The 71,796-nt window shown below is 48.1% G+C and overlaps 1 protein-coding gene across 3 annotated transcripts; it reads right to left on the bottom strand.

Annotated features, from left to right (window-relative positions):
* Positions 1-26,579: 26,579 nt before the first annotated feature.
* On the bottom strand, positions 26,580-71,423 carry gripap1 (GRIP1 associated protein 1). 3 transcript variants are annotated; one of them, XM_088934231.1, is made up of 28 exons: positions 71,370-71,420; positions 68,005-68,071; positions 67,196-67,257; positions 66,620-66,646; positions 65,900-66,007; positions 63,981-64,137; positions 63,657-63,823; positions 63,233-63,281; positions 61,993-62,063; positions 61,367-61,414; positions 60,808-60,839; positions 59,944-59,991; positions 59,502-59,601; positions 58,941-59,018; positions 57,194-57,286; positions 56,002-56,136; positions 55,381-55,476; positions 54,341-54,553; positions 52,451-52,564; positions 51,257-51,334; positions 50,031-50,126; positions 48,870-48,926; positions 47,887-47,986; positions 43,568-43,698; positions 42,381-42,497; positions 39,619-39,712; positions 32,080-32,249; positions 26,580-29,377 (listed from the first exon to the last, which is right to left on the bottom strand). In XM_088934231.1, the coding sequence occupies exons 1-28, from the start codon at positions 71,409-71,411 to the stop codon at positions 29,291-29,293; spliced, it is 2,637 nt and encodes an 878-aa protein (XP_088790357.1). In that variant the 5' UTR covers positions 71,412-71,420; the 3' UTR covers positions 26,580-29,290. The 3 variants fall into 3 exon arrangements, with proteins under 3 accessions (XP_088790357.1, XP_088790340.1, XP_088790348.1); XM_088934214.1 differs by lacking the exon at positions 57,194-57,286 and having other exon boundaries at positions 71,370-71,423; XM_088934222.1 differs by lacking the exons at positions 26,580-29,377; positions 32,080-32,249 and having other exon boundaries at positions 39,652-39,712; positions 42,316-42,497; positions 71,370-71,423.
* Between the last annotated feature and the right edge of the window lie 373 nt (positions 71,424-71,796).

The raw sequence follows: 71,796 nt of genomic DNA, 5'->3' as shown, positions 1-71,796 counted from the left end.
CTCTCGCCGTGCTGGCATCCATACAGAAACTCTTAAAATTCAATTATTAAGCCTTTCATCTGGGGATTTTCTTTTATTTAAAAAAAAAGAAATGCTTGCCTGCACCAGAGAGATAATGTTTAACTTTTACCCACGGTGTCCACTGCCGAAGAATTACCCGAAAAAAACAGGAACCCTTTGAGACTCGCACTCCAAAGAGAATCGACGATCGCTTTTAGGGCTTTATTTTCCAGCAAACAGAGCTCCTGCCTTGACTCCGAGACAATCAACAAGCACAACAAACCCTAATGAGGTATCTCGCAGCACAGCGCCCAGAGGAGCACAGCACAGCACCGAGCTCGTTTCCAGTCTAATGTGGAGAAGCAAGGCACCGTCGTTCCTATTCCATTAGTACACAAGATGGCAAAAAAAAAGGAGAACAAGCCAAATCATTCCCTGCCTGTAAAGGCGGGGTGCCCCAGCGGTCAGGTAGCTGGAGAGAGTCTCCGCAGGCACAGGTTCGACAAGACTGAGGCCCAGCCGGACTGAGCGGCAGTGCCCTGGGGCTCTGAAGGCGGGCAGTTATTACTGGAACACAACAGCCTGACTTCCCTTTGCAGTTTCCTACCGGGCAGTAACAGGGCCCAGTGTGGCAGAGTTCCTGGGCTCTCCAGGGATCGGGTTTCAGGGCGATATTCTGTACTGTGGGTACAGCCGAAGAAAACCATGGCACAGCGGACAGAGCAAAGAGACGGACACGTCTAATCTGCTTCTCAACTGTGGGTCTCACAGTCCTTCTGGACCTGCACTTCCACACTTAATCTGGTGATGTTCTGCCTTAATCAGCCGCTGTGTGAGAAATGGAGTTTATAACGAAAGTTCGGGAGGGATGACAACGACCAAGTTAATTCAGCCACAGCCGTCAGTAATTTGCAATCGCTCCTGACAATCCATTCCTCTCCCAGACGCTATAGATACCTACGAGAGCCCCATCTCTCTCTCTGTCTTGCATGTCTCTTGCATCCCACCTCCACCCCCTCTCCCCCTCTGCAGCTGCCCCTCGGTCGCCCTGCAGGGGGGTCCTGGCCTCCTTGTCCTCTGGCCGGGAGGTCGGCTCTCAGCCAAGCAGGTTAAACCACAATTTCGCTCCATAATCCCCTCATGACGCTTTAATCTTGGGTGTTTGTCATTCCTCGTGAATTTGCTCACATTCACATTGCTCACATTCCTGCTGGCAGCCTCCCCATGTTTTTCTGAATTTTTAATTTAGTTCAACTTTTTCAACAGCAGAAAAAAAAACGACAACATGACAACACCCCCTTCCATCCCAGCCCCCAACTCCCCACACTCCCCCACCCCCTCCACCCCAGCCCCCAACTCCCCCCCCACACATCTTGCTGACAAGCTGCCCACTGATGTGCACTCATGTGAATATACATGAATATATATATATTAATAATAAAAACTCCCCTGCAAGAGGAGCATCTAGCTGCCATGATCAGTGAGGATGCTAGATGAAAGAATTTGTCTTGCTCCCTCCTACAGCATGCAGCACTGTAATCAGGAGATGATATGCGGCTGTTTGCATGATATATGATCATTTGGTGCTACAGTCCATGGCGTAAAGGTGCCATCTAATTTAATTTACTGTGCCAAACACAATGATGGGTGCGTTCGAGTGCTGGCTGTATAAATCTCCGTTCGCTCCATATTGAGGCAGGTTCTTCAGACCCGATTCTGAAAGAAAGGAGGGCAGTATTACATCTACATACTCAAGGAGCGATAAAACAGCTCAAAAGCTCCTCAGAGCTGAACAGCTGCTTGAGCTTTTCCAGGCTCTATCCTAATAGATTGAGCACATCCGAGCATTTTCTTCTGGTTTGTTTCACATATGCGGGGTGCAATCTGGTCCACAATTATCAAAAAGAATCCCTTTCGTCACCTTGAACACTTATCACTAGATGTCACGTTGAATGCAGACAGGCAATGCGCTGAGAAATTAACATTTCTGGGAAGGGAGATATTTTCGATATTCACATTTAGAACAAAGAAAACATAAAGAGAAGAAAAAATTTCAGGACACTACATCCTGTATTCCATTCATCTTAGCCCACTACCAAAGAGCCACTGAAAAAGAAAGATGAAAAAAATCTATCAATTGCGTGTGATTACATAACAGTCAGCTGTTCCAGAAATTGCAAAAGAGGATCTAGTCTGAAACATGAGCGCCTTTGATTGTCTTCGCTGATCATTGTCCGTTTCGTACTGCAGATAGACAGAAAGCAAGTGTATGAAAATAACACCTTACACCTATTATCCCAATAAACTCAACGTTCTTTTCAAAATCCAAGAGTTGGCTAAAGGCACAACAGCTAAGAGTGTGTCGGATGGGATTAAAGGGAGTCGATTCTCTGAAGTGTCTTAGGGAACATCTTCAACAGCAAAAGCATTTCATTCTCTGAAAGGTGAGACGCCCACCTTAAAAAAGGAGGATTTTATATATGCAAGCACCCGAGGATTAACAGGGTGTGAATAAAATTTGAAAAATGTAGTACTTAACTATCCAAGAAAATATAATTTAGTGTGAACCAGGAACAGAAAGGCAAAACGTAATCACCCAGAAGTAAAAACTCCTGTCCTCACACCGCAATCTCAGAGACGAACCCCACTCGTCACCAAGTACAGAAAAACACCAGAAGAGCCCTAGAAATGAAATAAATAGCTAAGAATTTTGCAGGGGGAAGAGCACTGGTAGTTTAGACAGACACTTTATTAATCCCGTGAGGGAAACTGCAGTGCAACAGCAGCTAGGCACAATCAACACAACAGAGAACAACGTAATAATACAATTATACAACAATCCAATAATACAATAGGAACAGTCAGTAAGAATTGCAATAAAAATGGAGTATAGAGAATTGCACACAATACAAAATATACAAAAATAAACTAGAAGATGCACAAAGAAGATGTATTGCACAATATAGATATACTGCACAATCCACAAGCATATTGCACATGTGTAGATATATAATACACAATTCTAGATAAACTGCAAATTGCAATTTATATCAGTTTAGTGCGGTGTAGTTAATAGTTTACATGGTGCTAAAGGCAACACTGAATGTCTGAGCTGCTACAGTTTCTACAGCCCCTGACTGACTGTCTCTCTGTTCTCTTATTACATTCTGGTTATTTTCAGAAACTCTCCACACTGAAGAACACAAAACCATTATGTTAATGCAATGAAGAACATAAGGGATTTCACAAAATCCATCCAGCCCATCTCGGCTGTTTGGTTTTTGGTATCTAACTGATCCAGGGATCCATTCCAGATTCCAGAAAGGTATTGACTTTGACAGCATGGCTAGGTTGTATGTTCCACACTCCCGCAGCCCTTTGCGTAAAGAAGACACTTTCCATCCATCTCCCCCACTGAGGTTCTTCTGCTCAACATGAGTGACACTAACTGCCCCCCCCACACACACACACCCCACCAACGCCATGACTGCTCCCAGCCTCACCCCCCCTCCCCGCAGTCTGCCATCCCACAGGCAATGGGGGCGCGATTGTTAACGGATCACACTTGCCTTGCTGGCTTGCGCGGATCTGCTTTAAGCTACTTTGTGATCCAGCTTATTGGGCCAGTGGTAGAGAAATGTGGCGTCGTGCTGCGTGCTGTGCAGAGAGGGGGAGAGAGGGGGAGTGGAGGAGAGGGGGAGGAATCGCTCAGCGCTGCAGCGCGGGGAGCACTGGAACGCACACCGAGAAAGCCCTTTGAATCTGAAGCCGAGTCTGGATGCGAATGTGAATTTGGGAGGAGAAAGGGAGAGAGCCAGGGTGCACACAGAGCGCTTTAGAGGGGGCAGAGAGAACCAAGAGGGGGAGCGAGAGGAGAGAGAGGAAGAAATGGGGCGACAGAGGGAGTGAGAAAGAGGGGGAGAGAGAGGGGCAGGAGAGAACAGAAGAGGCTACATTATTTATTCATGAAGCCCGGGTAATGATTTCTATTACCAGACAGATTGCCTCCCATTAATGGCCTCTCACTTTATTTCCATCTATATTTCTTCCCTCCTCCCGCGCGAGCGCGAAGCCAGCGCAGGGAAGACTGGGGAGGAAACGCAGTGGAGGACCGCGGCGGGGAGGCCAGGCCGTGACCCTCGCCTCCTGCCGGCGGACACAAGCGGACTCGGCTCCACAGCGCCTGCTGCTGGTTAACTGATCTCCCAGGAAAAGAGTGGGGGGGGCGACAGGTAAGAATTGGTCCTCCCTCAGCCCCGGCGCGTGGCCGGTTCCTGACCTCCACTGCCTCCTTTCTCTTCAATCCTCCATGAACAGCAAAAAACACACAACGGCCTCTGCAGTAGTTTTCTTGCTGCTGCTAACAATTTATGGCCCGATGCTTTTGCCCAAAGCTAATTGTATTTATTCCCAATGGCGCAGCGGGCACTTTTTAACATATAATCAACTGGAAATACATAAGCACAATGTTTACTTTGTGTTTTTTTCGAAGTGCAAACCGATGTCCCGTGATCATGTTAAAGATTAGACGATAACTAGCCACGTCTCCGGCAGGAGATAAATGTGCGATCAGGGACTTGCTGTCTTCCCTGAAGTTGTTACCGGGGTTTTTAGCGGATGTCTTCCGTGATTAATTCTCATAAGGAATAAATCACAACAGCTCCCTCAACTGTTATGAAAGTGGGAGCTTCTGAACAAACCATACTCCTGTGCCAGAGTGCTCGAACCCGGAGCCCTTCCTGTGACAGACCAGCAATCTCAGCTGCGTGGAACACACTCCAGCTAGGCTGTGAAGAGTCTGTAATCTGAGCATTTATGTTCCTCTTTGGCCTGTGTTTACTAGATCAGGAGGTATAAATATTTTGGGATGAAACTTTTTGCATCAAAAGCTTTAATGCTACCATATTTGTGCACATTCTTTTATAACAAGCAGACCACATTCATCTGTTTAAAATACAGTATTACAGATAGTGCTGTACAGCACACTTTTCTTCAGTGTGTTCAATGCGTTACATGTAGTGTGGTCACCATTTAATAAGAAATAAAAGCTTACTTGTAAGTTCTGTATGATACACTGTAACCAGATTGGCCCATGACTGCACAAGGGTGCTTGTACAATGGTCACAATTTCCCAACATTTCTCTCATTTCTGCCTTTCTGGCTGGGTCACTTAACAGGATCAGATACAGGCAGGCACTTTCCTTCAGTCAGTGCTCTAAAAGCCTGGGAAACAAATCCATCATTCATTTCATCATTCATCCAAGAGCATTTAAATGATGATGTTGTCTACATGCAGATCTGACTGTACAGTGTACTAAAGTTTCTTTATGACTTATATATTGGCTGGCAATGGCAGCATGGTGGTGCAGTAGTTTTAGCAGTGCTACCTCACAGCACTGGGGCCCTGGGTTCAATGCCCAGACCTGAGTGGAGTTTGTATGATCTATTTGTGTTTGCTCACAAACTGTGTGTATTTGTGTTTCCTCCCACACTCTAAAGACATACTGGTAGGTTAATTGGCTTCTGGGAAAACTGGCCTGGTGTGAGTGTGTGTGTGTGTGTGTGTCTTGGGATGAACTGGTGTCCTGTCCAGGGTGTAACCTGCCCTGCGCCTGTCGCTTGCTGGGATAGTGACCCTGAACTGGACAATGGGTGGATGGAAGTTAGCTGGCAATAGCACACTACTGTCACTAACCCTCCTCCGCAATTTTGGAGGTCCAGATTCTTTAGAACTATCTCACAGAGCCTCTGACCTGCCTTAACCTGTGACCTGGAGTTTCTCTGGATCTGACCAGCAGGAAGGCCTGCTGCTACCTGAGCACCAGGCAGAAAGAAACCTCAAGGGTCCTGTTGTCAACAGTGCAGTCCCCATGCTTCTCACAGTCCCAGCCTTTCTCTTTCGGTACGGGAGGCATAGTCTGGTTCCAATGCGCTCCCCTGTCGTATCAGGTGATCGACTGGAATCTGCAAATACTCTCTTCCATTTGCACACGGTATTTTTTGGAACACTGAATAGGACACGAGCCATTGGTCGGGACAAACATGCACTTTTACAAAGCATGCCGAAACCTCGCATCTGAGCGCGAAGCTGTGCACAAGTAACGCACGAAATCCCAGCCAGCTGGGGCGCCCAATGTGCGATTCGAGATTGTCTTTCTAGATAGCCAGAGGACCTGGAAGAGCTAGCAGGGTGGTCTCCCACAGATACATCAGTGACTCGAGAAACAGGATAAGAAAATCGCCCACAAGGTTCCTCTGAACAGCAGATGTTTCAATTAGCGTCAGTTGTCCTCACTGTGGTTTTCAATGACTCACGCTCTCGGCTGGACTCCATTCTCATTTGAGCATGCCCTGCCACCTGAGCTGGCTGCTACATTCAATCAGACCCCTGCGGACACCTAGATGAATATCCTCATATTGCCTGGTGGTGTTCTGGAGAACGAGGGACTTATCCTGGTTATCTACTCTACCCCCCCACCTCCCTGCTCAGCAACCGTATGGATTTTTTTTTTGCTCTGAGTGGCCAGACCTCAGGCCTCCGTGGGGAATCCCCACCCCCTCATAATCCTAATTTAAATCTCATTCATTAGAAGGCAGTTAGTGAGAAATGGGGGTTTGCGGAGGGAAGCGATCTGCCGGACTGCAGAGGGGGGGGTCTGAGCTCCTACCAGAGGTCAGCTCAAGGGAGCAGAGGGGCAGTTATACCGCTCGCTCAAGACGTGGGGAAGCCTCAGGGTTCTCACTCACAGGCAGGCTGCCTGCAGGTAGTACTCCAACCCAACTGGCACATGTACTGTAACCTTCCTCACACCACTGTCACTGATGCAGGCCTGCAGTCTTTACAGGCACTGTATCCGTTTTACTGTGTCCAGACGTCATTCTTTCATCAGCCCTGGGTGGCTGTTGGTTAATGCATGGGCTGGGGACAGAAAGCATTGAGGCATCGAAACTTTACACCCCGGAACTGCAGGGTCACCACAGACACTCAGCTGCACTATGATCTCCCTTAAACAGACCAAGAATTAATAAAGATCAAAGCAATGGAGTGCACTGAGTCCTGGCAGTTTGAGTGCACTCAACAAGGGATTCAGGCAGCTGTGACAGCAGCAGTCATGGATGTTTCCTCTAGCACTCCCATCTACATCGGCTTCTGCACTATAATTGCTGACCGCATTCGCAGCACTGAGCTCCTGAACATACTGCAGGCCAGCACTGTAACACTCAGCTCCTGAACACACTGCAGCTTAGCACTGTAACACTCAGCTACTGTACTGAACATACTGCAGGCCAGCACTAACACTCAGCTCCTGAACATACTGCAGTCCAATACTGTAACACTCAGCTACTGAACACACTGTAGCCCAGCACTGCAACACCGAGCTACTGAACACACTGCAACCCAGCACTGCAACACCAAGCTACTGAACACACTGCAACCCAGCTCTCTGACACTGAGCTCCTGAACACACTGCAGCCCAACTCTGTGATCTTGTCAATCCCTGACAAGGGAGTGGGGGTACAGGCCTGCAGGACAGAGAGTTAATTCCTGTGAGCACTGACCCCTCGTGCCTGCTGTCCCCTCCCCACTACCCTCTACTCTCTCAGCAGAGCGCAGAGCTCGCTCGGTTGCATAATTGCTAAATGTCTGCGCTGTCTAAAGGTTGTGCCGATAAGGCTTTTATAGAAGTGTTGCTTTTATCGCCTGTTTCAGAGCCCCGGCTCACCGTGTGTGGGGGATTAGTAATCTCTTGTGTTTTTTTTATTCCTTGCCTAGCTCTGCTTTTCTGCCTCTCCTCCTGTCTTCAGTCTCTCTCTCTGTCTCTGTAAGACTGAGGATTAGCCCGATCCCGATAATAAAGGCCTGTGCTGAGGAACCGCCTGCGGAGGTCTGAGGAGTCCAGGCTCCGAGAGGGCCTCCTGGTGCCCATTCCACCCAGGGACTTCGCTTGCTTCATTGGTTTCATGAATGGATGAGCTGGAAACAGTGCTGTACCTCCTCCCAGGCCTTTTATAGCTTGTGCACATCGAGCGAGTCCTGAAAGTCATCAGCTTTCACAACGCCCTGAAGGCGCTGTCGAGATAATGATCGCATCAGTTAAGTGAATCTAGCGGGACCGATCAGCGGAGGGAGGCCTCCGGGAGAGTGACATTCCTGACGGCTCCCGGATCCAGGTTTCGTCCCAGAGAGACGGGACAGCCAGGGACCTCCGACACTACGACACAGGGGATCCCCAAGAGTGACCCACCTGTGGCCGCCTTTAATTAGTCCTAAAGATAGCATCAGTTTTGAACCGCTGCTTAATTAAAGTTGCTTCATTTTTAAAGACACCAATTAACATTTTCCAATGAAGGCAAGTACATATGTAGTAGCCTTTAATTCCTAGCTGTGCATATTCCCGTGTTAACAGCACAGCTTCATAGCCTATCGTACACTTCACTGCAAGGAGTGCCCTGATAATACCCACCAGTCCTAAAACCCGCTGGACTGGGATCGAGCCCCCAGTGACACGCTGGCCAGCCTGGGGCCGCGAGAGAGGGCTCTGCGGATGAAGAGGGAAGAAGAGCAGGTGCAGCAACGTTCAGGGACAGGCTGGTTAAACCCGAGACTGGGTATGGGCCCCTGGGGGTGGTGCCGGTGCCACCCCATCACCGCCAGGGGATCTCAGGACGTCAGGCTGCTGGCCTCTTGGTCTGCCATATCCAGTCATCATTCCGGTCCAGTTCGGACAGTTCCCACGGTGATTTTTCTCCAGGAGAGGGCTGTCACTCCTCCTGTTCTGTCTTCTTCAGTTTGCAGCGTGACTACGAGAGGTCTTAGCCCTACGAGGGGGTACATGTGCGCTGTATGATTCTCCAGAAGTGTCCGGGCACAAAGAGGAAGTGTGCCTTTTCCTGTCACAGTGATGAAGCATGGCGCTGGGGAAACACAGAGCAAACTTGCAGTCTGCACCTTGGCTCTGGGAATTAAATAGACTCTGGTGGGTCAATTTAATGGACTGTCAAGACCAATTTAATTCTGCACTCCAGTCCATTATGAGCTCCCACTTTTACAAGCCCTGCTCAGCTAATGAAAGAGGCTGGGTGAGAGGCAGCAGCACTGCACGACAGGAGGGAGGAGAGGCCTCTGGGAGCAGGGGGACGGGCAGGAGAGAAGAACTGCTGCACCAGGTGAACGAAGGGGGAACTTAGAGTGACCACAGCGCCCAGGACAGCAGCTATAACACCCCTGCTATCGCAAACAGTGTACTGGACTTTTATGGCAGGCAGGGGCTGGGTGTCATGTCTCCTCCGAAAGACATCACTCCTACAGCCTGTGGAGGATTAAGGCGATCACAGGCCCCTCCTACCCATCCCGTTACAAGAAAAAAGCGAGTGAAAATACTGTAATAATTCAGCGACGCGTTCAGAGTAAGAGGTTGCTACCGCCGATGCAAACGGAATATGACGCAGCACACGCAGGGAACACACACGTACACACACACACGACTATAGCCTGTAATGTAAGTACAGCAATGCAACCAGTTAATCAGATTCACAGCCAATCTGCGAGCTGACAGCAGAAATCAGGTGCACACTTTCTTTGAGGCCGACCCTATGCAACAACAACAAGATGAAAAACAGCGGAGACCAGTGGGCGGAACAGCACCAACAATCACAGGACACCCCCAACACACGCCAGTCCATCGCAGCCCAGAGACTCAAATCAGTCAATCCACGGCATCTGCGATCAGATACGAACGATACAGGCCACAAACCAAACAGCAATGCACAAAGAAGCATGTTCTTACCTTTAGAAGGTTTTCTAACCTTTCTATGGGCACCAGGGCCAGGTGATTCAGTCTTGAGACATACTGCTTAGGCAGCCGTAACCTCGGGGTCGGGGTCTGGCTCAGACTTGAAATAACTAGTCTGGGGCTCTTTTTAAGTGGATCCAGCTCACGCTGCTCTTTTGACCGCTGTGTTTTTCGTTTCTGCGCCACACTATCACATCTTCTATCACACATTTTGATGCTAGCCACTTTTTGTGACCCGCACCCGATCTAAAATCTCTTAACCCGAGCCCGCCCGACCATCCTCACTAGCCTCCGTAAACGTGCACCGGAGACGACCCACTGCGTGACACCACAGTGATATAAAGTCCGCCAAAATACATTTGAACTGCAAACCCATTGCATCTAACCGATCATCGATTCATACATTATTTAACGTTTTTCTGGCCCACTGGTCCGTTACAAAACTAATAATAACGTAACAAATTTGGGAGTCTGACATCCCTGTTTCGCGCAGGGGAGGGCGGTGACGTCACCGCGCTGCAACCGGCACGTACAACCTGCATGCCAGCCAAAAAAAAAAATTCAGAAACCTGTATGTCGGTCGTATTCATTACAATAACAGTAATTCTGGCCAGTCAGGGGCCCCTGATCAATCCGGGCCCCTAGGCTACAGCCCATGCCAGCCTGCTCGTTAATCCGCCCCTGCACACAGCAGTGTCCTCTGCTGCCACACTGCGGCGATGGTTTAGAAACTCTGGTTCAGAAAGAACAGCGCCCCCTACTGATCAACCAGCACCGATTGCAGCAGTAATATGCTTTGTCCTTTAGCAGTGGTTAATACGTATGTACCATGGTTTTATATTTTAATACAATACAGTTTTTCCCATCCCAGGCCTGACCGGGCAGAGCCCTGCTTGGCTGAGGAGGTCTGACGAGATCGGGCTGCGAGGGCGGCGGCTGTCGTGCTCTCAGTGGGTCTGGGCCGCGGCTGCGTCTCGTCTCCGCGCCGATGCAGAGTGTCGGTTCACATCCGTCCATTTCCACCCGCCGTCCCCTGACGATGAGGGTCAGGGCAAACTACAGGCACCTCTCCCTTCGTCAGAGCCCTGCGTGGTGGAAACAGGGCAGCGAAGCCGCACGCTCGGAGGGCAGGCTGGGTCCCCGAGTCCAGACACTCGCTGCTCGTGACTGACACCTCCCAGGCAGCTGGGCACAGCTGGCGCAGCACCAGCACCAGCAGGCCCGGGTGAGTGGGCACTTCCTGCACGAGGCGGCACCAGTGGGGAGTGTGCAGTCGTCGCCGGTGTCGTCCACAGAGATGTGAGTGGGCTTCTGCGCTGGTGTGAGGGGACCACAGCACGTCAAGCTCTAAGAGTCACGCCGCCTGGCTCCAGATCAGCAGGCGTGTGTTCAACGCTCAGATCAAGAACTAATAATTAATCATGACTCATCGTGCGATAGAGAAAAAACGCAGCAGTAACGAGAGGCCTCTGATTAGACCTGGGCTGACAGGCTGCCAGCTGCGCTGATCCAAGGCGCTGTTTCCCCAGCCCCTGCCCTGCACACGGGCTGATGGGAGCACTGTACCCCGCTCTCTAACTGCAGCCGGGGTCGCCCCCCAGTCTGCGACTCCTGCTCGTCACCCCCCTCGACGCAGGGGCCTTCCTAACGCGCTCCTGCGCTCACTCCTGCTGCTCGTCCTTTCAGTACGGCAAATGATTTCTTTTAGTTCGGGGAAAATCTGAAAGAAATCGCTCCCAAGAAAGCAAACACGCTGATGTGCACATACAGTAATATCCACATCTAGCGGATTGAATCAAGTATTGTTAAAATAGACACACAGCATGAACAAAGCCACAGATTGAACAATCTGCTTGGAGACAACTAGACTTGCTCTGTGCTTAGCTAATATCTGACTCCTCAAATGATGTCAAACCCTGCATTTGAGGAAATCTGTTTAACCTGTCAAGTACAGTTAAAAGACCACTACAAATTCTAGATGGATGGTAATGCTCTCTCACAGCTTTAGGGGTCCTGGGGTTGATTTGAGACTCTGGTTTCTGTCTGGGTGGAGCTTGCATGTTCTCCGAATGCCATTTTCCCTGCTAGGATGGGCTTTGACTTGCCACAACTCTCACCAAGACAGGAGGTTTTCTAATACTGGTAAGCAGCAGCTTGCCTACCTGTTTAAATAATCTGGTTTGCAGAATAGCCCTGCAGATGGTCGGGTCCATCCTGAGGTTCGTCTGGTCCGCTGTGAGTGCCTAGATGTTTGTACTCACAGCTGGTGTTGATACAACTCAGCCTTTCAGACAGGCCCAGAACCACAGGCCTCTGTGGGAGCGTTCTGTCACGTTCGGTTGGTCAGAGACGGGAGCATCAAGGTGACAGCAGGCCATCGGCTCTCCTGGCCTTCAGTATTTGTGGATATTACAGAACCCAGCTGTCTGACTGCACTTTGCAATGACCTCATCCTTTAGCCTGAATCCTCACAGCCCCAGGGCCACTACAGCACCTAAATATTTCACTAAACACAGCTCATTGCAGAGCAGCACCATGAATTTTGAATGCATTGTTTGAAAACGCTTTAGTTTGCCCTACATTGTTTAAAAACACTTTAGTTTGCTGACTATAGCACAGCAGCAGAGAACTTTAGCCTGTCTGGGCCAACAGGACAGGCGTTTCTCCTCTTGAGCTCAGATCACTCTGTCTCAGCTCTGAGCTCCTTGACTCGTTGTGTTAAATAATTGTTCCACGGCTCACAGCTGTCACAGAGCACAGCAGCAGCTCTGGGCCTCAGTCCTCCAGGTGATTGTTGTAAAGTTTAAAAGGACAGTTTCAAGCATGCAATCGTGGCATGCACACGTTATAACAATATTTGTCTCATTCCCAATGATGTGTTTTTTTTATCAATTTAATAAGCAATTACATTAAAACAGTGCAAACATTCCATGACTGAGTTTAGTGTTCAGTTTATTTAAATGATTTAACACATGCACACCAAGGTAGCAGATCCCTAAATTAATCTCAGGTCTGTGTGCTCATACCAGCATCCCAGTCAAAATCGGACTGGAAGGGAATTTGCAGTTACATGAATTATATAATGGAATGCCTAATATAATGGTTAATGTTTCTCATAAAATGTGTGGAATGCGATACAGTCTTTTTCTCAGTGCAGCCTGAACAGTTTCCATTTCTCTTGAGCCTCTCCCTGTGCAGGACAGCCATCTAAACTGGCCCAAATTTGTCAAACAGTACAGGACTAGGCAGGGATATCCAAACATCCGCATTTAAAATAAGACAACAGAACTACTACAGAACTCAGAGCTCCGATCACCAGATCCTTAGGAAGAGCAATGAAGCAAAGTACGAATATCCTAGCTATTTATACTTTACATCAATAAATATGCAAAAAACTATAAACCACACAGATGTGCCCTCCTTAAAGGCAGAGGCTGTGAAGTGAGCTCCCGCTATAACAGACTACAGCCTCATGGTGTAATTACAAGGTCTGGAAATGCACACCTGAGAGAATAGCATTCTGTTTCACTGCTGTTCTCTCAGTTTGCAAAACAAACCCCCGACGTCAATGAGGATCATCAGAAAGTCCCTCACAAACTGGCCCTGGACTGGAGGTTAGGAAACTGCGCCTGGAGACCTCTGGGTCTTGGCATGTTATTTTGCAGTGTTTGTTATGGGAAAGGTGTTAAACAGGGCATGTTCCTCTGACACTAATACATTGAAAAATTGAGAACTGGAGGCGCTTCTTTTCACAAAGGATCGTGGGAGTCTGGAACAAGTTACCCAGCCATGTGGTTGAAGATGATACTCCAGTTTCTTTCAAGAAACAGCTCAATTCAATTCACTACTAACTCTCAAATGAGCCACATTCTTTCACAATGTGTGTTTAGAGAGTGATATAATGCTTGTTCTTCCTCAGGTTCAGGTAGAATTCTGTGTTTTCTATGTCTGCGGAAGGCAGGGCTCTGATACTCACAGACCTGTAAATATCTATGCAAAGCCATGGATGATGTATGTCATAGTGTAAATAAATATTTATAAAGTAAAATAATGTTTGCTGTGCCGATGATTCCGTGACTATAAGAGGTGCAAATATTATTAATGGTGATTATTTGCTTGCAAAGCAAACTAGTGCCGGGGCCCGATATTGAATATTGATTTAATGTCTCTTATTTGATTATCCACATTCCCCTATGTTCAACAACAGGGCTCAGCACAGTGTTTTCAGTGTTGTATCAGTATTCTTTAAAGTGTCAGAGGTGTGACTATTGTGCATTGCATACTTGTCAATCCTGTTGTGAAGAATATTTTCTGACGTGCCGTTCAACATCTGGAGAAAGTTATTGTGCAGCGATAGGCGCATGTATCGGTTAGGAAAGTGAAGTGCTCTGGGATCTGGGATCAGCCTGAGGGGCTATGAGGCAGAACTCTGTGGCTGAGATGCTCTGTGAAACGCAGCTCTGGCTCCATACTGGAAATAGCAGAATTTTAGCAGAACCATTAACAGAACCATTAACCATAAGCAGAACCATTAACAAGCTATTTTAGGGTAGTGATGGTGCCTATGGGCTCTACATAAGACAACAAATGCAGAATTCTGAAAGAGCTCCATGGTTCTTTGGTAACGGCACAGGATCAGGCGAAACAAAAGCATTTTTCCTTGTTGACCAATGTCTTACAGAGGAGCATTGCTCAGCTCTCTGGCGAGGGGTGAGATCTTCATACACCTGACCCTCTGAGTCAGTGAGGGAGGAGTGTTTAAAAAGACAACTTCAGAGCAACTCACTCTTGCTGACCTGGAACACCACTAGTTAAGAAACCACCGTCCTTTGTATTTCTGAAAGAGAGAAATCGGATTTTGATTCTTGAAATTCCAGAAGACAAAGTTACTTAAATATTAAAACCTTTCCTGCTCCATGCAATATTCCTCTTTCAGAAGGTTTCTAAGTAGCTTTTATCAGAAGGGGTGATTTAATTGCTATCTCCACTTTCAAAGGGCGCTCAGGCCTATTATGAAAATTCAGGATGGCTTTTTTATTAAAGTAATCTCTGGGGAGAGCAGAGAAATATGGAACTTTTAAAAAGACCTTTTATTTATCTTGATGCTTTTAATAACCTTTCACAAATGTATATGGGAGCAGGAAACAGTAAATGCAGACAAATGGTCTCTGAGGAGTCAGTGCGATTAAACCTGAAGTCCTTAATTCTCAATTAGCAGAAGCCCACACACACCCCCAGACAGCCTCCCGCACAGATAGAGTTAGTTTCGTAGAGATGACGCAAAACTCCTTCTCTTTCAGACCTCCAGAATCTGGCCCATTTTCAATACATTGCTGTTCGGCAAATGAATCAATGTGACACTGCAAAGGTTCATCAGAGAGCTTTGAATTTGTTGTCTGGCGCTGGATTGGTCTGTCCTGAAATCTCTGCTGGGCATTGCACAAAGCATACAGAATCAACTCACAGAATCCCTGAACTACTCAGAGAGAAGGAAACTTGCCCCTCTTCTCACAACACACACCTCATCTCTGTGATTTACTGCAGGAACACAGCAAGTCACAGAGTGCCTATAGAGCTCAGTTATTATCGGCTACGTACAGTAGTTTACCTGCTCTGGGAGTTAAAGAAGCTGTTTTACATCTTCTGTGGACCCTGACGCAGGAGTACATGAAAAGGTCATAGGTTACGAGTGAGAGCAGGCCTCTAGTAGCACATTGATAGGAGAATTGATCATCTCTCTGCCTAAAGGCCGTATCCCATCCTCATTTACTTGTCTCCAGCTTTCCGAGGGGAGTCAGGTTTGTCCAGAGGTTTAAACACTGAGCACAATCCAACCAGCAGCTGCTGTGCTCATTATTATTTAACTAATAATTACTATTAGTTATTTAAATAACTAATTATTAATGAAAAAACAATATTATTAGCTGATTATTATTATTAACTAATAATTAACAAATTTTTGTTGATTAATTATTAAGAACTAATATTGGTTATATAACTAATTAATTAGCTACTGTACTAATGTCTCTCCAGATTAAGCTGTAGCTTTGACCTCAGATAAGGACTCCTCAGTCATCTGCCTGGCAGGTGGGGATCATACTGGACCAGCGCTGGGACCTCCTACAGTATACAAGCTCCTTCGCAGTGGCTCCTGTTCCCAAAACACTCTTGCAGAAGGTTCTGCTGTAACAAAACCATTGGGCTCTGACCACATAATTAACAAATGAGCTATCGAGCCTGTCCAGTAGTTAGTAGCTCATTGATCCCAGGGTCTCATTCAGCTGTTTCTAAAAGGAAGCCCAGTGTATCTGCTTCAAGCACATGGCTGGGCAGCTTGTTCCACACTCCCACTACCCTTTGTGTAAAGAAGCGCCTCCTGATCTGGGTTTTGAATGCTGCTCCTTGCAGTTTCCACTCCCGTCCTCTGGTTCGTGTCACTGTTAACGCTGAAGACATCTGTTGGGTTGACTGTTCAGACCTGAGAGATGGTTGAATACTGGAATCATGTCCCCGCGTAGTCTTCTCTGTTCTGGCCTCCGTTCAGGCCGAGGAGGCTCCGTCTCCTCGGCCTGTGGTGTGGGACACTCCCTCAGGCCCCGGCCCCGAATCGGGTTGCACTTCCCTGGACATTTTCCAGAGCAGCAATATCTTTTCTATGAAATCAGGACTAAAATGTTCTTATTTGATTTTATCTCAGTGAGGTTTTTGAAACTCGTAATGGAACCGGAACTCATAATGGATTTCTGTCAGAATCAACCGAGAAACACAAACCAGAGGACGCAAATAGAAAGCAATGTGAAATGTGTTATGGAAGGCAAACAGAAACACAGTGTTCGGTTGAATTTTGCAGCTCTTCGAGACAGATATCGGATATTATATGATTATGATAACAAAGGGGGGAAGAGCATGGACACAGCTCCAGGGTCCTGGGTTAAATGCCGGCATTGTCTATATGGAGTCTGCACGGTCTCTTTGGGTTCTCACCAGCTACTCCAGTTCCTTCCCACCTCCTGAAGAAATAGTGGGTAGGTTTGATTGGCTGAATTGCCCACTGCTCTACTCTGGACAGGGACACAGAAGCTGCGTGCTTCTCACTCGACTTGTATCCTCTGAGCTCCAGCCTGCTGCTGTCTGCAGCACGCCCCAGCATCCTCTGACCAAGGACAGGCCTCATACACTGTAGCCGCTACCAAACAGCCACCATGAACTGCATGTCTTCAGAGGAACAGAAGAAATCCTTCCATTTTCTGCTTCAGAACCTTGAACTACAGTACAGCACACGCTTTTCTGCACATGAGGAGCTTGACTGCCTGGAAGTTTTCCTGGGATTCGACCAAGTCCACCTCCTCTTCAGCTGTTTTCCTGGAGGAAAGAGTTTTAATTGCTTTGACCTCACACCTCTCTCCTGCCAGACCTGGAGCGAAGTCCTAATTTATCTGCTAGAAAAAAAGGGTTGAAATCCCAGAGGTCCGTTTCTTAACTGTGTAAGTTATTCCAGAGATGCGAGGAGAATTCCAGCCTGTTTGGTACTTAGCAGCTAACTGATACCAGGAGCTCATCCAGCTGTTCTTCTTCAAAGAATCCAGGGTATCGGCTTCAACAACATGGCTGGGCAGCTTGTTCCAGACCTCCACCACCCTTTGTGTAGAAACGTGCCTCCTGTTCTCAGTTATCAATCAGCTTTCACATAGTTTCCAGTTGTGCCTCCTGATTCATGTTTCACTGTGAATTCTGAATACTGAAATCAAGTCCCCTCATAGATTGAAAAGACCTGAAAGAACCAAACATTGTTACTGAAAGACCCACTTCTGTAGCCCGTCTCTGGGGTGTCCTCTCTTCTTCCTGGGGGGCCGGTGTGTCTGCAGGTCTTCATTCCCACTCATCTCTGAACAAACCAAACCAGCCGCTACTGCCTTAACCCGACCAGTTCATCGGCTTCTCTCACACCTTCAGGACCTGCTAGAAAAATCGGCAGACTCACTGACCGGCCTACAGGATCAGGACTGGACAATTCTGGTGTGAACATACTGACCAATCCAACAGGAGGTGCAAGACATTCCTTGAAAGGATTTATCTGGTTACTCTCCTCTGACCTGATTGCAGATCAGCACCTTTTTCTAATCTGGTAACCAAACCTCTACACACTATTCTGAATGAGGTATTATTGCATTGCACAATTTTAACAAAATGCTCCTTGACGGAGAATCCTAGGCTTTCATCTCTATAGCCTTATGTTATGTTTTATATTGCTTCCCCACTTGGTCTAGAAGGCATAAATGACATCTCAATTTAAACCTCTCAGTCTTTTTCATAAACTCTCCAAGCTCAGAAATTCCCATATTGGACTGATAGTTTATGTTTTTGCAACCTGCCTGTAACAGCCTGCACATGTCTGCACTACACCTCTGTGTGCCCAGCCCTGATTTTTATGTGAATCTTCTCGAATTTCACTCGAGGCTTCTGCGGTGTTTGCTAATCACTGGTGCAACTATTGAACTAATGAAGATATTGGAATTGCTTCCCTGGCCTCTGGTCAGTCCCCTAAACACTAACTGACCTACCAGCTGGAGCCAAGTAAGAATTTCACCTCCTGGCTTCATACCAGTCAGAGGGTAACAGATCAGATTCAATCTGCGTTCCCATCTGGTGAAACAAGGGCTGACCCACCTCTCTCTCTCCCGAGAAAGAGAGAGAGCACAGCAATGGAGAACTGTCCATTCTTTCTCCTTCATACCCACCAGTTTGGTAATGGACACTCCCCACTGCCACCCTCAGACCTCAGGCCTCCATGGATGTGCTCCCCCCAGACTGACACTGCAAGAGCCAGCTGCTCCTGCCCCACAGTGCCCTCAGGGGAGAGAGTGTCAGCTGGAGGAGAGATGCCCGCTGTCGTGTGGTGAGCCAACAGTACCAGTGCCAACTCCTCGCCACCCAACCACGACGGCGCCCACCCAGCCGCAGCCCAGGGGCCCTGTCCAGTGACAGCGTGACGTTTCACTTGAACAGCCCGCGGACAAGACTCGTTGCAGGTGCTGGCTTGGAGTGACAGATCTCCAGGAGCCTGTGAGCAGCGAGCCCTTGTCCTGCTTTTCGGGAAGCTCCAGTGGTTCTCCACCCAGGCCACGGGCGGCAGCGCTCAGAGAGGAGCAGGCTGGTTTGAATTGCTTATCCCCCACTGCCTGGAGACTGATAGAGATGGATCTCCTACAAGAGCTGGAGCATTTTCACGTCGCACCTCCTCCTGTTCAGGCCCATTAATTCTGTGTTTACGCCTCACATGCTCTTCCAGTCTGCTCATAACACCTGACGGGATACAACATGACACCCATTATAAAGACCGTAATGTATGAGCAGCCCGTTATGTTGCCGTTGCTCCTTATTTTTTAATTTGCAGATGGAAGATGACATATTACAACCTGACTGGGAGGCGTGAATGCAGACTCTAATTAAACAATTTGCATAAACGAGGATATGAACGTAGGAGGTGTCAGCCTCACTCATTCCTGACGTTCTTTTCAGCTTAACGAAGCGACTTGCAGAAGCTGCTTATAGCGGTACCTCATGTTTAAGTAGCACATATAAGAAATGTGTCATCTTGTGTTTAGAAATTGATTTTTTTGGGAGGCTCTAATGTATACTGAGCATCAGAAGAAATGTATCACTCTATTTATGCATGAGTGGTTTTAGAAAAATATAGCAGACCGATGCCGGATATTGATTTAATGCTTTTGACATCATTTGATTAACTGATCGTCCATGACTTGACTGTGATGCACTCGATTGACCTGGACAGTTGCACCAGCACTAAATCACTTCGTTAATTAGATAGTTGATTAGGTTAAGTGATGAGGGGATAACTTGCCAAACGCCACAGTTGATTAAAATTAGGAAAGGAAAACACTGGGTGTGGACAAATATGTCCCGCTATCAAGAGAACAAGTCTTTGTAACACTGTAACTCGTCTGCTCTTTCTAAATGTGTTTAATATCAGTATGATAATCTTGATTTTAAAGACTGTGGGGAGTCTGTAGGTGTGGCGCAGGCATGAACAATGAGATGCTCATCTTCGTGCCCAACAGGCCCTGTGGAGGAACAGCTGTGATGATGCTGTGGGCAGCTGGTCTAGGCCTCTGCAGAGCTCCAGGTGCAGTGACTGGTGGCCACTAGCAGCAGGGAGCTTCATTGATCATTGATCAGCTCCTGGGGAATCACCTGCTGCCCTTCCCGCCGTCTCGTCCTGCCGCTGACAGCATTCCAGCAGAATGCGCCACGGGCAGCCTCAGGCTTGAGCCCCATCGAGTCTCTGCGGGATGAGCTGGGCTGCCACGGGGCTTCTGGGGCTCAGAGACCAGTGAGCGGGCAGCCGATGGGTGTTATTAGACAGCAGTTCAGGAGGAGTAGTTCAGGTGGGCAGCTGCGTCAGTATGAGTCGGCTACAAAGGAACAAGTAACAGGTTTATTCCCTGCTGAAAAGAGAAGAAAGAGAACACAATGTTCCGGCCGCAGAGCCTTCTTCAGGTGTGAAGAAGGCTCCTGAAGAAGGCTCCACGGCCGAAACGTTGTGCTTTACTTGTTCCAGTTCAGGAGGAGGTCACATTTGAATCTTGCACGCCGGCTCTCCTGTGCACAAACACTCGCTGGGCTGCCCACAGCCCTGTGGCATCTCTTCTCCACCCCAACTTCGCCTGCGCAGCTGCCTCCCTGGCTCATGCCTCGGCGGTGAGCGGGGCCGTGACCGCGCTGATCTTCGGCCAGCAGACGCCGACGTGTGAAGGATGCCCTTTCCTCTCCTCGTCAGCTCGCTTCACCTTTATTAGAATTTGGCCGAAGTCCTGAAGCGAGGAATAGGGCGTCATCACACAAAACAGCATCTTCAACCTTAGTGAAGCTACAGCCCTGCCTCTGGGCTCAGACTGCAGTGTCCCTCCTTTCCTCTGGCCTGAGGCGACGGGCTTACAGCACTTCAGTGTCCTTAAAGCTGAACTGAACTGAAAACTCGAGCTGAAAATGAGATATTAGATGAAATTCTAGACGCACCTGAAGAGTCAGCGGTCCGCCTCAGGTTCCGACGTGCGTAAACTCAGACAGAACTACCAGTGTGCGCTCAGTGACTCTCATAGTTACAGCCTCATAATTCCCTGTGAAAGGTGCTGCATGAAGGAAGATTATTTTTGACGCCAGAAAAGTTTGTTGTTGTTTTTTTACCGCCTTCCGGGCATGCAAGTCTTATTTCTGCACAAAGCCGCAGTAGCAGGGGAGGGTTCTGTTCAAATTCTCCACACTCAGCACTCGCCGCTTCGGGCCTCTTGCGACCTGTTTCCATTCCACTGTATCATTTACAAAAAAAAAACCCAACAACAGCAACAAATTCGCACTGGACCGACCGGGAGAGGATGGGTTGTAAAAACGTCGCGAGGGATGGGGACGGCGGCGCGTGCGGGACCGCGAGACGGCTCAGGTAGCCTATTGATCCGCGGGGTCTCTCGAGAGCGTCTTACTGTGCTCATGAATAACTGATTAACCGAAGAAAAATGAGATAACATCTGCCCTCAGTGTTTAAATTGTGTTTTTTTTTCTCCTAAGCGATCGGTTTCTGTATATACAGTATATAAATAATACTTATATTTTATTCAAGCAGTATTTGAATTACAAAGTGCCACAACACCGTTATTCTGCGTCTTCGGATTAGACTAGTCGTTCCGAGCGCTGGATTTGAATTTTAGTCCTTAGTGTTAAATAAACTCAGTAATTTAAAAAAAATCTACGCCAGCGGTAATATGAGGCCCGTGCGTGGTTAGCGCCATGCCTTGTCGTTACAAGATGAAAGATTCAGAACAGAACATCTCTCGCTTAATCTCAGTTCATCTCTCAAATAATCACTTAAATTTAAAAAAAAAGCATTTTCAAATTTGCACGTTTAGAAACGCGTAGTCTACCGAGACTGGTGTTCTAAACCCCAAAAAAACATCCCACTTTTAATTGCTGGGGACATCCGAGTCACCGAACCGTAATTAACCTCCCGGCCCGTGACGTTACGGACCCATTATCTCTTCCGCGCAGACATGCAATTAAAAAATAAAGAAAATTAAATGTGCCTTGACATATTCCCTTAATTTCCCTCGTGGAAACAGCAAAACAAAGTAGTTTTTCTTTTTTAAAAAAAAGACACTTTTGAACTTCAACAACTCACTAAAACTTACTGAATTTCCTGCCCGCATTTTTTCTCGCTTTCGGGAGAAGACATATCTTGTCTCGAGGTCTGTATTTTGTTTTGGGGAGCCCGGTAGATGTGTGGCCCCAAGCCACTGGATCAAACCCCAACGAGGCCTTAGCGGAGCGCCTGCTGGCCCGCAGCTGAACTCCAGCGCTCCCCAGCCCGGAACCCCCAGTCGGGCCCCCCCAGAGCTGTGATCCGCCGAGTTTAGGGAGTGGGGAGTCCGCCCCAGTCAAAATTAAATACAGCAAAATACAACACCGGCGGCAGCGCGCTTATCGCCAATCGCATCAGTGCAAGATCGTGTTGGCGAGCAGTTACAATGGTGGACATGGCTCACTGATGTCAACCTGCAGCTGGACTGGTATTGATTTTGTTTCCGTTGAACAACTCTAAAATGTGGAGAGGCGCAAGCCGGCGCTTCAAAAACGGTGTTCAAGTACTCGAAGCGATTTCGTCTGCCCCCCTGCTGTGTAAATGATCTGTTAATCCGTGTCCGACGCACAGCTCCCGCTCCTCAGAGGCGCTGGGCAGCCGCCTGTGGGGGTCGTTCATTTACTTTGCAATTCTGCGTACTGTTAAATTTAATTAACTTGTCTTAAAATAAAGGTGTCAGCCGAAAACAGCACTGCTGCTACTACTGATAACAATGCTGAAAGGAGATGATGGAAGCGTGTTACTCCAAAGCACTGCTGTTAAACATCACCGGAACCAGGCCGAGGAACAGAGAATGTAGTGAACGCAATTTAGGGCCACGTGGCTTCACGTCGTGCAGTCTGGAACAGCGTTCGGAGTAGAGAGGGTAGCGAATCCTGTGAGACCGGCGGGTCTGTCCCAGTCCCCGGGAGCAGCTCGGTGTGCGCACCCACACGAGCAACCTGACTAGCCAAATTAAAACCTGCGGGTCTGAACGCAACTGCACGGCTGGCTTCGTGTTTTTCAGTCACTGTTAGGAACCGTGACCCCGTGCTGCCGGATCGCGATGGTGAGCGTGCAATCTAATAACTGTAAAGCGAAGTATAGGCCCGGACCTTCCTTCCTCTTCTTCTTCTTCTTCACAGCCTCAGTCCCAGACTGTCCTGGGGTCAGCTGCTTTGGTTGCTCTTCTCCACTTGTCTCTGTCGAGCACATCTTCCTCACTCACTTCACATACCTCCATATCTTTTCTCACACAATCTATCCATCTCTTTCTAGGCCTGCCTCTTCCCCTGTTACCTTCCACCTCAAGTTCCATTACCTTCTTTGTTAGTTCCTCAACGTCCCTCCTCATGATATGTCCATACCACCGTAACCTCGCCTCTCGTATCTTCTCAACCACATCCACCACCCTACATCGTCTACGGATTTCTTCATTTCTGATCTGATCCTTCATTGAAATCTGCAGAATCCATCTCAACATCCTCATTTCAGTTCTTCTCATCAAGTTCTCTTCCCTCTTTCCAACTGCCAAGCATTCAGCTCCATATGGTAGTACAGGTCTAATCACAGTCTAATCCGGACCTTCCTTCCTCTGTTCAAAGCAAATAAGAGCCGCCCGCCACGACCTCTACTTGACCAGCTAATACCCGAAAAACACAATAAAATGCGAATTTTGTCAGAGTGGTACAAACCAGGAATGAATTATTATTAGTCATCCTAATCCAGCGTCTTAAATAAACCCCTGCAAACCACTCAGGAGGCTCACTGGAGTCCATCCACCCCAGTCCTAACCACATGAACTAATTCAGGGTCAAAGGGCACTGGAGCCTATCCCAGCAAGCTACATGTGTTAGAAATGACTGGAAACCCTTCAACAAATTCTAATTCATTCTAGATCAAAGTTTTTATTGAAGGGTGCTTTTATTTTTGCTTTACACGTCTGTTTATACACACAATTTTTTGTGTTCTGCTTCCCTCTTGAATATGTCATGTCGGGCTGTCTGCTGTGGATCGTTCATGGCCTGTACTCCTTCACAGCTGGTGCCCTGCTGCTGCTCTCGTGGGGGGGGGGGGGGGGGGTTGTCGCTGTGCACACATGTGCGACTGCTGCTGGAGCACGGCTGCAGATACCTGGGCCACGGGACTTTATTTCAGAAGACATTTTTGATGTTCAGGTGTTCTCTTTCTTCCATTTTTGATGTTGACATGTTTGTCATGATTCAGCATGTTGACCAAACATTTTCTAGATTGGAATGTACAACTCAAGTCACATTATTTCTTCACATCACTGAAACACGCAAGTGAAAAAAATCCTCACAGGCATACAGGTTCCAGGGGGAATGCAGATACACAGAAAGAGTTCACCAACCTAGGCTTTTCAAACATGAGAAAATACTGTCCTCAGGAACGTAGCTTCAGGATAGTGTCACCCCCCTGCTGTCACCCGTGCTCTTCCCGTGTGCTTGTGTAGAACTCACTCCTGAGAGCTATCAGTTACTGAGAGCATGCTGGCGCTGCACTATGACAGTCCTAAAGGGTTCTGAGACACGCATCCTTAAAAACAGGAGTTCAGCGCAAAGAGAAAAGGCTGAAGAGGCCAGGACGTCCACTGGTACAGATCCAACTGTCCAAAACCACAAGGAACAGTAGTCCAGCTCCATGACTCTGGCCTTTGTCTCCTGTTCCAGTCAGCAGATAGTGTAGCAAATCTGACGCCCATATTCAGGATCACAGACATTTCTGCATACCATCATGGCCACATCCTCTTCTCCACAAACATGGCATGGGATTCACTCTCAGAGTTTATGTTATCTTATAAGGACATAATACCATGGACTGTACCATACACTCTTACCACCCTGGCTTTGAAATTAATTCTCAACACTTTTGGGACATTCCCTTCCACTAAGAACTATAAAATATGCAGAAATTATATGAAAGTTTCCAAAAACTATTTCAAAATCTTTGAAAGATTGCAAAAAAAACTCCTTCAATGTTTGCCAAACGTGACGGTTTTGAATTAAAAATAGTGGAAAGCAAAGGACTCACTTTCTCAAACTTCAAATTCGGCTATTTAAGATGCAGAAAAAAGCAGAGCACTGGGGTCTACTGGACTTAATGAAAATCTCTTAAAATGACAAACTGTCTCAGACATGTAGAGAGAAATGCTGATTAAAGAACTGTTACATTTTCTGATTGACACATTTTTGTCAAAATGAGACCAGAGACCGTGCTGGTGGTGCTGACTCACAGTCCTGATCAGCCTCTGGACAGACAGCTGTGGGATGCTTCCGGCTCTTCCTGCTGCTGCAGGCCGGTCACAGCTGGCAAGCTGGTCCCACAGATGTTCTGTCAGACCTCAGGCAGGAGTGAAGCACGGCCATGACAAAGCCTCGACATGAGGAGGGCTTCCAGGACGCTGTGTCATTGTAATCCCAGCACTGGGTCTCACATAGTCATGCTGACCTCCAACAATGGAAAAACTGTTGACGCGACGAGTTTTGAACAGTAAGGCTTCCTACAGACTGTGTCAGAGGTGATCCTGTGTGTCTCATATCATCACACTGCCACTATACAGCCAGTGGTCTTGAACAGCACAACAGTAAACATGGTGCCTAGCTTTCTTCTTCCTCCAGGTCTGTCATGAGCAAAATGGCATTCACCAGTAAATTAAACACTCCAACCCACTCCCTGTCACCAGCTCACGTTCTCTGGAGAAGAGATGGCAGAAGATGGCAATTTCATGTGTGCTGTCTGTTAGGGAAAACTCTGAGCATGCAGCTGGTGCACTACAGCCATTCTGCTGATAGGCCAGTTATTTCCTCGGGCTGTAGCCATTGTAAATGACCATGCAGACAGGTCAGACGGGCCAGTGTTGTAACCCTCTGCCCTCCAGGCCAGTCTCACTCCCCAGACACCTCCTCTGCCAATCTGCGTGGCACCCAGACCATCTTCATTACCCAAGCAGGGTGTGGTCATATCTCCTGCGGTCATTGTCTTCATTAAAATCATGTCTATCGGACTGGCAGTCTCTACAGATTCTTAATCGCTTCAAGTCAGCTCAAATACCCAGCACCGAACACCTGTCATGACAGCACACAAGCTCAGTATTTTGTCAGCAAAGGGAACAGTATTATAAACAGCCATCAACAAAAACTGCTCACTATCTAAAAGCACAGTTTGTATGTGCCCAATAAGCTTTAAACTATTGCATTATCACTGCACATCAATAGGTCTCATCTCAAACAAAAAGGGACCAAAAGACAAGTGACAACAGACAAAAGGTAAATTTGATGCTGAAAACAGGAGCCAACTGCTTTTTTTAACATACAACTACCTGTTGTTTTTAAAATTTAGCACCTCTGACAGCTTTTCCTGTACTAGCTCCTGGGGCAATGAGACATGGAGAGGCACTTCTCCAATGTCACTGCCTTCCAGTTGCAGAGCCAGGCATCAGCTGACCTTCTCGGGGCTCCACAGCCCGAGGGGAGCGACAACTAGAACTGACGGAGCCGAGGAGAGTCTCCACCTGGAGCCTCTGACCCCACGGGAAGAACAGCGAGAGAAACTGCTCTCAAGTTTAAAAACATCACAGGAGCACAACAGGTACACACCACAACACCAGATGGCAAACAGGACACACAGACAGACCGTTATATGTCATGGATTTTATTCTGCACGGACGATCTCCTCTCTTCACACGTCTTTGTTTGTTCAGAGGGATCAAGAAGCCTCGGTCCCTTTGGCAAGTTGAGCTGGGGTGCCGTGCGGTGTGACAATGGGGGTACGCAAGTCTGCAGGACAGGTGGGGTGGGTGGGGAAGACTGGAGCCTTCTTTAACAGACAGCTGCGACTGGTACCGAAAGGTACCGTTCACCAGAAGAAAATAATCTGTTAGAAATCCTGTAAAAAACACTGAGATCAGACATCCTGCCTGTACCCTTTCTTTGAAATCCCCCACTCTTCTCTCATTCCCACAGGGCGAACCTGCTGACAGGCCACTGGAGATAACCAGCATGACTACCAGCCCCTTGTTGGGGGATATTAAACTGTAAATGCCTATTCGAACACACATAGCCATGACCTGTGCAACAGATTCAACTAACAATCCACACCAGGGGTGCCCAATCCTGTTCCTGGATGCCGATGTGTCTGCAGATTCTCATTTTAATGATCATTATTGGTTTTATTGGACCAGTTTAACAGCTTCTCCCAGCAAGAGATGCAGATAATCTGCAGGAGGGGACAGTCCTGCTGCAGGCACACTGCCCAGCCCCTTCAGGATGAGGGCTGGACAGCCCTGCTGCAAACACACTGACCAGCCCCTCCGGGACCAGGACTGGGCCACCCTACTGTAGACTCACTGACCAGCCCTGCTGCAGACACACTGACCTCTCCAACCCCTCATCTTCACTGACAGTGCAAAACTGTTTCTTAGAGAAAAAGGAAGGGAAAAGCACTGTCTCACTTCACTTTTGACAGAACACTAACCGGTTAAAGGTATTCAAATGTATTTAGTAAGTGTTGTCTCAATCACTTTGGCTTGAGTCACCCCTCACTTATGCCATGCTTCCCAGTCTTTAGAAACGGATCATGGGGACCTGTCAAGCTGTCTGGATTAGGCCTCTGCAGGACCAGGGCTGGAGACCTGTGCGGTCAGTAGGTCCAGGCCTGGCCCTTCCGGGATCATCACTCAGAACTTCATCGGACTCCTGGCCTTCACCCATTCCAAGACTCTCCGCGCCTGAGCAATGGTGGTACGTTCACTGGCTGTTGAATGGCAGTTACAGACAAGAGATTGCTCTCTTCCAAACGCAGCAGGAGCAGCTGGAATTCAGAGCCTGAGATGGAGAACACTTTGTTTTATCTTAGTGATAAAGGCTGGTACAAGCAGTAGCACATTGCAGGATACAGCCGACAATGAGACCACATGGTGAACACTTTGCACAAAACGTTTAGAGGGATGTGAAGGAAACACATCAGTCTGTGAGAGAGGAGCACTGGAGTCCTCTGCTGTTGACAATGAAAACTCAGGAATTACCGTCCTCCATGCTTTGGAATGACATTTTTTAAGTGCAATTTCTCTAAATCATAAAACACAAGAAGTTAAATAATAACCTGAAATAACAGGACCACATAGACCAAGCACTGAATTACAGTACAGTGTGCCAGGTGTTAGTGACTGCTGTGCCTTCATTATGAATACTTCAGTTATTTCCTTTGAAACAGACATACACGTAAAGCTAACAGATTCCTTACTATCAAAGGGAGCAAATATACACATTATATATATATATTTATAAAATAAGCCTATTTGCTGCTGAACTCTAATATTAACAAGCTCAGTTATCGAAAAGGTAATAGGAAAAGGCTGATAATCTCTCACACGCCAAACTCCTGAGAAAGCTGTGCAACTTGATTTTGAACTTCAGAACCATCGCTGTTAAGCAGCTTTTTAAAATTTTCCTCCAGTTTTTTTTTTTGTTTGCTGTGTAATTGGAGTTTCATCAGAAACGAGGGTGGATTCAGCAAGGGGAGAAGAGCACTGTGGGAGACATTTTGCACAAACAGGGCTGTGGGGCACAGAGTGCTTTCGTCATGCCAGCAGAGGCAGAGGGTGCAGTTTAGGTGTTAGAATGAGAATCTGATGCTTCTCCGTACCCTTGCTAATGCTCTCTGGCTCTCTGCAAGTTCAGAGGATGGAGCTACTTGCATCAGCTACAAGCACTAGAAGCACATTGCAGCTGAAACGAGACAGTTAAGAGCACGTGGTATCAGTGTAGCTGGTATGCGCATGGGCAAAGCTTTTCCCTTTTTTAAAATCACTGTCAAGCCATTTTTTTGGAGAACATGGAGTCGAGCTGAAAACACGCTGCGGAATATAACCGCGCCTGAAGCTTTGACTACGACTACACCAAAAATGAAAGCAGCAGCCCCCTCCTAAGCACACTTGCAAAAGGACAACTGTCTCACGCCTCCCACTGGTCGACACCCCACTGCCCTTTAGAGGTCGAGACCGGCAGTGCATCATCACCCCCGTCCCCAGAGAGCTTCCTAGCCCCTCCCCCATCTTCATCATTCCCAGCATGCCAGCCTGAAGGAAGCTGTTAGCAAATGCCTATAAGATGGCATGCCTAGGAGTCCAGTTTCATTTTTTTTCTGACTGATGGGAGAGAAACGTTTTTTTTTTTACAGTAAATACATTCAGTAGCAAATGCCCCTCCTGCCCCACCCACTTCCTGCTCCCTGCTTGACAACCAGCATTTTCAGGTCCAGTCTTGGAACACAGCTCCGCAGTCTGCGCCTCTGGGTGACCGCTGGAGCTGGGCAGGACAGAGCTGCGATGGGGGAGGCCTGGCTGCTCCTAGTCGATCGTTTTTGGGTCCTGTCCCAGAACTGGGGAGGCCTCTTTGCTGAGACGCACAATCTCCTGAGACAGAACTTCGAGGTCCTGAGGAGATGACAAAGAAAATGCACAAAAAAACACTTTTTTAGGAAGAACACCCCTTTACACTGGAAGATCTTTCCAAGCAATTGGGGACACTGCCTCGTCTGTGGCGGAAGTACGTCTGACGAGCTGAGGTGCAATCAGCACATAATCAATTGTCTGATCTGTGATGCATCCCCACTCACAGATCGGAAGCAATTGATCGGATTCCTCAAGGATACCAGAAAGTCACCTTCCCTGCGCTTTTTCAAATCCAGACTCGAAACCCCGCCTGGCCCCTGCAGCTTCTTTTACATTCCAACCCCTTGTTTTTAAGTGGGCTAATTTTGTAACCTCTTCTCCTTGTTCATTTGTTTCCTCTTTAAAAAGCACGACAAGTTACTTTTAAAGGCATTACATAAAATAAAGTTTATGATGATGATGACGACGACACAGTTGAGTGCTCATCCACATCAAGACAGGAGTCACTTCTCCTAATGAGACACTGCCTTGTCTGCGTTCGGCAACACGGATCTGCACCAGCTCGGGAAAGGGAGAGTGGAAACTGTGAAATCTCACTTCCGACCATTATTCCATGACACCACGGCAAGAGCCGGACAGACGAGCGTTCGGGGAAAAGGAACTGGCCGAAGGCCTCCCTCACATCAGCGCTCTGAGCTGGGAGAGGGAACTGAGCATCTCTGTGTCTCTCTATCTCATCAAGATGAAACCGAGCGCTGGTGCACACGACCCCTCTGCACCCCACGGCCACCCCTGCAGCACACACACATGCACGCGACAAGGACGCACAGCGCAACGCTGACCCCGAACTGCTTTTCAATTTGTGCTGAATTTTGCTGCTGAATTTATTTTCCTCAGAATGCAGCTGCAGTGCAGAGCAGACGAGAGACGGATCTACAGGTGTGCAAGCTGCCTTTCCGCACTGCCTCCGACACTCACAGCAGCACGAGGGGCTCTCGGGGCACCCCCCCGCCCCTGGAGCACCGCCGTCACGGCGAACCTCGAGGAAAAGCCCAAGTACTGGGTTCGAACAGAGAGAAAGGAGGCACAAAGCCAAAAATACTTTTGTTGCTGGGACACAGCAACAAATGTTCAAATGCAGGAGGGAGTTTTTTGGAAGAGAAGCCATGCGATAGCAGATCAGAGGTGGACGTGCACTGCAGAGAACTCCTGCACCTGGGAAGAAGCTGAAAATGGCAGGAAGGTGATGACCCTAAATGCCCTCCACCCTTCCCAATCCCCGATTTTAGATCTGAAATCTGTTTCACGTCGGACCAAAATCGCAAGAACAAGAAACGATATTGTAGCCGAACAACTGTTGTTTATTATCCTGGGATGCGGTAAACGACGTCATGCCTGGAGGCGTTTGTAACGAACGAGCTGCTCTGTGCTGTCACAGCACACGCGGGCCGACCCTCTGTTCAGCTGCAGAAGTGGCTCTGAGCTACGCCTGGCTGAGCAAAGTCTAGACGCCAGCTCCCTCAGAACGAGCCCTACCACGTGAGAGCAGCCTCTCCCTCATCTTTTTTTAAAGCCTGTCCCTTTACTGCAGCTACAGACAGCCTGTCCCAGAGGCCAGTGCACACTGGGTTACCAGGAGGCTCCCAGCTGGGCCGCAGACCGACGCAGCGGCAGTCCGAGCGAGCCTCTGAATCCCCAGGCTCCCTCCTTCACAGCAGGAGTAAGGCTCCGGCCATCAGCCTCTCTATAGCCTCAGATGGCAATTCCACAGTTCAAACACTGGGGATGAGCATCTTCTAAACGACAAACCATCATCATCATCATAGCTGCCTGACAGACTGCTTATTGCTGCTGTTTCCCAGTGCCGGGTGCAAGAGGAGATTGCTTCTCTTGTTTTGACATATGACAGAGTTAACTTTCTTTTTGAAGACTTCTGTAAAGCAAAACATAGGAGGAAACATTACCTATAACATCTGTTTCTTGTCTGGCTGCTTTCGCGTACTTACAGGACATTATGTGATGCTCAGCAATTACTTTTCTATTCCGGGTAACAGACAATTAGTGACACTCATTTCCTGCCTTTTAGTGAAATGGATATTTCCAATTTTTTATTTTGCGTCTTTTTTTTAAATCCCTGTGCTCTCCAAAGTTCCTTTCAAACTCACTTTCTGTGCCTGAAAATAACGGGGCTGCTCTCAGCTCTCCAGATCCCAGCCCTGTAGGTTATCGAACCCAGACAAGGCAGAAATTTAGACAGCTGGGGCCGAGGACCACAGCTCAGCTCCCAGGAGAACAGAAAAAGAATCCCTGAATCTGCACCTTCTTCACCCTGTTCACAGAACAATGGAGTCCTGGACAGGCAACAGTGCTGCAGTAGTGCCTTTTCCTGTCCTTTCTCTATCGCTCCTCCTGTCACCCCTCTCTCACACCCTCTCCTCCCATCCTGTTCTTGCCCTCTATACCTCTTTTGCTTCTACCCCCCACTTCCCCACCTGGTTCTGCCCTCCCTCTCTTCCCCCCGTCCCTGCCCTCTGTCCTGCCCCTGACTCTTCCCCTCATGTTCCTGTCATCTGTACTGCCCCCAACTCCCCCGCTTCCCCTCCTGTCCCTGCCCTCTGCCCCCCCCAGCTCCTCCCCTTCCTGTCCCTGCCCTATGTCCCACCCCAGCTCCTCCCCTTCCTGCCCCGCCCCCAGCTCCTCCCCTTCCTGTCCCGCCCCCAGCTCCTCCCCTTTCCTCTTCCCACCTTCTGTAGGTGCATGTTCTTGGTCAGCTGCTCCTCCAGCATGTTCTGCAGTTTCTTGTTCATCTCCCGCAGGTTCTCGTCGCCGGGCTTCACCAGGTCCCGCAACACGGAGCCCAGCCCCCCCCTCTCCTGCTGGCCGCCGTGACCCCCAGCGGCGGCTCCGGACACGTCTGGCAAGCAAGGAAACAGGAAGTGGAAAGCGAGGTCAACCTCACAGGCCAGCAGCTCCCCGCCTCCAGACGCCTCCAACCTCACCTCTCTGGCTTGTGACCGAGTCGAAGCTGACGCTGCTGCTTAATTAAAATAATAATAATAATAATAATAATAATAATTGCTTACACTTATATAGCGCTTTTCTGGACACTCCACTCAAAGCGCTTTACAGGTCCTGGGGATCCCCTCCAGCACCACCAATGTGCAGCCCCACCTGGATGATGCGACGGCAGCCATAGTGCGCCAGAACGCTCACCACACATCAGCTCTCAGTGGGGAGGAGAGCAGAGTGATGAAGCCAATTCATAGATGGGGATTATTAGAAGGCCATGATTGCTAAGGGCCAATGGGAAACTTGGCCAGGACGTTGGGGTTACACCCCTACTCTTTTCGGGAAACGCCCTGGGATTTTTAATGACCACAGAGAGTCAGGACCTCGGTTTTACGTCTCATCCGAAGGACGGCGCCTGTTTACAGTCTAGTGTCCCCGCCACTATACTGGGGCATTAGGACCCACATGGACCGCAGGGTGAGCGCCCCCTGCTGGCTCCACTAACACCTCTTCCAGCAGCAACCTTAGTTTTGTTAGAATGGTTAGAAAAGGCCAGTTTTCCAGACAGTAACTGGGTTTGACCTCTTGCACTCTGGAGCCTCAGTCAGCCCCTTTAGCTGTGATGTACAGAAAAAAAAGAGAGGAACCTGCATCAGGTAAGAAAGAGGTACCTGAGTTTGATTTGATCACAACCATTAATACTATCAGGCTTTAAAGTCGTTTTGTATTTTCACAACGGGAGAAACTCATCAAGCACCAACTCAGACAGTAATGCGCTTCCCCCCCCACCAATACTGCTCTCCACTGTGAAAAGAAAACACTCATCTGTCTCAAAGCCACTTGTAAAATGATCACATTTTCACACATTTGGTGAAAAAGACACTATATACACACAATATACACACTACTATCCATCCTTTTTTAACCACTTCTTCCAACACAGGCTCGCGGGGGAGCCAGAGGCGATCCTGGGACTCAACGGGCGCGAGGTAGGACACCAGTCCATCTCAGGGCACACACAAACACCGACTCGGAGACACGCTCACACTCGCACCAGGGCCAGTTTCCCAGAAGCCCATGAACCCGCCAGCACGTCTTTGGACAGTGGGGACATTCCAACTCACACAGTGCCACACAGGAGGCACCCCAGGAACCGAACCCAGCACTGCTCACCACTGTGCCACCATCTCTACTACGAATCTAGTTTAACTGATTTTATTATCAACCTGCTTGTTTAATTACATGTCTAAAAATCTTCACCAGGGGTAATGCAAGCAATTGTTTTGCGTTCAGCAAGGGGGGAAGGACAGAAAACAGCAGGCACTTATCTTAACATGCAGAACTGCAAGAGTTGAGAATATAGAAGAGAGTTCAATAGCTGACTAAACTTTCCTGTATTGTTTCCCCACTTAGGTCCAAAACAAACATCTTGATCATATCCTGCGATAACTAAGCTACAAGAAGCTAAACGATCCATGTGAACAAAGCGGAGCTCATCTGTAATGATTCTCATATTCCTACACAGAGGTCACCCACTTAGTCAGTTATCAGGATACTGGTTTCCAACACTGACACTAATAATGTCAAGTGGAGTGACTGCGGTCATCTACTGTTTCTACTACAGCCCTCCAGCTTCGGAAACCCAAACACAGACTGGTAACGGAGCACTCCGGGGAGAGGACAGGCCAGCAAGCGATACGGCCAATGACCTGAAATTAGACTAAACGCACAGGGTTTAGCAGTCCAGTAATCTCAACTGGAGGGGTGGCTGCCCCAGTTTCATTTGATTTAAATCCAGTGTAAAGGGCCATACCAGACACTGAGATCATCGCTTGCTTTGATTAGGTAAGTGATACTGTCAGGTCGTTAGCAGTCCAGGTGACACCTGTTCACCGAAGATCTGGCGTTTCAAGTTTACAGCACAGTCATGTTCCTGCTGACCTATTAAGAGTAAAACAGGGCTCTTACAAGTGGTATCCTTCCTGCAAGCAGAGCGTCGTCTGAGCAGGCTAGAACACTACGCAGGCACACTACCATGCTTGCATGGCTCTGCCTGCACTACTGTGAGGAAATGGTCATGTTTGAAAAGGTGAATTAACAAAGTTATATTTCGCACATTTCAAATCAAGTTAAAATTAAAACAAACACAAACAACAGCTTGGTTACCAACTTGGGTACTAACTCTTCAATTGCCCGTTCTCAAAATCCAGCCCCAGCCGTTTAAATCTTATGTATTTATTAAAAGGCATACAGAAATGTTTTCTCTGCAAAAGACAAAAGCAGAAACAGTTAATCAGTTTGAGGATTGCTGTGTAATTCTGCTGTGTTAGTCTAATGTCTGGCAAACAAGTACCAAAAGAAATGTTACTGTGTGATTTAAGAGATGTACTATTCTACCTCCCAGCAAAAAAACAAAACACCCCAGTAATCTCAGCATATTTCACCAGTAATAAACAGCTGATTTAGAAGTAATGAGAGACTGTCACAGAGGAAAGATTTGCAATCTTTTGCTTAGCACAGAAAGGCTTTGGGGCTTCACCTTAAAGAGTGTCAGTATAAAATAATTTTAACTCTCTGGAAAAAAATCAGACACTCGCAGAGCAGAGAGGATTTATAGCAAAAGCACAGATAGTGAGTATGAAATACGCTGGGGACAAGACAAGTTCTTCTGTATGGTATTTGTCCTTGGAAAACTTTCATGTTACAACTTCTAATTTATATTTCTGGGCATCACTCTGTTCTTATATTAAGGCAGGTGTCTCAACTGCACACCACTACCGGACTACCGTAGTCATACATCTACTTTGTTGAATTAGTGAGCTACTGAACACACTGCAGCCTCTCACCCCAACAATGAACTCCTGAACACACTGCAGCCCAGCTCACTGATACTGAGACACTCAACACACTGCAGCCCAGCACTCTGAAAATGCTCAGTATCAGAGAGCTCCAATGGGTTGAGCTGAAAGCTCATTATGTGGAGAAAAAAAAGGATCTATCTATAGAGGCCTGTGTTGTAATGCTGGAATGAGAGCTGTAGCTTTCTCATTGTCGCTGACCGAGCGAAGTTTCGGTCTCCTCTTCCCAGCAGGCTAGAGAGCCCAGTGAGCACTGCATTATTGAAGATGAGTGTTAAGTTCAGTTAGGCGTGTCTTCGTCCTGAATCATTTACATCCTGCTACTGTCAGCTCTCATCTACCAACTGTGGCTGATGCTCTCTTGTTCTCCTTTCACATTTCCCCAGTGCAGTATTTCCTGCTAGGAAAATGCGATGATCAAAAAAGCTCACTGCAAGCATCACAGTCTGCCATTAGCCAGCAAACCATGAGCCTTGTAGCACAGCGTCCAAATGGAATTCGTGACAGGCCCCAGTCTGTCAGCCTTCCCCACACTGTTTGTCAAATATTTCATGCACTAATAACACAGGGATAAAGAGAGAGGAAACAGGAACTTTTCATCTGTTTTCTTTTGTTTGTCCCTTCTGCACCTGTGCACAGCATAACAAACCAGGACCTGCTGGCGCCTGAAGTACAGCTCAGCCTTGAAATTGTTCTGTGAAACACTCCAATATCAGCCCTCTGTATTGCGCAAATAAATATTCTAATCTGTAATATTCCATTGGTTAGATGCACATTACAGCTCTATATAGGGATCACAAAGAATGCCGATGCAATATAGATGAAGTCAGTTATACTGACTCAGCAGAAACGTGGCTAAGATGCACAGCATTAAGCTTTAATCCATTAATCGCTTTTTAACTTAAAACCCCTTCTTTATAACAAACTATGCAAGATATTCTGCTTAACACTGAGCTACTGAACACACTGCAGCCCAGCACTGTGACTCTGAGCCACTGAACACCCTGCAACAGCCGCAGTTTTCACTAACGGCTCTCTCAAGATCAATCCAATTGCTTCCTTCGGAAGATGAAGTGTCAAGAGACATTTTTATCTGTTCAAGTGCACCTCCTGTTACATCTTTGCTCAGAAAATTCTTATAGGGGTAAAAGGGTAAAAGCTGCTGAAATACATAACAGCATTGTTTCCCTGCAAACCAGTCACATTCGATACAAATGTTTAAGAAAATACAACACATATGCAGCGACTCAATATTTTTGGTACTGTCTTTGTAAAAGGTAAAGAAAGAAAAACTTGTGACAGGAGGCAGAAAATAGGAGAATTATAGAAATAATTGGCACCGAGTCATTGAGGAGGATTTCTTGCATATTTGCGACAGAATTTACAATTAGAGAATGTCGGCCTTGAGAGAAGAGAGCCTAGCATTCAATGTTAAACTGGTCATTCATGAAATTAAACAGGGAGAGAACTGCGATACGAGGAGAGAGAAAGAGGGGGGAAGGAACAAAGAGAGAGAGAGACCATCAGAGCCGTGGAAACAGAGACAAGGCGAGTCCTTCCTCAAACCCTCTTAAACAAGAGTGCGGAAATGGGATTATGAAGTTAAAAACAGGTAAAAAAAACTGATAAAAAACACCACACGGATACATGTAGAACATTATCTCCTTGGCCTCCTGAAAAGCTAGCGGTGACCTGTGACCTCCCATTTCAAGACTCAAAGTGGGACTGACCGACTGTGCCGGAGGAAGGGGACCAGAACCCGCAGGACGAGAAGAGGGAAGAGGGAACGGGAAACGGGAAACGGGACGCGACGGTGGCAGCTGTCTGGGCAGCGAGGAGGCGCCAGGCGGCCAGGGGGCCGATGGATTGGGAAGGGCACACGGCTGCCAGGAGGACAGCGAGAGGGTATAATGGGGGCACAGAGGCTCCCCCCCCCCCCCCCAGAGCAGGAATTCCAGCGTGGCTTCTACTGAGCACAGCTCTTCACTGGCACTGTCTGATCGCTCCCGAAAGTGGATATAATGCCTCATTTTTTAAGACTATCCAGTCAGAACTCATCCTGAGCATATGCAGCTATAAAGAACTGACCCCCAAACCCCAGCCCTAGTGTGGAGTCTGACCCCCTAACCCCAGCCCTAGTGTGGAGTCTGACCCCCTAACCCCAGCCCTAGTGTGGAGTCTGACCCCCTAACCCCAGCCCTAGTGTGGAGACTGACCCCCTAACCCCAGCCCTAGTGTGGAGTCTGACCCCCTAACTTCACCTCTAGCTTTAATACTACGTCTGACCCATCTTGCCTATTGCCTAACCTTGCCCTACAGTGTGAGCCAGCAGTATGTCAAGATCACAGTGAGCTGCGCTGCAGCTCCACACAACCTTCAACCCTCGCTCATGCAGCAGACTCGCGGTGTCGAGAGAAGCGACTGACGACCCCGGGCCCGTCAGTGAGCTCTGTACGGGAGTAGGGAACAAACCGAGAAAAACAAAACACCCGAAAACAAAGACATTCAAAGGCAAACAAAAAATGTTGACGTTCTTATTAGGAAATCAGCTGAACGTGAGCACTTCTGGGCTCTCCTTGACTGATCTAAGCCCTCTTCCCAGGATCACACTACATATCCCACAACAGGAATACGGCTGCAATCCCACAGACCTCTTAAGAGTGCTGTACATGGATCTGGAATAAAAAAGCTTCTTTCCAAAGTTGGACAGCTATTCACATACAGCTTGGCTCAAAATAATGGGATCACTTATTTCCAAGTATTTTTTTCTTTAAAGCATTCGCTTTCTTTATACTTCAATTTGACAGCTCCAAAGGCAACATTGATCAGGTTTTGCTAAAGGAGAAAACCTTATTCAGAGTCCAGAATGCAAAACAACATCTTGGACTGATCTGGAGAAGAAAACACAGAATCGCACGACATCTTTAAACCGTCATCTTGTGTCTGACCACAAACAACTCGCACAATGGGGCAGAGTGGCCACCCAGAGAGAACTTCTGATACAGCTGTGTGGCCAAATGCTTCTTTTTGTAAACAGACCAGACCTTTTTGTACTTTTATGAAATACAAAACTCATCAAATATTGAGCAAAGACAGTAACTCAGATCAACGCTGTTTCTTAGATTTCACATAGAGCTTTTTCAAGCCACTAGCTTCTGAAGGCAGTAAGACAGACACAAAAATAGCAAATTTAAAAATAGAACAATAAAAGATTTAAAGAGGATTATAAAAAGAGAAACGCAGGGGGTGCTTTGGAGGCAAGAAGAAAAAAAGTCTCCAGACGGACACAACACACGCCCGTTAGCAGACACACGAGCTGTTTCCATGCTTAATTTAAACTTAAGTTCTATTTTTTCTTAAGCTCTGGTGAGATTAATTTACACACCACATCCTTCCAGCAGCTGCTTATCCTTTTCTGAGATTGTACTGATGGAGATTAAATTCACATCGGGAGCCGACTCCACACAGAAAACGCCCTTGGGAAGCCGGGCACCTTGTGAGCGGCCTGTCCCGAGTTCAGCCAGGGCATACTGGGTGGAGAGCATGTGGCAGCTTGGAACAGAATCCCCAAGGCACTGACCACGTCACGCCACCTGACCGACTGGCCTTAGGGCGACACCTATTGAAATCGGAGGCAGGAACTACTCTTTAGATAGAGAGCTGTCTGAAAACAGCTGTTCAGCTGTGGTGTTAAACCCACCTGTCAGTCTGGGATCCTTCAAGCACCACGCTTGCTGGCTGAGATCCCTGAACCCACAAGCTTTAGAGTAACCAAGCTTTTGGGCAATTGATGACCTCTCACCTGTAATCAATCTTATTCTCTGGCCTTAGCTCGTATGAGAAAACATACACAAGGGTGTTTTAATAGGGTGAGAAGACCTCCCAGGGCAATCATTTTATTGGCACATAGGCACACGTACAGTATGGCCTCAGCACGCCGCACTTTCCCAGACCTGCACTGGGACCCCAAAGCTCTGAATCTGCCGCAGCTGCCCAGAAAGAACGGAGCTCTGGGGGTCGGAGTCACTTGCGACACGACTACTGAGCGCAAACTGCCCGCTGGGCAGGAGCTTCCTTGAGGGCCCTAAGAGCTGGACAGAGGGCAGATCAGGGCTGCAGGCCATCCAGCAAGAAGGATGTGGCCTGGGTCTGTCAGCGCAGCACAGGGCACGGTCAGCAACGCCTTCTGCACAAATGTGAAGAAAGCTTTGCACCTCAGTGTCTGACCACATCTGCATTCATGCCTGGGGTTACTCTGGACAGGTGTGTCCTTGCATGGGCTTATGAACAAGGAGATAGTGCACTACGCCTGCGAGGATATCTCCATTCTCGACTGGCAGAGGTCCCGTTACCCAACGTCTGGACGTGTCCTAGTTTAACTGAGCAAACACGCAGGACAATTAAAATGACAGTTACCTCTCCTGCTGTCCATGACGTAGGTCTCAATGATGGCACTCTTTCTGCAGATGTCATCGGCCATGGAGGAGCAGCTGACCTCCAGATGTTTCACCTGAAACCACAGCAGCTGTGTCAACACACTTGCGGCAGAGATATGGCAGTGCACAGGTAGAACTCAGGCACCCATAGAGACTCAAGCACTGTGAATTGTGAGGATGCAGAGAAAACAGAGACAGTTTTCGAAAGTTGTCATGGTGCAGAAAACAACCTTGATCTCAGTTTCTTGAAACATTCAAGTCTTTACAGGGTCACAGCCAGAAGGAGACCAGGGGTGTACAGGTACAAGAGAGGCAATTTATTGGTTTCTTTAAGCCCAGTTTTAGAAAATTGTGTTAATTAGAGCAATAAAAGTTAAAATAAACAATGAAGACTTTACAGCTAAAGAGAGGGTTCCCGCTGCAGAGCACAGCTGTCAGATTTTTCCCAGAGAGCCACAGCACCTTCTGGTCCTGTTCTGACTGGTCCTGCTGACTTAATTGGCTGAACTGTTTCCTTAATTGGACAGATCTGACACAATGTCCCAAACGTCAACATACGTGACACTCGCCTCCTTTGTTTAAGTACCTAGATGCTCAACTATAGTCTCTTCAAGGACGGAATCCAGCACATTTTCTAGGTCTCGCAAATCATTACCAGCTGAAGACCTTTGAAAAGTGTCAAACTGTTCCAGTGAAGGTGGATGTCCAGCTCAATAAGATCAAAAACAGCAGAACTGTAGCCAAGTGTCAAGGGCCCTTAAAAAACATTACATAAATGAAATCAATTAATGATCAGCGAAGTGAAAGGGTTAGTTAGAAGAAAAACTAGAAGCTACCAGCCACTGAGCTGAGCCGGGTCACCCAACCCTGGTGCTGGAGAGTCACAGTCCAGCAAGCTTCTTGGTCACCATTAATCATCCATCCATCGTCAAACCGCTTCTTTCAATTCAGGGCCGCAGGGGAGCTGGAGCCTATCCCAGCAAGCAACAGGTGCAAGGCAGGACACACCCTGGACAGGACACCAGTCCATCTCGGGACACACACAGACACGGACACACCCGCACTCACACCAGGGCCAATTTTTCCAGAAGCCAATTAACCCACCAGTTTGTGGGAGGAAACTGGGGCACCCGGAGGAAACCTAAGTGAACATGGGGAGGAGATACAAACTCCACGCAGACAGCACCCCAAAGATTGAACCCAGGGCCCCAGCTCTGTGAGGCAGCAATGATAACCACTGCATCACTGGGCCACCCTGTCACCACTGGTCATCTGTTGTACAGTAATGTGTTTGTGCACCCAGCTTTACCGACGAACATGCAGTGTCCCAGTCTCGACAAACTGCTGGCTTCTGGAGACACAGAAACCCTGCTGGCCTGTGGCTCTTTCGGTGCAGGCCTGGACCTGTAGGAATGTAGGTCAGTCTCTCAGAGGGACTCTTGAATAACAGGCGCAGGAGGTGCTGTTAAACTGCCACAAAGGTGCCAGACAGCCTGATTACCGAGTCTGAAGCTGATCGTTTCTGACTTGACTTGGACGAAGCCCAGAGACATCCATCCATCGCCCGGGTCTCACCGCAGAGGGGAAGGTAAACTGTCACCTTACACTCACCTCCCAACACCTCTGACCTTGGTAGAAAATGGGCATAAGGCCTGGGCCACGCCCACCGGTGTCAAGGCTAATTAGCCAGACAGCATTGCCAAGACACAGCACCTCCAGCAGGGCACTGGCTGCGCTTCAGAGATCCCATTACCCGGGTGCGCTCATGTGTCAGGAAAAGATACATGCTCCGCGTCCCGGTGAGCCTGGCAAGACCGAAATGCCATCTAACCCCGAACCAGGGGCAGCGCAAAGCCCCTGCAATGGGCAGTGCCACTGCTGCAAGTCAACGTGAATAAAACCGCATAACAGACCGCAAGCTCTTAAAAGCAGCAGCAGTGAACAAAAGAAAACGTGCCAAGACAACAAGATATAAGACGTGCCAAGTGACTTTCAGTTTTATAGAACCGACAAGTGGATCCAAGATACACTTTAAACAAACCACTTGAAGACACACACACACACACACACACACACACACACACACACAACGAATCACATCAGGATGTAAAGCTTACATTGTGACCACTGCTGGTGTACACAAGCTCATCAGAAAACTTCAAGTGTCATTCACAAAGCTTTGTGCATGCAGACGTATTTACCAATAAACTACTCATCTCCCCCAAACTCATTTTACCCAGAATTAACATCAATCACAGCATGCCTGGGGTCTGTTCTCTTGTTGGAAAATAAGCTTTTTCCCCTATCGGTCTCTTCCCAAATAGAACTGGGCAGTCTGGGCATCTACTCTTTAACAAAAACACTCCTTACATTATTTAGTGATCTGTTGCTCTTCTCTTTTTTAAACGGAGCACAAACGGGGTGAAGTTATCAGTTGAATTAGACCTTCAGCAGTTTTACAGGAGTTGGAGTGGCAGCACCTTGCTTTCATTTTAACATTAAAGCCTGGACATGCTCCACGCCCTCGTTAGCGCGCGCTTCACGTAATCCGACACCCAGGCACCGTCGCTAGCCCCTGGAGCGGGGCGGGTCTGAACAGCGGGACAGGGACTTCGGAGAAGAAGGGCCAGCAAGGCCGGAAAAAAATAAAAAAGAAATGACCACGTGCCGGACTTACTGATGGAGAAACAAAACCGCTTCAAAAACAGAAACACAGGAGGAGGGAAAAAAAAAAAGCTCCACCTTCTCCTCCAGCATCCACTTCTCCTGCTGCACCTCTGCCAGCCGCTGGAACAGCTCGCTGATCTCGTCGTCGGAGAGCTCCGCGGGCCGCTGTGCCTGGGGGCTGCTGGTGTTGGACTGGGGGACGACACCAGACAGACTCAATATTTAGTAGCATTAGAAGATTAAAGAAGCACGCGGTTTCTGTCCTTGAATAAACTCAGACAGCGATCAAGCCAAGGCGCACAGGAGCCACTGGCAACACAATGATTAAGAGCACTTCCTAGCACTTTAAATCTGCCGGTGCAAGCTCTGGCTTAATTGTCGTTTTTTTTTCCTGTAGATACGGTTTACGATTTGATCCCCCTATCTCTCCTTAGCAGCAACAGGACCCATCTTGATTTTCTCTCTTCTGAATCTCGCAGGACAACTGACCATCATCGCTGCTAGAAGCATTTTGGTGGAGCTGGCCTAGAGACGAAACACCAGCACAGTGGTATCCGAGACGCAGGTCCCTGAGGACCTGAGGACTCAGTGGATTGATTGCGGACACTTATATCGCAGAGCACACGCTGTCTCATTGGGGGAAAAATTACTCTTCAGTAACAGATAAAAACATCACCACTGCAGAAACATCAAAGCTGTTCAGTAAAAGATCTGTAAAACGATTGCAATATCTTATCACACAAAACCCCCCAAAAATGTTTTAAGGCAGAATATTGCAGTGCGTGTTAACAAGAAACTGGATAGCAGTCATTATGCTCTGTAAATGCAGGCGCTGGACATAACATGGGGAACCAGCTGAGACTGCAGCATTGCTGATGGGTATCGGGGCCAGAAAACAAACCTTCATCATTTCTTGAACATTAGCCGTGTTTTGACATGCCTGCACTGGGACAGCCTGCGATATCTCACCCTGCAACACCGTCAGCCCCGTTATCCTTCATTGTTCTTCGATCATTTGGCCAACGCGGTTATCCAAAAGCACCTTACATCCGTGTCAACAGCTGGGCATTTTACTGCCTCAGTCTGAGTGAAAGACCCCGCTCAGGGGGACAACAGCTGCACCCCACCGGAGATTTGAGCCCACAGCCTTCTCATTGCGAATCCAGAGCCCCACCCACTCCTCCACACTGCTGCCCCCCGGCCCTCCATGCCCGTCTGCGCTGTGCGTCGGGCACTGCCCTGGCTGGAAGAGGCGACTGCACCTTGTTGGCGCTCTGGGAGGCTGATCCCTCCTTCATGATCTCGCGGTAACTGAAGGAGGACACGCTGCTGCTGTCCCCTGTCTGGGTCCGGCTAGGCGAGCTGATCTCCGACAGCACCAACTCCTCCAGGCCTGCCACAGAGAGAGAGCAAGTTAATACACCAGTGTATACAAACACTGTCACACACTGCACTCCACAGTACATGAACACTGCGCTCAGACTGAGCTACCGCACACCGCTGTGGTCAGTCTGAGCTATTACACGCTGCTGTACACTAACAGACAACTACGGCACCCCTTTATAAACTAATCTCACTGTACACTAAAACTGCTCTGATAATGAAGGTTAATACAGGACTGCAGTAGAATACAGTAATTTCAAAAGAGAAATTAGGTTAATGCACACTACTGTACACTGCCAGGGCTCTAAACCTGAGAGAAGGGTTTAAAAACCCTGCACACAGTAACACTGCACTGAGACTGGTAGAAGGTTAATGCACACTGAACATTTATACTGCATTAAGACAGAGATGTGGTTAATATACATTGTAAGCACTATCAGCCACTACCACTGCAATCAGAACAAGACTCTGCACAGCCTCTCCGCATCAGAATCCTGCACACTCCTACATATACACACCCCCAACAACTGCAGCAACACAGTGAGCAAAGGAGAGAAACATGGCAGACCTTCAGGAGTTAAAATAACGGAGAAAAATAAAATGATTCCAACTAGGATTAATTGAGTATTGTGAGAACTGGCTGGCACCTTTAAAGAAACAACCCTTGATGGGTTAGGGATAAAGGTGGCTTCTGTTAAAGGTAAAAGAAATTATTTTTAAAATAACAGTGATGAAATAATCATTTCTAGGTTTCTACCCAGCGGATCCAATTATCATTGGCACCGGCTGCTGCTGCTGTTTCTTCTTTAGCCTGACTGCCGCGATGATGACTGCCCTGTAATTAGGCACGAAACCTCGTCAAACCGCAATGGACAGAAAGAAAACTAGAACTAAAACTTAGGAGGAGCAACTTCCTGGAGCACAACGGTGGAAAAGCATACTGGTAAGCTCTAACTTTTAAGCTGTTTGAACCCGGCAGAAAGGCTCCCTAATTTAAAATGTGTTATCCTCCACTTTGCATAGAGCAGCTATGAAACATTTAAGCTCCCTTAAATTATAGATGCCTCTGAAGAGACCGGCCCTGGCACAGCTATGCATTGGAGGACTGCAGAAGCCAGTCTACCATGTGCCAGGCAAGGTTCCCTGATGCATTCTTTTTGGTGGGGGGGGGGGGACATTATAAAATATTTATTGGTCTCCGCCATCTCGCTGACGAGGATGGCAAGCGGGGGGGGGGGGGGGGGGGGGGGTGTGCCTCCTTAGAAGTAAACTTTTGGAAAGCTTGACCACACACACAGAGCTGCATCCAGAAAAACACCCAGTAGCGCAGCACAGCAACCACAGGGGGAGGGAGAGCTACTAGACGACAGTGCTGGGCTGCAGTGTGTTCAGGAGCTCATTGTTACAGTGCTGGGCTGCAGTGTGTTCAGGAGCTCAAAAGAATGAGAAAGAAAGGTAACAAAGCAATGATCTTGAAGGCAGTGGTCGTCAGCGAGATGGGGCAGGCTGGCCGCGGCGCAGAGTGGACAGCTCTACCCTCTATACTGCAATCTCACGCCATTCCCCCTCTTCAAAAGCAGCAGTGAGCCGCAGACCATTTTTTCAAAAACTGCTGAGAAATTAGTCTTTGCATAACTGCGGGAGAGAAGGCTCTTATCAATATTGAATGTCATCGTTTACTGGAGAGTTACCACAGTGCTGCCTGACTGCAGCTCTCTGTCATAGTCTCACCAGCCCCATTCAGGGTTACTAATAAAGGAGTTTCCACTTCTTGTGCATAGAAGCGGGGTTATGGCATTTACAGTTCTGCAAGATAATCAAAATATGGAAATATACTGGTGATCACTTTGCATTTATTAATGCTGTGAAGACTAAACTCGATTTTAAAAGGCTGAAAAGGGGAGGTGTGTGCGGTATAGACTGCAGAGACGCTCGGCACAGGCCGTGCTCCTCAGACACGAGGGACAGGGCCGAAGACCACTTGTTCCTCCTTTCCCCTCTCGGGCCTCGTTAGCCACTGTCAGGCATAAGCAGGATTCACCGAACCGCTGCTCTCAGACTGCCACTCCCGCTGCAGTGATGTCAGCATTAACCTCATCTACCGGCCGGGGCGCGAACACAGAAGAGCAGGAGATGTCCCTCCACGCCTGATGAGGAGCAGTGGTCAGACACCTGGGCTAAGGCTCTGTACTTCAACTTGACCGCTCTAGACCCGGGCAGCCCGGCTGTATGCACCAGGGGTGACCCTGTGATGGATCCACCGCCAGTCTGCGAGTCTGAATAACCTAATGCCAAGTGACCCCTTTCAAACCGATCGGACAATGCGAGATGTAGCCAGCGAGATTCTCTCCTTTTTGCCAGAATGAGAGCCTCGATGCTGCAAAACTGGACAGGAATATCGCTTTGCAATGTGGCAGAAGGAACACTCTCAAAGTACGAGAGGTGATTTTTTTGGTATTTCCTAGAGCTGAGCCACTTGACCTTTCCAACTCCAGCTGAAACGGCACTCGTGGGGGAAAAAACAAAATAAAATGAGCTTCTTTTCCTTCTTAATGCCTCTTCTGTTTCTCTCTCTCTGTGCAGAGTCTTAAAAACCCATTTCAAAGGCTGTTCTCCAGCCACCGGTCTCCATCCCAGGAGGTGCTGTGCAGACCAGTGGAGCTCCTCAGCAGGTGGAAGAAGCCTGGCCTTTTGCTACCGATTTGCAAGCGTCTTCCATTAAGGTGGCTGTCAGGCAATATCAAAGAGGCAAACAGGAGTAGTGCTGGCGGAGCAGCTGGGTTTTGTTTTTTTTTAAGGGAACTGACAGTGGAAAAGACATCTACAGCAAAGGCAGGCCACCAGCAAGCTGCTGTTTGAGAACTTGAAGCGTCACAGCCAGGACTCTGAGTCGCAGGCAGACATGAAGTGAAAACTTGAAGGGCGTTCAGCACAGCGTCACACCTGTCCGGCTTTCATCCCTCTGGAGACACGAGAGGCTCGGGATTCCTCCTGCTCGCCCCCACTCCCAATCTATCTTCATTTTTCTCAGCCCGTAAATCCCAGCCACTTTGTAAAGTGCTATATAAAGACTTTCATTTAGCCATGCATCACACCACGCAAAGCGCAGGCTCCTTCTTCATTGAAGTCAATGGCCGGGTCGATAACATTCATCTCCTTCCGGATAAAGTCGATTGGAAAGGTTTTCTTCTGCTCTCAGCCGCTCCAGACATGCTAATGGATGTTCGGAAATGCAAAACTTTGAAGGTGTAATAGGCACCGTTAAGCTGCAATTCTTAATTAAACGTGACAACCTGAAATGCGTTTCCAAGTATAATTTCCGCCTTTACTGACAGGCAAAGGGGGAAAACTGTTGGAAAACTAAAATCAACACACCCCTTCTCACCCATCAGGAGTGCTGGATCAGAGATGTTAAATGTCTCAATACACACAGGCTTCAATCAGCAGAGAGAGAGAGTTGAGCGGCATCATGAATTTGATGATGCCTCAGCACTTGTGAACTACAGACATCATCTTAAAAATATTAAGTACAGCAATTATTTATACATAGAGTGAACAGAGTGCTCAACCTGCATTTCTGTACTATACTCCAATGTAAAAATAGCCACAACAAAATTAATGCCACTTTTTTGCACGACAAGATGACATTTTGGGTTATTTCAGAGTTCAACTGTAACCATGTTTTACAATGTTTCGTCTAAATCAGCACAGCACCAATAATTAGTTGACTTATACAGACCTGCCTCCCAGCTAAAGGGAGTTCCGCACTATTTAACAGTCGAGGATGAAGGAACGGAGATTACAGTGCGCCAGAGCTCTTCGCATTCACTCCGGGAGAGCATGTGAGAGGACCCGTCTAGATAGGCAGAGTGGCGCTACAGATTTTCTTGAGGTTATATGATTATTATATAATGACATAATACATTCTGAATTACAGTTAGGAATAATTACTAATTAGTGTTTCACGCTATAAATAAAGGTTTGAGAGGATGCCCTCTTTACTCTTCACCCCTCTCTATATAAACTGCAGACATGCCTGTCCACAGACGCACTTCAGCTCGAGCCCATCAATCATCTGTGTGCCTATTCGATCCCCCAGTAAAGTCCTACGTATTGCACGCCTTAGTAGATGAAAAACACAGGGAACAGCTCTCGAGAGACAAGAGCCTGCCTTAAGACAGGAGTCCTCCTCACACACCTGTCCTGGTCTTGGTGTTGGTCAGGATCTCCTGCAGCCTCTCCTGCAGCTTGTCTGCTCTCTTCCTCTCCAGGTGCAGCTGCCTCTTCAGGTCCTTCAGCTGGGGCGAAAGGAGAGAGAAACACTGAAGGAACAGAAGGGAACCTGCGCCAGGCCAGGCCCTCCGCCTCGGCCTCTCCCCTGCTCCTGTGGGCTGAGGCCACGACAACCAGACAAAGCCATGTGACAGAAGCTCACCCAGCTGCTAAGTTAATGATGTTTAAGTGCTCTGTGTTTTTTTTTATCAAAACTAAAGGGAAGGTTTGAAAAAGTTACAACACTGGAAACTGCTAAATTGAATGTTAATGCACAACCAAATCTTTGTGTTCTGCTCCTCCAGCATTTCTGGAAAAAATCGTGTGACGTTTCTCTACATTTGCCTTTGGGCTCCCTCCACTTCTGAGCCAGAACCACGAATATTCTGCTATTCCCAGTATCGACCCAGAGCATCTCAGCTACAGAGTTCTGCCTCATCAGCCCCTCAAGCTGATCCCAGATCTCAGAGCCCGGCGATCACATTTCAGCACCTTCACTTTCCTAACCGATACACGCGCCCATCGCTGCACAATAACTTTCTCCAGATGTTGAACGGCACGTCAGACAGGAGTGAAAAGTACGTAATGCATAATAATCACAGCTCTGACATCTTAAATAATTAAGGTTAATAATGATACAAACAACATTCTAAATCCCAAAGGGCAATTAGAAAGTTTTGCTGATTTAGTGAAGACGCGATGCTGTCGGTTGCATTTTAAAGAGAGATCTGTTGTTGTAAATCGAGCGCTATTTATCGACCACTGAACCCAGACAGGGGCCAAGTCTCTGTGGGAGGTGCAGGGTTCACATCGTGCCCAGGGGCTTCTGGGATACCACTGGGAACACCTCTGACGAGAGCAGGTTTTCTCCTACTGGTCAAGATGGACTGTTTCTGGTGCCAGACTCACCGCTGAGCTCCCCTTCTTCTCCAGGATCCGCTGGCCATCCACTGTGTCCTTGATTTCCTACAAGAGACGAAGACAGCGTGACCTGTGACCTGCCAAGTGGCGTGTCTGAAGGGCCACATGGCCCAGCAAGTTGGGAACGGAAAAGCAGAGGCTGGGACAGCCCCCCGAGCCTCAGCCTGGATAGCCGTCTTCAACCAGGTGGAAAATCACATCTCGGATCGCACTGAAACTGGCTCTTCGAACTTCGATTAATAATTGCAAGAGGAGTTTGCAAATCCTGGACCTCGTTTGAATTCAAGGGACAAACAGGAAGCGATTAAAAGGAAGCTGTAGGAAGTCGCAGGCCTGTTTCAGCGCACACTCCGGTACTCTCCGGCCAGGCCTGTGCAGAGTTTTCAATCCCGCCTGGAACAGATGTTTGAGGTCGTTCCTAAATCAGGCAACAGAGACCACTTCCATTCTTTAACTGACGCCGCTTATAACTTAAAGACAAAAAACCCATTAAATGAAACGTCCTCTAGGTGAGAAGAGGCTCTTCTGTTATCCAGACTCTCTGTGCCTGGAAAAGACTGAACACAGGACGAACAAGGAAATGATTGACGGATTGAACTGCACATCTGAAAAGAGAAGGCACAGCTTAATTAAAAGAGACAGAGAAAATGAACCTGTGAGAACAAATAACTAGTCACAGGCGTCCAATAAGCTGGAACGTTCCTCTGAGGCATCGAACAGCTGCAGCACTGGAGCTCTGAGCTGAGGCAATTAGTGAAAGATACTGGTCTTGTTCGCTAATTATTACAGCACATGTACAGCCACCTTCACAGGCAGCATCAGAGACCAGGCCCAGCCCTGGCTGGAGCGAGTTCAAGACAGGCAGTGGGATTCCCAAAGGATTATCCACAGGCGTGGGCTCGAGCTGGGCACGTGGAAGTCGTACAGGATCGCCCCGATATTATCCACTGGCGTGGGTTCGAGACCGACATGTGGAATTCCACATGTCCCGCAGAATTCCCGCAGGATTGCCCCGATATTTCCCACAGGCATGGGTTCGAGATGGGCACATTCCAGATTCCACAGGAGCACCCCCAATATCATGCACAGGCGTGCCTGGGACAGCACAAGGCCGGTGTCCCCTGAATTCTGTGATGCTCACGCCCTTACCTGCTTCAGCTTGGCGATGGAGGAGACGTGCTCATCTCTCTCCTTCTCCACCTCCAGCAGCTGCTGCTTCACGCCCTGGATCTCTGCGTCTTTCGCCTGTCAGGGAGCACGTTTACTTAACAACAAATAATTGTCGGCAGTTTCTCCTTATTGTCAGCAGAATATTTTTTTCAATGGCACATCTTTGTACTTGCTCCATTAAACAAATCAACAGGCACTCTAAAAAAAGGAACAACTTGTTTTTTATGGTATCAAACACCAGCTGTTTAAAGGTTTAAAACACATTTTTTAAGATGAAGTAAATATAACTCAGGTTGATGGCTCAATAAGTCACATATAAACGCCCCATTACATGGTCATAATTCCATTCCACCTCACACGTACGAACCGTGCTCTGTCTATTGCAGCATCCCCAGCCTGTGAATGAGGCAGAGAAAATGACTGCATCCCCCATCTTTTTACTGCAGGTGAATATTAATTCATTTGATTCCTTCATCGACTTCCAAACCCCAAAAACACACAACATGACAAGAGAGACCTGAGGCAGTTTTAAAACATTGACTCCCCAGGCGCTGACCTGTTGTATCATCTAAACATCAAGCTGCTGTGGGATGATCTTGAGTGGGACCCGAGGCTGAGGGAGAGTATACCTGTAACGTGTTTCTACCAGTAGCAGAGCGTCTTGACATACACATGGCAAGGGTGCCGAGAGCAAGGAAAACAGCTGAACACCACACGAGATGGGGTTTGATGCAAGAACTGCTTAAACTGATATTTTTTAAAATAGAGCTAAGACGTTATGTTCCATTTTATACATTTTACATTAATTCAAGGCTCTGTTTCAGTCTGACTGTTGAGCCATGTCCAATTTACCCTTATGGGTTGATGTGTATTGATCTTACGCTGACGTTTTAGAAGGGATTAGGAAATATATTTTTATCAAGTATTTTTTTGCCATTTAGAACATTTGTTGAAGGTATGAGATCTAGAGATCTCCCTTTAGCTCAGCCGGCTGGTTCCCCATTGAGTGACGCCGGAGGCCCGGGTTCGAGCCCCAGCGGTGGGGGGCCGACCTGAGGTGGGAGCGGCGAGGGCGCATACCCACGTGAACCCGAAAGTGCTACAGTATTATCAGTCCCGAAATTTTTTTTTTAAATTTTCACTCTGCGATTCCACACATGTCCGAGGCTTTTGGCCTCTTCTGTCCTCTCACTGCGCAGACAGACCTGCAGCTGGCCGGCCTCCTCCGACTTGAGCTTCTGAATCTGCTCCTGGTGCTCCAACGAGTTCTTCTCGATGGTCTCCTGGACACAGACAGAACAGCAGCAGTCAGTCGCAGTGCCAGCTTGAAGCTGCATTAAGCTGCAGTAGCTCTGGAACAGGCAGAGGGTAACTACAGGGTGGAAAGTCTAAAGGAAGAGGAAACATTTTGGCGGAAGAGCCTTTACCAGGTGTGCATTTGGACCCCTGGAGATACTCTGCAGATGAAACATTTGGGGGATTTTTTCCCTGTCTCTCTACTTCCTCTGTGAGCAACCTCTGCCCACTCCTTTGCACCTCATCATCCTTTGTCATCATCACCATTCCGACTCAAACCAAATTAATGCTGCTCTCAGGGTCCGGAAAGTCATATCTTTAGCCCCACGGTGAATAAAGAGCATTTTTTTAAATTGTAAAAGGAAAAGACCAAAAATGCCCAGGTGAACAGACAATGAGTTTACGTGTGAAATGAATTCTGCCAGCTCTGTTACAGCTAAAGGAATGAGGACATCTAGTGGTTGCAGCTGGAGTAGGTCCCCTTCCTTCTCTTCCTCAAAGCCGAAACGCTATTCCTACTCCACACCCAAACCCTACACCACTTATTCCTCCTTTTCCTTGTTTTCACACAGCTGTGCCTCTGTGTGCTCTCCCTGATCTTAAGTTCTGCCCCGCTGGCTCTGACGTCTCTCTCTCTCCACAGCTCTCCGGAGCAATCCCAGGAAAGCTGGGCGAAGAGTCGGGTTTGCTGGCATCTCTGCCACATCCGGGCGGAGCGGAAGGCGAGGGAGGGCGCCCCTAACTTCGCAAGGCACGTACCCGCACAAAGGAAAGCCTGCTGCCTCTCAAAACGGCGCCACAGCAGTTCAGGCGTTCAAACATCAGCTGAGCGAATTTCTAGCATCGGATGCGACAGCCAGAAAGCAAGGCGGCCGAGCCAAAACAAAAGGGAACTTGTTTAGGGTGCGTTGCAAAAATAGTCCTGCAATCGCGCTTGCCGACCTCCGTAAAGACACAAGCCGTGTAGATAAACAGCTCCGAAGAGTACACAGCAACGACTCGCTCGGAGAGTTGACCTGATTTTTTGCAGAAGAGCGGTTAGGAAGCGAAGGGGTCGGCAGCCGAGCGTGAGCTGAGGGGTGTACGGGGAGCGGGCCGCATACCTCCGCCTCCTTCAGCCGGCGCTCAAACCAGCCCTTGGTGCCCTCCATGGCCTGGACCTGAGCCCGCAGCTCCTCCGCGGTCTGCTGCCAGTCCTCCAGCTCCCGTGTCCGGGCCTGGGGGAAGACAAGCCCGAGCTCCGGGTGAGAACACGCGGCCAGAAGCTGGTGGGGGAAAACGTGCATCGTCGAGTCCTGCTGAAGAGGAGGCTGCTCCAACTGTACTTAGAGCAGCGGAAGCGGTCTGGTCTCGTTCCAATCGAAGCCCACAGCTCAGCCCTGCACCACTCTGCCTACAGTCCCAATCTGCTGCACACACGCACCGCGATGCAGTCTGTCCATCTGCACTGCACGCCACCAGCACAATTACTCGGTACCCTACAACAGTCTGGAACTCCAAGGAGAATCTACATTCAACACACCTTTCCAAGTCACCTGAGACGCAAATGTCATGGCGACGGACATATGAATAAGAAAAGCCCACGTTTGCATGAATGACATGAAGTAAAATTCTGATGATCTAACCGCTTTCATTCAGAGCTCAAAGTAACTTTGATAAGCAATTACAGAAAACAAATCGATAGTGAATCAAGTCCATTATGACGCTGCTGCGCGCCCGCCAAGCAAGTGTTGATCAAATGACAATGCACAAGCCTGGTATTGGAATACACCACCATGAAGCGGTTCCAATAACAATTAAGGAGAGCAAAACAAAAAGGCTTCAACATTAGTGATTGTACATGCATTAATCTTTCCTTCTTCGTTAATTATAAGCAATGCATTAGCGTGGTGCTTGGAACGGTACACCGCGATCAATAGCAGCAGAAGTCCACAACTGGATTATGCATGAAGGGCCCAGATGATGAACAGCTATGTGGAGCAGCAACAACAAAATTAGCCAGCAAAGGCACCAGTGCAGAGCTCTTAGAGAGCAGGAGTCAGGAGGGTTGCAGCAGACTCCTAACATTCTTACAGTGTAACCTGGGGTGCTCTAAACTCCTGTTGCATCTGTGAGTGGGATTAAAAAGATTAAAAAGAACCAAGGCCGAAGGCTCAGCCTGATTGGACCCTATACATGCTTTAATTAAGACAAGACTGCTGTACCTCCTTACTTACTGGGCTGTCTGCTAAGGCAGGGGTGCCCAGTCCTGTTCCTGGGGTCTAGCACACCTGTTGATTGTCATTGCTGCTGAGCTCTTTGCTGAAATGGATTCAGCATTGAATAAATTGTTGCTTTGGAAGTTTTTGTTTTCTACTCAAAGCTCGGAGCCTTCAATCTAAAGTTATTTATGGACCACAATAGCTAAAAAGTGAACTGATAATTAAAGAGTATATGTGAAACCTGTTAGTGGGACTTTTAAGGGTTATTTACTTGACTACTCAGGGAGAACAGACACCAGCAGGACCAATACTAGGCTTCAGGGAGTCCAGAATTCAGAGGCCTGCGTGCCAGCAGAAGGTACTCAGATTCAGCCTGAACATACAAAAGTCGTTACAAGTGCTATTCTGAGATGCTTCTGCAGGATCACTTCAGAAACAACTCAACAGGGATTAGCTCAAAGCTCGCCTCGGGAGTGAAACACGATTCTTTATTATCGGTTACTGATGCATTACGGCTCCGCCCGGTAAGCTAATTACAGCCCGGCCTGAACTCGCGGAGCTGAGGTCCTGGGTCCTACAGGTTTCAACGGTTTCTTTTCCCGGTCGGTGCAGGGATTAAAAACACGCGCAACGGCTCCAGCCCGGCAAGCCCCCGAGACGCCCGGCACCAGGCGAGGCCCGCCTCCGTCCGCACGGCGCTCGGGAAATCTGCAGCCGAAGAGCCGCTGTGCAGCGGAGACGCCCGGCTCCGGGCCTGCGACGCGCGCTCTGGTGCAGCCCAGAGGGCCTCACCCTCTCGTCGCGGAGCTGGCTGCGGATCTCCTCCTCGGCGCGGTGTTTGTCCTCGTGCAGCTCGCGCAGCTCCCGCTCGTACTTGGCGCGGATGCCCAGCACCTCCTTCTCGTGCTGCAGCCGCACGTTGCCCAGGTCCTCCTTGTGCCGCGACTTCTCCTGCGCCGTCTCGATCGCCATCTCGTCCAGCATGGCCTTGCGCTTGTCCGCGGTCTGAGGCGAGAAGGGAGACGCTGGCAGCGGCGGCGGACGAGCGCATCCCGGGACGAACTAAAGAGCACCCGGCCGGAGGCCAGGCTCAGTGGCCTCGCGAGACTGTTGGAGCTCAGTGCTACTGCAGAGCCAGCAATGCCGAAACCACACCCTGGTGTTACTCCTGGCCCTGTGTGGTCACCTGAAGCCCATGTGAGGAGCATCACAAGGGCACCTTTCTTCCACCTGAGGAGCACGGCTCAGCTAGGACTCTGGCTCTGTCGGGTGATGAAACACCCACACCTGCCTTTAACGCATCAAGATCAGACGACTCTATTGCCTCACTTCTCTACCGAGCTCCTAAACAGGCTGCAGTGTGCAGACTAAAAGGATTTGGTCACGTAACTCCTGGCCTGTGTACACTGCACTGAAAATTGTTGTGAAATTTACAGAGGACTTTAAAGGTTCCCTACTTTTGCATAAGAAACTAAAAGGACCAGCACCAAAATATCCTCAGGACCTTTTGCATGTGTGGAGTCCACTTCTTAGCCTGCACCAGAGGATCAGATTCTCACTCCGACGAATCCCTGGGTCCACACCTGTGGTGTGCAGAGCCCTGTCTGTGGAGCTCGCCCACCCAAACCCTTACCCTCCACCACTGTCGACGGTTTAAAAAACTCAGCTAAAGTCCTTCCAAACTGAAAGATCATGACACTTGATAGTTTTACACTGATGTCGCCTGCCGTGCATCCTCGCTGCGCCTGTGGGGTACGGGGAGAAGGGGGTGTGAGCGGGGGGCAGCGCTCGTGAACGGAAGCCGCAGGGCCCGGCTCTGCGTGGTGCGGTACCTTGCGGGTCTCCTCGAGCTCCTGCTGCAGCCTCTCCTTGTCCTGGCCCAGCTGGGTCAGCTGCTCCAGCAGGCGGCTGCTGGCCCGACTCGCCTCCTGCACACGGGGAGAAGCAAGACACCGCTGGTGAGCTTTCACGTATATAGTGCCCATCACGGAGCGCACTCCTGACGAACTCTTTATATTCAAGTAAAAGAATTAGCTCAAGACTAAACACAAGTGAGAAGACTCCCCAGTGCACAGCAGTTCATCAGGCAAGCTCTTGCATTAACTGAACTGCAGAAGGGTTTATTTAAACTCCACAGGCTAAGCCACGCAAATGTACTTAAAATTTGGTTACAAACATCAAGCATCCATCGCTTGGTGTTGGTTTATTAAATACAACTGCCTACAGCTGGAAAACCCGGAAGTGGACCTATGCAGTGGGTGTCCAAATAGTTCTCCTGCAATACACAATAAATGCAAATGACAAACACATTAATCTGCACTTGAAGATCACACTACCACTTTCTAGCATGATTTCAAACAGAACTGGTGCCTTAGTGCATATTAATATCATGCATGTGACTGCTGCCCCCTAGTGGCTGTCTGGCTCTAGGGTAGAAGGCGGCACAGGCCGACCTGCAGCTGCGAGTTGAGGTCATCCCTCTGGGCCAGGAAGCTCTCCTGCTCAGCCTGCCTCTGCTGCAGCTCCACAGTCAAGGCCACGTTCTGGTCCCTCAGCACATTCATCTCCTGGGTCTTGGCGGTCTGGATCTGTCACACGGCAGGGAAGAGCATGAGGACATCCGCCCCCACAGGCACCCCTACCACTAGCACGTGGGACAACTGAGCTGGGCACTAGCTCCCTTCTGCACGTTAATTGCAGAACTCAACTATGAAAGGACATGTCTAAAGCATCAACAAAAAAAATAATTCAGAATTTCCTTGTTTTATTACTGGTATTGCTGCTTTAGAGGAGGAAACACCCAGCCAATAACATCACCTTAAGATATACAATAAAGATAAGTGTCCGGAACAGACAGCTTTACTTTCATAACTTAGTAACTTTAGTGCTGATTTCAGAACACGTCTGGCACGACTGCGCCACCCACGACGAAGGCAAGACTAGCAAAGCAATAAACCTAGACGAAATGCAGATTGATTTTCTTAACCCCTTCTCAAACGAGACTGCCATGTCCAACTAGAGAAGACCCCTGCCCTCACAGCTCCCCTGCAGCCTGGCCAGGGCTCAGAGAAAAACTGGAGCCTGTGTGCACTCCCCTCAGACAACGGCCCAGCAAAACCTTTTCCCAGACTCCCTGAAGAAGGCCCTGACCAGCAACAGGGCTGCAGGCTAAGAGGAAGGGATGTGAAGCTCTTGGAGTCCTCTCTCAATTCTTCTGCAGCCTGAAGAATGGACATGCATGAGGACACCCAGAGAGCACCGTACTGCATTTATAATCCGGATCACACAGCACAGCTGGGAGCAACAACTAGGAATATCCTTTTCCATCTAATTACACATCATTACTTTCATAAATGAACACACACAGCTGTCTCAAATGGCTAAAGACCGAATCACAATGCTAACCGAACAGGATACAGGATTGCGAATTGCTTTCTCTTTGAGGATGTGTACCGATTCGTAATCTGAAAAGGGCCCCATTGCCCAGACAGCTGCAAACAAACACACAAACCCACTCAACCTCGTGGCTGGGTTCAGGTACCCAGGTGAGTGCAGGAGTGTCTGAAGAGAATCAGCTCAAGACACAGAAACAAGAATAAGCCTCCCCAGTGCTCTGCCTGCGCAGAGAGGAGAGGGGAGCAGTACCTGTTCTAGGGCAGCTAGATTAGTCCTGAGAGCATCATTCTCAGTCAGGATACTCTCCACCTGCTCCTGACTGACTGCGCTCTGACACGCTACCTGTATCACAGTGGGAGAGAGAGGGGAAGAGCAGGAGAAGAGAGGGAGTCGTATCGGAGGAGTGCGAGAGAGACAGGAGGAATGGGAGGAGTCACAACGGAACGTGACAAGGAGGCAAGAAGGGGAGAAGTGAGGAAAGGCGGAGGGAGAAGGAGACAAAAGGAGCCAAGCAGAAAGGAAGGAGAGACCAGAAATGGGAAGAAAAAAAAGAAGATGGAAAAAAAGAGATTAGAACACAGAAGCAGAGTAAGTCCAGGCACGAAGACAGCTGAGTCACGTCATGCCTGAATTTAAAGGACGGGACACAGGATTAGTTTCTGATTGCATTGCAGAAGGCCAGGAAAGCAGGGTTAACACTCCGGACTTCTTAAGAGGAAAGCAGCAGATTTTTCATAAGCAAAAGGAACCTGACAGCTTGTCTCTTTCTCTGCGATCTGCAGAACCTCGCCGAACAAACGACAATCACAGCCAGGCAGCTCCCTATAAACTCTTTCAAGGAAGGCTGCCCATTAAGGCAATTCTTCAGAAACTCCTTTCCTGCAGTGCTAGCTACAGACATAATGGGAACGTTTGGAAACTGAAAACACCTAAAGAGCTCAAGAAGTCTTGCCAGGGCTGCTGAACTTAAACTGTACTGACAGAATCTCCCTCAATAAGTCAGGAAGACATTAAAGGCACGGAGTGCATTTGGCACTCTCAACTCCTGGTGTCACTCGGAGCAAAGGGGTCCAATTCTTACACAGAGATTAGCACCAGCAGTCTGGGCGTCATTATAAACTGACAACTCATTAGTGGCTCTGCAGACTGCTGTTCCACTTCCCTATCTGCATGGTTCACAAGGCCCCTGAGCAACAGCTCTTTAATAGTAACAAGCAGCTCTGGGGGATGGACTGAAAAGGACACTAGGATTTTACCTTCTTTCTGCATTTCTTTTCCTGTCCAGAGAATGGCACCTCTTTTTTAAATGTCGGTCTGGCAGACAAGTCCAATCCTGCAAACCTGGCTGACAGAGATCCATCTGCCTGGATCAGCCATTTCCGCCAACCAATGATCTATCAGAGATTTTGCCCCTCTCCTTCTATTCCACATCAAGCCTGTCCTCCAGTTCAACCTTAATTATGGAGGAGGGACTTCAACCCTGAGAGCCAGAGAAAACTCCTGCAAACTGCCGCCTTCAGCTCCCGAGAGTTACTCCTACAGAGTGGGGGGTGGGGCTTGATCTTGAGGGAGATCCTCATGAACTGGTTGTAGCTGTTGGCTACCGTGAAAGAGCAGTCACCCTGGGACCATGATCACGTTCCGCACGCAGCCCGCTACGATCCAGCAGGCTATACCACCACCTCGGGCTCTGCTGTGCTGTGCACACAGAAACCACAACCGAGGTCTGAAGAACATCCAGCACAATCAAACTCAGTGTCACACCAGACACTGCCAAATCCATTTCAACACGCGATAGTTCCCCTTTCAATCTGGAATAATTTGTGCACGGATTCGTCCGAGTCAGAGTTATTTGTGCACAGACTGCGTCTCCTCAAGGGTGAAGCTCTGGCAGCGAAAGAGTTAAGCAATCGAGGCGCTGCCAAGGAGTGGACAGGCATTGCCGGCGCCACACCTCCGCCCCACGGGCCGGCTCGGCAGGCCCTGGGCTGGTTACCTGGTCTCTGAGTGCAAGGAGGGCTGCTTCATGCTCCTTCTGCTGGCTCTGCAGCTGCTCCTTCAGCTCACTGATGGTCTGCAAAGACACGCCTGAGATTAGAGCAGGCCGCAACACCGCTAGGCCAGCACGCCTGCGCTTTTCATACACCTGCGTCGGCACACTGCCCAGTGCGCCCTTCCTGCAGTGATTAGAATCACAGGAAACGGATTTCACCCCTTCCTAAGACAGGTGGACTCTGCCTGCTCAAGTCAGGCTGCAGTTCCTGCAAAGCAGTGTCCCCTTGACATCTTTCTAGAGGCACAGTTTTAATCTCTTTAGGAATTACCCCTTAGTCCCACCCAACACTACTGCCTTCACTACAGTATCTCCTACTCTGAAAGTGCTCGAGCCCAGCCTTGAGCAGACGTGACCAGGACAAGGAGTCAGGAAGCACAGCTGCTTGTAGAATTAGCCAAGAGGCAAGGTCACTGGCCCCAGGCGGACAGAAGTTCCCCATAGACCATTGGACTGGACTGCAGTGGGGCAGCCCGATTGGCTGGCATGTGGAGGCACTGATACCTGATTGGCCACCTGCAGGTCTCCCTGTAGCTTCTGGTTCCGAATGTTCATTGACTTCAACTCCTCCTCTTTCTTCTGCTGAATCTCACTGATTTTAATCCTGAAAAAAAAAAATCCAATAACCAACAGGAGCAAAACAAAAGTCAGAAAGTGGGTTTTATTCTTTTACCCTACTTAAAGCCCTGGGGTGTGTTTTAATGAGTTGCACCCAAAGGTACCAGGTTATTTTTTCAGTGATTGACACTCCTGTGTTAAAAATACATTTAAAAAACAACTTCACATTTCAGATGCTGTTTGTCAACAAGGCAGAAGAAAGTTCCAGTCAGACCACAGATAATATAGATGTTGTCCATAAAATACTTTATTTTGTAAAAGAAGAGTTAACATTGCATGTCAATCAGTAAGAAAGACAGAACTGCATTCAGGGGATTTTCGCTCTCACCTGCTGTCGTTGTAGAGAGCCTCCTTTTCAGCCTGCAGGCGCATGAAGCTGCATGAGAGCAGGACACAGGGCTGTTACTGCAATCTCCCTCCCCAGATGCAACACAGCAATAAGGTCAAAGGTGATTCCTGGGGTTACAGAGAGACTGGGGACACTAACACACCCTCTGTGTGCCCTAACCTAACCCCACCCCTTTCCGCAGGCTGTACCCCCTTCCTGCCATTCGCACCTTGAAGGGGTACAAACGAGGGGAAGCCATTCGGTGCATCACGCCCGTTTGGTCATATCTGTAGGTTTACGCTTTCCAATGCGAGGTCTCATCCATTCATTCATTCATTCCTCGAAGGAAGCCGGGGTATCGGCTTCAACAACGTGGCTGGACAGCCTGTTCCAGACTGTAGTCCCTGACGCGCTGGGATGCTCTTTCTATAGAAGATTAATTCGCAAAGTGATCCTGCGGCCAACAGACATGCAACAGGCCGCATGACCCGCCGATATCACTTTGAAACGGGTTCCTTTAGGACACAGTAACATGAGAAGAGATGACAACAAAAAAACATCTACGTTGCTCTGCAATCACTGCTCTGAAAATTCTTTAATGTCGGTTGCCACTACTCTGTCCATTTAATTAACGGGTACTGAAATATTTTTACAGAAATTTAACCCGTGGTGCACAGAGACTTTGTTGTTTAATGCTGCTAAGGGAAGATTGCTTGGGAAAGGAACGTGAACATCATGCTGCCCACCTGTCTTCGCCCGCATCGCCCACCTGTACCGCCCACCTGTCTTCACCTGCACCGCCCACCCTGGCCCATTTGAGCTCATGCCATACCCAGACGGGAGTATGCTGCTGTCCCTCCTTACCTTTCCTGCTTTTTCTTCAGTTTGTCAGAAAGCTGGAACAATAGGAAAACAGGGAAAATGAACACAGTCCCTGAATAAAGGGAAAGTGTTCATCGCAGTGGTAGCAACAAATGGATTTTTAAAACAACTTCACTTTACAGTTAACAAGTGCTGTTAAAACGGCTTGTTACAGAGGAACTGTCAGTAGTACAGCGCGAGACAGTGCAAGTGGAGGTGGCAAAAACACTAACATCAAAGAGCATAAATTGATTAAAGGACTCAGCTGTGCTGAAGATATGATAATTTAAGAAAGACAAAATACAGTTACATAAACTAATAAAAAAACACACGGACAGTATTTCTGCTAGTGTGTAACGTACACATTTTGACTTCCAGGATATGAATGGTTATATTCAATCCAAATCCAAAACACTGACATCTAAAAACTTTACATTTAGAGTAAGCTGGGCCACAAAACCCACGGAAAGAATGAATGCAGTTGAAAGATGACACTTATGCTTTACATTTCATTTTCACAACAATTAAATAAAATATAATAAGATCAGGGACTCCGAGGTACCTTAGCAAGGTCTTCCTGCAGTTTGGTCAGGTCTGCCTGTTTGGATGACTAAGAGAAAAAGATGAAAACCAGTCAGTTGTCTCACAATGAACTTTTGCTGTAGCTTCTTAGAGGTACAGGTGCGGACAGAATTCCCACTTCCCTTCAGTCTCTGCATCGGAGAGCGGGGGGGACAAACACTCACACCCTGAGGGGAATCACACAGCCTTCTGGGAGAAGCCCCTCTGCCCCCAGGGGTAAAAGAACAGGGAGCCCAGGGTGTAAACCCAGATGAGAAAACTGAAACTCTCTCGGTTGCTCCATCAATTCACCAAGTTCCAGCAGCTGCCTCAAGAAAAAGACCCTGTTCCCCGACACTCCCCAAATAGTCTGGGATGGTCAGCTTTGCCCCGATCCTCTCAATATCCTGACGTTACGCCTAAAGGCTCCTTTAAGGCACCCTAAACCAGGAGGTTTGGACACAACCGTAACGGTACAGATAAGAACAGTGCAATAACCTTGTCCAGCACTGCAGCTGCAGCATGCTTTCACACAGGAGACTGCAGCGCCTGAGAGCACAACAGGCCTACGATAGAGCCCACAGCAGATGCTAGCGCACGTAACCCGGTACATCACCATGGTATTACCTCCAGAGTCTGGAGCTGCGCCTTCAGCAGCCTCTTCTCCTCCTGCTCCGTGTGCAGCTGGAGTTCCACCTCTGTCAAAACAGCATTTGGTGAGGTCGGCCAGCCTGACTCTGTGCAACACAGCTCGAGCATGTGCACGCCAATGTGCACACTTCCAGCTCGTCATTTCAAACTGGCATACTGCTGCATACATACTGGCAGGTAGCAGACACATATATACAGTGGAATATTATATGAACAGCTGATTTTATTTATGGCTAATCAGAATCACTTCAGGTGATGTCAAGTGAAGGTAAATTACCTTTGTACATGATCTGGAATGTGACTGGTTAAATCTGAACACAGTTACAACCCCCATAACAAAGGGTGTGCACACTTATGCAACCAAGATACTGAATTTTTTTTTAAAATTATTGTGCCTAAAAATGATCCATTTGTTTTTCACTTAAATATTGTCGGTTACAAGATCTTATTAAAGGTGAAAAAAGATCTGTCGCGATTTGTCTTGATTTCAGCCTTTACATCAACAAAAGCTGAAATTTTAATAAGGGTGTGTAGGCTTTTGACACCACTGTAGATGTGCTGGATCCCTGGATGAATTTGCTACTAACAGGCTTACTGGGCCGAATAGCCTTCTCTAGTATATAACTCCTCCTATAAACCTCCAGGATTCCACAACAGTAGTTTTCTAAAAAGACTTTAAGAACAAAGAAGCCAACTTCTTAATGACTCCACAACTACTGTTGCGTACTGGACTAACTAAAAACAGTACTGTCACAGGACATTTACGATGGAAACGGAAAGAAAGGTTTGCTTACTTAAACATTTTTTTACAAATTTTCTCACTGGTGTAAAGAATTAAAGAATATTTAAAACACCTTTTAACTTGCATGTATATGTAACTCGAGAACTATTTCTGTGGAAGACAACACTGCCAATTGAAGTGTAAGGTTCTGTAAAACATTACACTATTACACAGGTTAGTCTTCAGTGGCTGGTCCATTAGAATGAAAGAAGTAAAAGCAAAACATGCTTCTTCCCTTTAAATGTTGGGAGACTTTCAAAACCGTGCACCCCTAGAGCTGCAATAGGGATGATCCCCATTTCTAAACTAGGGTGCTATCAGAAGTGCTGGATGATTTTATTCTCGGACTGTAATTACAGCAGTTGCAGCCCACAGAAACACTTCCCTCTCCCGGAGAGCAAAACCCTTCATAACAAAATAAAACTCCCGACTCACCTCCTAACTCCTTCACTCGCTGTTCAAGCTTGGCACATTTTGCCTCGGCCTGCGATATGAATTAAAAAGCTCATTATTTCCAGCTACAGAAATGGTACACAAGACTAATTACTTATATAGTAATACTAGTACTCATATACTTAAATCTGCATAGATATTCTATGCTCCATCTATATCCAGATCTTCAATGCTTTGTCTCTTCTGGCAGCTTCCAGGATTCTAAGTTCAAGAGGTTTGGATTTATTTGCACAATCAGAAGACACCACAGCAAACACAAACTTCTCATGAGAAATGCGTGCAGCTCTGTGCACAGACAGTACGCTCAGGATAACGCACTGCAACGCGAAGCTGAACTGGATCAGGACCGGACGCGCTGGCCGGGCCACAGCGGCACGGCCACACCCCTCCCCGGTCCCAGGCCCACCTGCTCGATCCGCTCGTTCGGCACCCTCTCTGGCGTGCCGGCTCCCCCCCCGCCCGCATCCGCCTGGCCCGGGTTCTGCTCCACACAGTTCAGCGCCGCGGGCCTGAGCCCGTTGACCTCGGCCCCCGCCTGGCTCTGCTCCTCCTGCTCACGGTGCTGCAGCAGGGCTGAAGAGGGAGGGCAGAGAGCAGAACGTGTGAAATGCCTGCTAGAAGCCAACCCTCCACTGCACAATGCATGCTGGAAACTTCCTGCCCTATACCGTGCCTAGTGGTTCCAGAAACTGTGCACCCCAATCTCAGGCTCCCCCTTCGCTGTGCTCACCTGCCATCTTCTTCTGCAAAGCAGAGTTCTCAGCCTGGAGGCGGAGTAACTCTCCATCCACGGGGCTACAGGCGGAGCCTGTGGCTGCTGGCTCCACCCCTTGCCCCTCCCTCAGCTGCTGGTTCTCCTGTTCCAGCTGTTCGATCTGGGTGCACAGCTGGAGGAGACAACATTAGCTTCAGTGTCTCAGACTCCCACAGCTTGAAGGCATTACAAGAGCCTTCTTACCTGCTGCTGATGTGCAAAAAATTATGTCAATTCTGTTTCTCAGTCCAACATCATGAAAGCCAATAACTTCAATGAAGCTGAATGCATAAATAACCTTTTCAGCTAGTAATGAAGCACAGAAATGAATTTAAGCAAGAATTTAAAGACATTTCAAAATGAGCTACTTTTTTTTTCCTTGCATTTACGCATTAACATATAGGTTGATCCACAGAAATGTGATGAAGAACGGCTGGGTGAGTCTGCACCAGCAGCCCCACTACACAGCAAGACAGGGGGAGAAGATGCAACAGCTGAATCAAGAGGATAGTCTAAGGAAGACATACTGCAACTACACAAGCCCAAAGTGGAAGTTAGCCAGACACCGAGGCTAAGCCCTACACTTTTGAACAGTGCCATATCATTAATGACCAAGTAACCAGTTCATCCTGTTAACCTCTGAAAGATGGTTTCATCTTCCTGCACACCCTGCCCCTGTCACTACCCTGGGTCACTGGTCAGGAAATTCCAGTCCAATGGAGCCACCTACTGGCCCACCAACACCTAGACTACAAAACGCTACAGCTACAGCCTTGGATTTGAACTGATCTCAACCCCGCAAATAGAGTTTCTGCTTGATGACGGCACATTTTTATTTATGTAATGAAAATAAGGCTCAGGTTGTTCTGAAAACCCTCCTTCATTAACATCCATGTCGTCTCCAGTCTTTCAGATTCTCCCCTCCAGGACCTGTGTTCGCTAGCTGTATTTATCAGTTCTCATTAAAAAATGAACAACGAAAACATCACTGTGATCGTGTGTACCCACTCGCTGGCCAGAGCTACTTGAGCATGAGCGTGCCTACACGTCTCCAGCCCTGAGACGGCTTTTACACAACAGCCCACACACAGCCCGGGCAGCAGGGGCTGACAGGAAGTCACAAAGGAAGAACGTTAATGTTGCAAACACCAGCAGGTATATGTCTTAATCACACAGACGCAAAGCAAATCATGTTTTCTCTTGTCGCCTTCTCGACAGGGAGATTAAAAACCTCTTCACAAGCTGCGTGGTGAGCAAAGCAGTCAGCACAAACATACACGTAAACGCCCTTTTCAGGAAAACAAGATATCCGTGACTGAACCTCTCATGCTTACTGCTCTTTAATGCCGGCTGTGTTTATTTGTTCTAGTTTCAGCCGAGCAGCGTTTCCTTTCATGAAAAAAGCAGCGCTGACAGAGGAACAGAAGGTACTATATTATACACAGATGTATTTAAAAATCCCTCTGGGCAAAAGCGGGTTTACTTAGGTTAAACAAGTGGAATATCAAAGACATGAAAGTAAACCCAAAGGTGAAAGCGAATTTCAGCGTAAAAGAAGATTAACACTGTATGTATGCTGGCGATGACATGAAAGAAATAAATAGCTTAAATAATGAATTAACAGCTAGAGGGCATGTCCACTTGGACTGTTGGGCACAAAAGGCATCAGCATGAACGCTTACATATATAAGTGACTATGACTGTGCTTTGTCTTTTCATTTATATTTGTAGTTCAATATTGTGCTATATGTCTGCTTCTCCAAGTTTTCTAGCTTTATCTAAAGCAAATTCCGCCAGGTCTTGCTGTGTGGCAATAAAGAATTCTGTCCTACTGTGTATGAAAGATCAGCTCAGCTTCAGCTACTGCAGGTGTGGGCTGCAGGAGAGTTCAGCACCTTGGAGAGCTCCTGCATGAGGGTGCTGTTCTGCAGCCTGAAGTCGTCCTCCTGGCTGTGCAGCTTGCCTTGGAGCATCTCATTCTCACTGAGGAGGGCGTCCACTTCCTGCCCACAGACACAGGACACAGGACACAGGACACAGGAGTCAGATTCCCAGCCCCCGACAACTTGAGCTCCTACAGAGCCTGGCTCGTCAGCTTGTTTTGCCAATACACACAAAGCCCCTGTGTTGTTAACGCCTGAATTAAAAAGAATCAACGAGTCTGCTATGGAAGTCTTGTTTCTACTCTTGTTAAAATGGTTCTCCAATCTGCACAATCAGACCCAAAATGTCTCGAGCAGGTTTCATCTATGTAGATTTTGCAAACATCAATTACTTAGCACAATTGTTTTGCACTCGTTGTTTTGGAATATGCACACTGTAAAGGTCAAATGTTAGCAATTGTTAAAATTAGAATTACTAGGACTTAAGCTAAACATTGATAAACTGTTCATTAATTAACCTATTAAGTTTTTAATTGGATTAGTGTGTGCAGCTGTCAAAATAAAGATACCTTCTTTGCATCCACTGGAGAAGAAAAAGGCTCAAAGTCTTACTACTTGGTTTATTCCACTTAACAGCTTATTTTTTCCCCGATTTTTATCTATTTAAACCAGCCCAAGCTGGGTATGGAAAGACTCAGAAATTGTCATCCTGCAACTCACGAACAGACTCACCTGAGCTTTTTTACTCTTGCCAAGAGCCTGCAAAACAAAATTAATCTATGAGATTCAAACCCAGATATAGACAAATCTATATACATATGCTCACAGGTACAGGTGCACAAGACCGTTCTCATTCTGCACATATGAACAATTACAAACGCTAGGTGACCAGTAAGCCCATCTGGCCCATTTGCTAGTTAGCAGCTAACTGATCCAAGAATTTGCTTCAACCATATGGCCAGGTAGCCTGTTCCACAATCCCACAACCCTTTGTGTAAAAAGGAGCCTCCTGCTCTCAGTTTTAAATGCACTTCCATCTTGAGGATGAGAGCAAGAGACTACAAAGCCTGTCTATTCCACCCTGTCCTCCGATACTATTTCATTAGGTGACAAGAGATGTGTCTGGGGTGGCATAATGTGCACTGGTATCAATGGCAACAGTAGTAGTGGTGGGTTTAGGCAGTGGTGGCTGGGACAGAACAACAGGAGCAGATATAGTACCAGCATTGGGAAGAAGAGAGAGCTGGTGCACAGACTCCACCCTCTCACTGACATGACTCTGGAAAAGCAGTGAACACTCTGTCCTACCTTCTGAGCTTTGAGGAGATCCTTCTCGAGGGTGGAGGTCTTCTGGCGCAGGGCATTGAGCTCTGCAACACCAGAGGAACAAGCGCTTCAGAACCTGTTACTTCACACCACAGGAGACTCAGCAAAACACATGCTGAGCACTCTAGACATGCACACAAAAGCCCCCAAGGGCCGTTCAGCGAGTCTGCACGTTTTCTAGATCTCCGCTAAGCACCAGCATCTGAAGAGCTGGGAGAAGCTGGTAAACTGGTCCAATTAAGCCAGTAAGGAGCTAATTGAGCTCATTAAGAGCCGAGCTGGACTGAAAACCTGCAGATACACCATCCCTCTGGGACCAGAACTGACCACCTCAGTCCTTGGCTAGAGATGACCTTGAAGGGACACCTGCCTGTCAAACACCTAAGGCACCGACAGCGCTGGTTAAACTCTGGGCTACATTATTATCCAGGATTGGCGCACACAGCTCCAGCACCAAACCAAACCGGCAGACTCACAGCTGCCACTTTCAAACTAGGAAGCTACTAGAAGGAAACCACTGACCAATTCTGGGGTTTAATACTACATAAACAGCTGTGATGTGGCTTCTGGTCTTTTGCCGCAACCTGCAGCAATCAGGCTCGTTTAAAAGAGCCGTGCTGCAGAAGCCGCCTCAATAAGAAAACTGACAGGATGATGACTTGCTTATCTACAGAACAGGTCCCAACCAGCCACTTACAATTACACAGAGGAATTCAGAAACTCTCAGGCCCAACTAAGGTTTTGATGCCTCTGCATGGCCACAGAGCCCAGCGGCGCGTGTTGTCTCTTACCAGCTGTGTTCTTGCGCAGGTCATCGGAGAGCTGGTAGTTCTGTGTCCTCAGCTCCAGAAGCTGAGCCTGGGTCAGGAGAGAGGAGAGGACGTGGGGGATCCAGTCAGGCACAGCAACCCGAGCAGAGACGGGCAGGAGAGGGGGAGGGTCAGAGGCAGAGAGGAGAGGGGGAGAGGAGCACATGAGAGCATTGATCAAGGGCTGCTAGTCATTTAAACCATTTTGATCATTGGTCACAGGTTCAGGTTCTACAAAACAACTTCTGTGTACAGAGATGCAGCAGAAGACAGTTCAGCACACACAGAGCAACTCCATGCAAAGTGGTTTCACGAGGGCTGGGCTGCACTCCTGGACCATGTGGAAAAGCAACTTTAGTATAGCCAACAACACAACTGGCTTGTCTTCGAGAGGTGGAGGCAAACCACTGGAGCCCCAGGGGAGAACATGCAAACTCCACACAGAAGGAACCATCAGCTAAAATTAAACTTAAAATCTAAGAGTTGCGACACAGCAGCGCTAATGTGTGTGCCACTGTGCCGATAAAAACAGTTTTCAAAGTTATTTTCAATATCAATGTGAACATTTATAATGTAATGATGAGGGGAAGAACTTTTGTTGTATTTTTCTTTTGTTACCATGCTATTGCAAGCGGGTAAAAAAATCCCCTTTGAATTTCAGATCATATAGGATAGAACCATAAATAAGATACAAAATAAAAAGGAAATGGAAGCTCAAACAACAAGGAAGAAGAGATGTGAAGAGTTACCTCCTCTCTCTTACAAAGGGAATCTGTTTCCTTCACTTATTGCAGGACAGTGATGGTCAAGAGCCTTCAAGCAGTGGTTCAATTTTAAGTGTTAAGTCACCTCAGTCAACATCAACTTACATAATTCCCATAAAACAGTTGAATTTATGGTGAACATACTAAACTGTTTAATGCAACTCTATTTAAAAGACAAATCTGCAATGCGTTATTATTTAGAGAGACTGTAAATTATTTTTTAAATAACTTCAGGTAAACGGCTTTCCCAAGTCTGTTTGTCTTCGCGCTGCAATTTGCCTCAGCGTTACAGCTCAGACAGGACTGATCTCTGCAATGTATGAAAATCCCTGCTTGCAAGAATCTCTCGTGTGACAACCATGTGACTGCCCAACTGCTTTCACTTTCCCTGGAAAAAATACCAGACATTCCAATGATCCCATTCACTGTCCACCACTTCAGAACTATGGAATTCTGATTATGTCTGCAAGGAGGTTTCAAATCTTTCAGAAACCTACAGGCTGATATCTGAATACAGTCTCATCGAGCTGCTTTATGAGCGGTCCTGTGGATGTATCTATAGTAGCACGGTTTGGCATATTCTAATATCATCTTTAACTCGCTTAGCATGTAGATGTGAACTCTTGCAGGTGGTTCCCAGCACACTGCTGATCCTTGTTTCTCTGGTTTATGTGCATTCGGAGTGTTTCTTTGCTGGACCAAAGGGACTTTCCTGTCCCTTGGGAGTTGAAATGTTTGTGGATGCACTCCCTTCCTAGAAAGGTATTGCTTGCTGTGGAATCATAGATCCCAGCAGCTGAGGACACTGAAGCTCAGCAGGTGAGAGCCTGGCCAGTACCTGGATGGGAGACCTCCTGGGAAAGCTAAGGCTGCTGCTGGAAGAGGTGTTAGTGGGGCCAGTAGGGGGCGCTCACCCTGCAGTCTGTGTGGGTCCTAATAGTATAGTGACGGGAACACTATACTGTAAAAAAAGATCTTAAAAATCCATAAAATCCATTAAAGAGCCATAAAAACTGACTCACTGTGGTCATAAAAAACTCCAGGGCTTTTCTCAAAGAGAGTAGGGGTGCTGCCAAATTTCCCCCTGGCCTTTACCAATCATTGCCTCCTAATAACCCCCCTCTCTGAACTGGCTTCACCACTCTGCTCTCCTCCCCACTGAGAGCTAGTGTGAGGGGAGCGGACTGGAGCATCATTCATGTGGGGCTGCACAGGTGGGGGTGAAGGGGATTCCCATTACCTGTAAAGCGCTGTCAGTGGAGTGTCCTGAAAAGCGCTATACAAGTGTCAGGATTATTATTTATTATTATCAGCTGCAGTGAAGTAAGAGTAGCCATTGCTCCCGAAGGCAGGCCTCGTTAGCAGGTGAGCACAGACAAGCAAAGTTTAAGGTTTGAGGTTTAGCGGTTTAAGGCTACGTTGCCCTGTGTGACACACACACACCGCTCGACACCAAGAGCCAGCAAGAAGGACTCCGGTTTAGTGCTACAATGTTAATGGACTACCTTCCAGTGTGGAATTAACTCTCTGAAGCAGACAGGAGCTGGCACTGCTCCCCGCTCGATATTTATAGACCCCTTGTCTGTGAATATATTGGGGGTGAGGAGGGGGTGGTTCCTCATAAGATCGGACTCAATCCCTTCCACCTAATCCACAGCCACACAACCCACCTACTCCAAGAGCCACTGAGCAAGGATCTAGCATCCACCACACCCTGGGCTGGACAGGGCTGGACAGGGCTGGCCATCGAGAACAGCAGCACATAAGCGCTATGATTTTATTGACTCACCCAGGAAAGTGCGGATCACTGGCTTGGCAGAGTTACAGACTGTCACAGCTGACTGGGGGCTTATGTGCTCACAGAAGGACCCCCGACGTTTTTTCACCGGCTCTAACTGGCACAGCCGCACTCCGCCAAGAGCGCAACGTCATGTCACAACACAGCAAAATAAATACAGCGGCTGAAGAGCCAGGAGTCGAGCTCTGCATCCGAACAGCGACCTGATACCCACCGCCGGGCTCGGACTGCGAGCCCCGGCTCTCTCCATCACTCAGGACCTCATTACAGGATGCGGTCGACTACAGGAAAAACAGTCCCCCCATCCCGATTCAGGCATTTAGTTAGAAACTGGCCAGCAAAACTCAAAATCTGGCAACTTATTAACGAGAATACGACTAGAACGGTGCTGCTCCATTAAAAAAACAAACAATGTCAGCTAGTTTGCAAAAAGACTAGCTGCTCAGACGTCCCGAATTCAGAATTGTGAACCAGCCTGTCAATGCACTGATCAATATGCTTATTTGTTTTCTGCATTACCTATTCCCCACGCAGCTCCGTCTCTCTGCCGGCTCTTCCCCGCCGAGTGGACTGGCTCCCATCGCCATCACACTCGGTCACAAACGCCCACTCGACGCCGAGGCTGCAACCTTGGCCTACGAAAACATCCGCACTGTTCTCGCCCCTGCTTTCCGAACGAAAGCTTCATGAACCGAATGCCCAGCGAACCCTACTTCTTATTACCAACCCGGACCGCGATGTGACCCAATTCGACTTGATACTTTGTCGTATTAGAAGCATTTTACCTGCATTCGATGGAACTCCTCTTCTGACAGTGCCTGCGCCATCTTTACTACTGGAAGGGTGGGGGGGGGGGGTTCGGCCGATACCAATGACACAATACCTTCTCCGGGAAGGGGGTGGGAGAGGAGGGAGGGAGGCGTGTGCGAGCGTGTGAAAAATAAAGACGCGTTTGGGAACTTTATCGCTGCCTACTGAAAACTAAGCGGCAAATAACCGATGAAATGCCCAAGTCAAAAACACTGAAATTAAAGATCCGAGAAGGATTAGGGCTAATCTACCCTGCCGATACAATAGTTCAGTCCATGGTGAGCCTAACATTAGCTGCACTAACGACACCTGTCCGACAGGGGGATCAGCAGCAGTTATTCATTTTCAGCAGAGAACGACGTGTCCCACCGACTGTTGTTCACTTCAACACTGATTAAAAAC

Source organism: Atractosteus spatula, chromosome 2, assembly GCF_055471065.1.
Source record: "Atractosteus spatula isolate fAtrSpa1 chromosome 2, fAtrSpa1.hap1, whole genome shotgun sequence".
NCBI lineage: Eukaryota > Metazoa > Chordata > Actinopteri > Semionotiformes > Lepisosteidae > Atractosteus > Atractosteus spatula.
The sequence above is the reverse complement of the archived record's forward strand: the minus strand, read 5'-3'. Positions and strand labels throughout refer to the sequence as shown.

What these genes read in the sequence shown, in the direction of transcription:
- gripap1 (XM_088934231.1), bottom strand. Translation starts at nt 71,411, where the DNA reads ATGGCGCAGGCACTGTCAGAAGAGGAGTTCCATCGAATGCAG. An exon ending in CGCAGCTCCAGACTCTGGAG is followed by an intron (nt 61,415 to 61,992) that starts GTAATACCATGG and finishes TTTTTCTCTTAG; the next exon opens with TCATCCAAACAGGCAGACCT. An exon ending in AGAACATGCACCTACAGAAG is followed by an intron (nt 29,378 to 32,079) that starts GTGGGAAGAGGA and finishes TCATCTCCTCAG; the next exon opens with GACCTCGAAGTTCTGTCTCA.